Source organism: Coptis chinensis, chromosome 4 (genome assembly GCF_015680905.1).
Source record: "Coptis chinensis isolate HL-2020 chromosome 4, ASM1568090v1, whole genome shotgun sequence".
NCBI lineage: Eukaryota > Viridiplantae > Streptophyta > Magnoliopsida > Ranunculales > Ranunculaceae > Coptis > Coptis chinensis.
The window spans coordinates 66,302,298-66,374,386 of record NC_141459.1 but is presented as its reverse complement, the minus strand read 5'-3'; the positions used below and the strand labels follow the sequence as shown (position 1 = coordinate 66,374,386).

At 39.4% G+C, this 72,089-nt stretch overlaps 5 protein-coding genes and 1 long non-coding RNA gene across 6 annotated transcripts; 4 read left to right on the top strand and 2 right to left on the bottom strand.

Annotated features, from left to right (window-relative positions):
• Positions 1-37,584: 37,584 nt before the first annotated feature.
• LOC147504466 (uncharacterized) lies at positions 37,585-38,418 on the top strand. Its single transcript, XM_086605231.1, has one exon. It carries the CDS (start codon positions 37,585-37,587, stop codon positions 38,416-38,418), a length of 834 nt encoding a protein of 277 aa, XP_086461357.1.
• Positions 38,419-43,971: 5,553 nt separating this feature from the next.
• LOC147504465 (uncharacterized) lies at positions 43,972-44,995 on the bottom strand. The gene is made up of 3 exons (XR_015221075.1): positions 44,896-44,995; positions 44,193-44,251; positions 43,972-44,100 (listed from the first exon to the last, which is right to left on the bottom strand). It is a non-coding gene; the product is annotated as an uncharacterized LOC147504465 (long non-coding RNA).
• A 2,389-nt stretch (positions 44,996-47,384) lies between these two features.
• Positions 47,385-48,527, top strand: LOC147504464 (uncharacterized). The gene is made up of 2 exons (XM_086605230.1): positions 47,385-47,739; positions 47,926-48,527. The coding sequence occupies exons 1-2, from the start codon at positions 47,385-47,387 to the stop codon at positions 48,525-48,527; spliced, it is 957 nt and encodes a 318-aa protein (XP_086461356.1).
• Positions 48,528-49,797: 1,270 nt separating this feature from the next.
• LOC147504463 (uncharacterized) lies at positions 49,798-50,730 on the top strand. The gene is made up of 3 exons (XM_086605229.1): positions 49,798-50,091; positions 50,134-50,295; positions 50,566-50,730. The coding sequence occupies exons 1-3, from the start codon at positions 49,798-49,800 to the stop codon at positions 50,728-50,730; spliced, it is 621 nt and encodes a 206-aa protein (XP_086461355.1).
• Positions 50,731-50,805: 75 nt separating this feature from the next.
• On the top strand, positions 50,806-51,423 carry LOC147504462 (uncharacterized). The gene has a single exon (XM_086605228.1). It carries the CDS (start codon positions 50,806-50,808, stop codon positions 51,421-51,423), a length of 618 nt encoding a protein of 205 aa, XP_086461354.1.
• Positions 51,424-63,714: 12,291 nt separating this feature from the next.
• LOC147504461 (uncharacterized) lies at positions 63,715-64,524 on the bottom strand. The gene has a single exon (XM_086605227.1). The coding sequence runs from the start codon at positions 64,522-64,524 to the stop codon at positions 63,715-63,717; it is 810 nt and encodes a 269-aa protein (XP_086461353.1).
• Between the last annotated feature and the right edge of the window lie 7,565 nt (positions 64,525-72,089).

Sequence of the window (72,089 nt, the reverse complement as noted above, 5' to 3'; positions counted from 1 at the left end):
GTCAAGGTAATTATAATAATTATAATGGTAATAGAGGTATCGTTCCGGTCAATAATAATTATCAAAATCCACCCATAAATAATTCACGTGAAATAGTTCCAGTCACACCACCCGTGACTACTACACCCATACAACCGGATCGCCTTGACACCTTCATACAAGTGAGCCAAAAACTTTTCCAAACCATGGCTCAATCTAACCAACAGCTTCTACAATCCGTTAATAATTTAACCCAACAGGTTGGCTCAAGATAAAGCCCAAACCAAAGGTGTGTTGCCAGTCACGCAATACCTAATCCTAAAACAACAAACACGCCTTTGAGGTAACCGATAATACTAGTAATGAATATGAAAATGTAGGTGAGATAAATGCCATCACCACTCCCGCTCGGGCAGAGTGGTTGATAACAAGGTAACTATGCCTATAGTTACCCCACCAAGAGTCCCCCTACACCTACTATTTTACTAGATACGAAATAGAAACTCAAGAGCCTACCACCGTAGAGGGACCGGTTACAACACAACCTAAGAAACAGAAAGCCACGGTTAAACATCCAGGGTGATACCATTGCTAAAATATAGACGAAACCACCGTTTCCACAAAAATTAGCCATGTTAACTAGGGATACAAATTACGAGGAGATTAGGGGACGTTTTTTAAGAATCTAACTATAAACCTTCCCTTCCTCGAAGCTATTAAAAAGCTACCACATCATGCTAAGTTTCTTAAGGAATTGTGTACTACTAGGCGTAAGACAAATATACCAAAAGACGCCTTTTTAACATAACAATTCCCAACCTTATCTGAAAATAATGGAATTGTTAAGTACAAGGACCCTGGTCGTCCTACTGTACAATGCACCTTAGGAGATTCCTATACGACGACCGCGTTATTAGACACGGGGCTAGTGTTAACTTACTCCCATTTTATTTGTATAGACAAATAGGTCTAGACAAGATGCAACCCACTAAAATGACGTTGCAATTAGCTAATCGGTCTATTAAGTATCCTAAAGGGTGTAGTCGAAAAATGTGCCGGTAAAAGTTCGGGATTTCTACTATCCGGCTGATTTTGTAGTCCTCGATACGTAAGTCGCTAACGACTCTGTCCGATCATTTTAGGGCGCCCTTTCCTCGCAACCGCCAATGCGCTCATTAATTGCCGCGGATGGTTCAATGTCCATGTCTTTTGGCCATCTTGTTGTTGAAGTCAATGTTTTTAAAACAAGGACACACAGTTACCCGATTCGCCTATGGATGGAGAGGTCAAGATGATCGAGAGCTTTCGCCGAGATTATTTCAACAACACGCCCCCGATAGTCATATGCCCAAAATTCTTTCCTTTGGAAAGTCGGACTCAACATTTTCATCCCTACACTAGTCGATACACATATTATTGATGAGGGCCGGGATAGATGACTTTCTCAAAGATGTAGAGGACTACCATAGTAATGTGGATATGACCAATCTAGATGAGGAATTGATGAGTTTCTTCGAGTAGGTGACGATTCACCCTATCAAGATCTACCTTGCATAACATCCACCTCGATTCCCCTCCTTCCACCCCTTTCAAAGGAATCTCGAAGTTTGCACTCGATCCTTTTTGTTTCTCGTGCTTCATAATTTTTTAAATCCTCCTAGCAAACAGATACTTGAGGAAGGACAAACTATTTGACACCTTCATTTTCAGAATTGAGACAAGTCCCTACACACACAATGAATGAGTTGATTGCTAAAACCACATCCTCATTGTGTAATGTGTCGTCTTTCTACAACTTATCCATATCCACCATATTCTCCACAACCATTCACTTTTCCACACTTATTTACTAAAACACCCACTCATTCAAAAATTAAAAAGAAGGTGCATGATAGGTTACACAATAGGGTTATCCGACTTCGTTTTCATTCCACTAGGCTGCGTCAGAGGAAATCTTGGTGCTTGATTGTGTTTGGATATGTTTTTCTGTGATATTTATTTATGGAATGATCCACAACTATTTAGGTTGTTGATATATGATCAACCGCATATTCATACATATGTTTTAGATAAAGTCTCGAGTATCGACTATAAACGACTCAATTTCGTGTTTGGTGCACTTCCTTTCACTTTAATATATTGGTGAGTGCACCATTAAGGTAACCGGCCCTCCCTATGGAGTGTGTGGGTGGTGTAAACCGGATCCTAAGTCCACGGTTCACATAGTTCACGTTTTCCACTCTTGCATGTTTTTTCTCGGATTTTTTGAGTCATGTTTCTCTATGGTGTGAATTATGTCTTTATGGCTTATTGTTTTTCCTTCTAAAAAAATAAATAATAAAAAAAATAAATAAAAAAAAAAAAAAAAATAAAAAATAAAAAATAATAAATAAATAAATAAAAAATAAAAATAAACATAGTAATCTAGGAAGTCTCGGGAATCTGACTTTAAAAGACCCACTGCTAAAAACAAATTTTCTAAGCTTCGTTGTAAAAATTTGTTTGGGGGTGGGGTGTTCGTGGTTTCGCATACTAAAATGTTTTATGTCCCATTAGAGTTGCTTAGGCCGTTTAATTGTATTACGATTCGGATTGACATAATCTATTAATTTAGAGTTCATTCGTTCGCATAACTTACGTCATGCACGCACTTCGAGGCGTGCATCCACTATCTCGTATGTCACCTGAAGTCGGAATAGAGTGTTTTATGGATCATTGGATAGGAAATTCTCTCCTGATCATTTCCATATCTCATTCGCAAAAATCGGACCGGTAACGAAGCGGGAATTTTGAATTGAAGTTCGCAAAAAAATCGAAAAAATCAAAAATTTCGATTTTGGGCTTGGGGCCCAACCCACCCACGACCGGTAGCGCTTCAGGCCCTTTACCTTTTACAACAGTTCATTTTTTTTTTTTCCATTCCGCCATTAACAAAGCTCCAAACCTAAACAAAATAAAAATTAAAAAGAAAATACAATAAACCCGCCCAAAATCAAATCCTAACCCCAAATCTTTCTAAAACCACAACCCCCACCCGATTTAAATCACTAAAACCACCGAAATTTACAAATTTTGGTGCTGCCGCCACTCCTCCACCACCACCATCGTTCTTTCAGTCGGTCAAGTTAAACCACCACCACCACATCATATTTAAACCCCCACTCCATTCCAAACACTAGATGGCTCAACAACGCCGAATTATACCGAGCAAGTTTTCATCGCCGATCACTTCGCTACCGCTTTTACGGTGTGAAATGGCTAGTAGGACTGGAGTAGTTTATGGTACTTTCGACGAAGCCTTCTACCACGAAGACTTGGTCCGACGGTTCTACAACACCGGGGAGTTGGAGGGGAGTAGGATTTTGTGTTGGTAAGGAAGAAGAGGAAGGAGTTGACTACACGGATCGTTGTTCGAGATTCTAGGCATTCCGCCTAGAATCCATCTGGATGCCACTTTACAGGAGCCCCAGTTTGACGGTGTAGAGCCTTTGATGGGCGTGACTGTCATCAATGGGAGCTACAATACAAACTCCCATTGTGCACGCCAGGCATCCCTCAAGACCAACCAGCTGGCTACAGCTCAGTGGATTGGTTGGAATGTCCTAGGGAAGGACAAGGTCAGTGACATCGGACTGCCCTGCCTCCACATCTTATGGGTACTCCAGGAGCAGAAGTACGATTTCTGTATCTTGGAGTTTTTGCTGAGCATGATTAGGGGGGTCGGAAAGTCTTTGGCACCTCTTCCTGTGTTAATTACCAAGATCATGCTGAAGATGAAAGCATCTCCGGCGTCTGATAGGATTTACATTACCCTGCACCGTAACCCGCGTATCTATAGGGAGTGTGTCCAACAACGCTGGATATTGCCCGCGGATAGGGAACAGGATGAGGTAGAGGAGGAGGATGAGGATGATTCGGAGGAGGATGAGGAGGACGTGACTTGCTTTGATCACGGATGCCTTCCGAGGTGTTGGTTCGATGCGTAACGCATGGCTATGCTTCATAGGGGCATCGCTCACTAAACACTATCTGTGCAGACCTCGGACTCGGAAAAAGGCGACTATTCATCACAACTTCGAGATCCGCACCCGAGAGAGAGGATGAGAGATGGGAACAGCGAGGGTCTGAGATGGAGGCCCAGCCGGTTTAGAGTGGACATGCTTGCACGCTTCCCACCTCATACGACTCGCCGAGGACACAGCTACGAGGCATGAGCGTCGCCGACGAAGATCGATCGCTGCTGGACCTTCGGGAGCCCGTGAGCCACCACTAGAGAGTGTGCCCCCTCGCCACCGATGGCGCAGGTATTTAGAGAGTGTGAGGATTGATAGTGGTTGTTGTTTTATTTATTTTGTTGTTTTATTGTAATGTAACTTTTATTTTTCGTAATTTGAATTTTTGTAGTGAAAGGTACTCTCAATGAAAATTTTAATATAAGGGGTTATTTTCAGTATGTGTGGTTGTTTCATATTGATCCCACCTTCCCAACTTGTTTGGGGGTGGTTTTATCAATTCAAGCTTTATTTTTATATAACCCTACTGTTAGAATTTATTATGGAGTAAAAGGTGAAAATATGGTTGTTTAGGCAGAAATATGATTAAGTATCATTGTAGGATGAAATCTAGATTAAATAGGTACATTCAATCATATAATCAACCTAAAAGATATTGGGTTTGAATTAGAATCAAGAAAATGAGTTTTTCGCTGGTTTGGAAATTTTAGGATCTCCTGAAACCGCCGAATTAGTTTTGGCAACTTTCCGACCCATTTTAGCAACTTAAAACCTATATAAACTTGATACAATCTATCCTCACAACTCACACTACACCTAAACTCCATCACGCACCTTTCACACCCGCGATTCCCACGTTTCGCGTCTCCATTTTTGCAAATCGCATCTTCGAGAGCGCCACGCTTCCGCAGGAGGAGGCTGCGCCGCTCTACACTTCCGGATGAGAAAATTTTACGAGAAGCGCCATACGCTTCAAGCAAGCAAAGCGACTCGCACTAAAACACTGGAATTCCAAAATACAAAAAGGCGACTTCAGCTTCTAGTTGAGCATTTCGGCCATACCGACTTCCGTGGACCAGAAAAATTCCAGTTTTCCGCGAGTTGTGCCCGGTTGTTTTGCAGATGTTCCAGAGCGTAGTTTTGAGATGACATCTCCTATAATAATACCGGAACAATCTTTCAAGATTTGTTCCAAAGCACTACTTACGGTGCTTGGTTTCATGAGGTGATCACATACGTTGGCTGGGAACCTCTTATGGTAAGACGGGCTGAACTTTATTCTCCAAAGACTTGCATCTTATTTTTATAATAACCGCATTTTCTTTGAGAGACCGGATGGAGAACAAGTGTTCTCCATCAACATTGACGATGAACCAATGGAAATTACCGTGTTCTTGCTAGCATTTGTTCTTGGACTTGCTATGCTTTTTGAGATACAAGACCCATGGTGCTATTGGGTCGATAATATGCATGTCTACACTTACGAAGTTTTGCACGAGGCTTATGGGGCAGGCATTTTCAGATTGAGGACCAAGGGGACTATAACGTTGTTCTTGGTAGCCCCGGTCCATGAACATAGGAACTGTTATGTTTTGGATTATGCTAAACATTTTAGGGGAATGGCGTTTTTCTTCGCGGAATGACGCCACTTGCGCCGCTTTTCCTTGCTTTAGCCACGGACGCCGGGTTCTATGACCTTCCCTTAACTTTGATGTCTAGTTTAGCACGAGCCCATACCATGAGGCATAAGTACCTTCTTATGCCTGTTCTAATTTCACCTATTATGCTATGTTTCTTTTCGTTTTTGTACACGTTTCACGGATTGATTAGGGTAGACACGGTCGCGACCCACCAATAGTATTATTCGATCTTTCCGCAATGACTTGGCAAGGGTGGCGGATACAACCTCACCAGTTGCACCCTACACCCCATCAGACCAAGTGGCACTTAATAGGTTAGCAACCATAGATGATAAATGGCGTGAAGCCGGCAAATTATCATAGCATGGCAGACGCCGAAGGAGCCTCACTTCTTTATAGAAGTAGAGGATGACGAATATGACGAATAACAGCGGGAGTGGAGGTAAGTTTTTAGTTTTTGTTAGTGTCTGCTTATGTCCCAAGCAATTTCATTCTTTTAACCCCATAATGGGTAGAACTCGTATAGAGTTGAGTCAGTTTTTATTTCATATATTAGTACGTTCTAACTTTGTTTTGCAGATGTTCCTGAATTTCACGCGTTTCAATGGTATTTTTACTACCCTCTTTATTTAAATGCTTTGAGGACAAAGCATGCTTCTTGTTTGGGGGCATAGAAACACGTGTAATTAAGACATCTGCTAGGATATAAATATATATAATATGCATTTGTTTTCTAGTTAAAATTTCAAAAATTCAAAAATATAAATAAATAAGTTATGCTATACACTTAGGAATATTGGTATTGTTTCTTTCTCCATGCTCTTAACAATCTAGAAGTCTCAATGAGTGATTTGCGTCGGAATAATTGTTAGAAACTTAGGTTAATATATAGGTAATAATCTTTACATCTATCTATAAATATATTACATGAGTATCTATGATTGTTAGTAGTAAGTTTCAAATCTAGGCTAGAGTACTTATTCTACAAATCCTCGTGAGAATATAGCCTAAAGTCTTATATGAGTGAAACATTTGAGAAATGACACAAGGGAGAAGTAAAATCCGGATAGAGAATTCACACGTCCACTTGCTTGATCACTAAACCATATCCTAAGCGAGAATTTAGGCCCTCTTTGGATCGATATAGCCAGAAATTCAAACCTATGAATTATTTTCCGCTAGTAAGCCTAATCGAGCCTTTCATTAGCCCTTCCATAAACCACAATTCCTTTACCCTGTTACAAAAAAACAAAAAAAATAAAAAAAAAAAATAAATCAACCTACCCAATTTAGAATAAGTCTGAGAATAGAATGATGAAGAAAGAAGAAGAGAAAAACCTGTGTAAACAAAAATTAGTTAGTGCTTCCGTAAAATAAAGAAAATAAGTTTCCATCCAAAGAAAAGAAAAATAAAAATAGAAATAAAATAAAAACTCCAAAAATAGAATAAAAGGGAGTCAAAAGCCAAAGAAAAGAAAAAAAAAAAATATGGCTAAGGATGGAAACAAAGTGTAGAAGCAAAAAGTAAATAACAAGGTTTTTCTAGTTACATAATATGAAGACTCTATTATCTCAGACTTGTCCTTTTGAATATCCATTTCCTTCCTTCTTAAACCATCTCCTAATCCCCGTGAACACCTAATAAAGACCTCTAGCTCAATTAGGAATAGGTTAGTGTGATAGTAAGTGGCAGATGTGTTTTGATCGACCCGACTCTTCGGTGTGTCATTGAGATTGTAAGGTAAAGTGTGCCCACTGCATTAATCGGAGTAGCTTAAACTTGAGTGGAAAAATCGAGTGTTGTTTTTGACTATTATTGTGAGAACCTACTTAAGGACGCTTATTCCGAAGTTCTAAAACAAACCCGCTAAACATTTTATAGTACTACTCATTCAGGTATATGTTTATTGTAGATGATAGATTATTATGCATATATTATCTTAGGTTTCTGACTTGGTTATTCTTATTCAATTGCTAGAGAGATGTATAGATAGTTGAGCATGAATAAGGAAACAATAGTTTTATTTTCTTAGTCGCCAGTAGTATAGATGAAGTTTGTGAGTACCTTCATCTGGAAAACTCTCACGAGGTTATAACTCGGCCCACTAGGGAATTCCTAGTGGTTTAAGGCCTTGTTGCATATGGTCAATGCAATCACACTCGGTGAAACGAGAGTAGTTAGAACTCCATTTTTGGTCACTTATTCTAATTTCTCATCTTTGCATGAGGACAAGCAAAATGCTGTTTGGGGGTGGTTTGATAAGAGCCCAAAACTATAGTTTTAACCCCTTAATAATCATATTGTTAGACCAATTATGTGAATAATAAGTAAGAGTTAATACCGATTACGTGTTTTTATGCATTTCAGGCTTCAAAGTCCATTATGTGAGAAATGTGCCACTTTTAGCGAGATAAAGGAGCAAAAGTCAGCAGAATTTCCGAATGCCATATCTTTGGACTCAGACCTCGGATTGAGGCCTACCTTATGTCAAAACGACCGGCTCGGAAAGAGCTTTGCAATGGTCTACGCCTTGACCCAATCAGAGGAGCAAAAGTGGACGAAATGTCTGTGGAAGCCAACTGCAGCTGAAGAGGCCTTTTTGGACTGAAAGAATTGGGTTTTGGGCCTGATTCTTTGGCCCAAAACATGGCTCCAAGCCCATGCACGATTTTTAGATCTGAATGTATAAAAACAAAAGCTTAGCTCTTTGTTAAGGTCTAATTCCCCTTCGTAAAGCTCTCATTGACTTAAGACTGATTTCTTAGACTTAGAAAACAATCCATGCTAGGGAACTAGGAGTGGAACGAACTTCCTACTCCACTTAGTGCACGCGTGACGAGTAGAAGTTTTTGATAATTGAGATAGTAAAAGTCCAGTTTTAGTTTACTTACTCATTTGAATTCATCGTTCATTTCGTAGGTAAACTATTCATTTTACATTTATCAAATGGCGCCGCTGCCATCTTAGTTGCACTTTAGCATTGTTTTCCTTGTAGAAGTAGTCATTTTTAAGTCCCATTAAACCCACCCACCCTTGTTTGTTTCATACTGTGGTTGCCCATTTCAGCGTGACAAATTCGCGAGAAAATACACGGGCCCGCTTCAAGGAGAGCCGCGACCGCTTAAGTTATCGGAATTTCGTTTACCAATCGAAGCGGCGCCAGCTTCATACAAAGCGACCGATTCGCCAAACACCTGAATTTAATTTACACGAGCGACCAGCCCCATTTGGAGCGCGACCCGCGCTAAAAACACTGTAATTTGACAATTACTCGGAGCGCGACCGCGCCCTATGCGAGCGCGACCGCGCCCTGTGTTAAATTTATCGGATTTCGACAGTTTTGATTCGAACTTTGATCTTTCATATTTTTCAGTGTTCTAACCTGCTCTATACACTGAACAAGCGTAAACAAGACGCTATTCATAAGCGAAGCAAGGACGCAATCAGGTATTCCTTTCTTCCACACCTCGCATCTCCTGTTAGAGGTTTATACTAGTATATCAGAATTGTTTGGAGTGTTGCATGTTTAGTTAAGTTCGACTTAGTCTTGCATGAGATTAAGGTCCGGCCGAACAAAAACACCGAACGTAAATACACAACAACATCAACAATCAAATCTATCTAGTATACCACCCACTACACCTCTAACTACTATTTCACACACACCACCGATATAATGGGGAAGAAAGAGAGACTCCTCTCGGACTTCTACAAAGCCTTGAGCGATAGCCCCAAATCTTGCATCGTTCTAGCAGACCCAGCGGGGGATTTCAGAATCCCTCCAAATATTTTTAATTTGTTACCCGTTTTTCATGGTTTAGACCATGAAAAACCTTATCAGCACATGCGTAGGATTGAACAAGTCCTAACAACATTCCACCATCCTACGGTTGGTACGGAACAAATTAAATTAAGGGTATTCCCTTTCACCTTAGCCGATAAGGCGGCGTCTTGGTTAACTGCCGCAAAGCGCTAATTAATTCTGTGGACTCGTGGGCTAAACTTGTTCAGTTGTTTATGGAACATTTTACCCACCCCTAAAGATGGATGAGATGCTTTCCAAGATTCATTTTTTTTCGACAAAATCCTCATGAATCATTTTCAGAGGCTTTGGAATCGTTTCACCGATCCGCTTATAGAGTGTCCACACCATAACTTAGCGAAAAGACACGTTAGTTCGTGGCCTTTTTCAAAGGACTTCTACACCACCATAAAGAAGTCCTTGACATAATGAATGGGGGTAGTTTCTTAAGCAAAGGAGCCTGAGGCTTATAAATTTTAGAGGACCAAACTAAGTTTAAATAATAATTGGGGGTAGTGACGATTATCTCGCCCGCTAGTTCTTCTTCAACAGTTAAGTCACGGTATGTTTGAAATTAAACACGATTCGAGCTTAAAACTCTAATCGAATCACTCACTAAAAAGGTAGAGGCCATTTTGTACAACAAAAGCCTATCCCCGTCATGAATGTAAATTCAAACCCATGTAGTTTCATTTGGAGTCCCGAAAGCATCCCGACTCCCATCGTCTCTATAGCCTATGAACAGGGCTTGTTCCATTAATAGTGAACCTAAGCCTTTGAGACAAAATCCCAACTCCGGTTGGAGAAATAACCAACACGTCACACCTCAAGGGTACAATAATCAATATGTTAGGCCAACGAACGCCTTTTAACCAAGCTCCACTACGACAAGGATGTGGTCGTGGTAATTTTAATAATTATAACAACCAAGTGCAACCTCGACAAGGTCAAGCACAAGGTCAAGGTAATTATAATAATTATAATGCTAATAGAGGTATCGTTAGGTCAATAATAATTATCAAAATCCACCCATAAATAATTCACGTGAAATAGTTCCAAACCACACCACCCGTGACTACTACACCCACACAACCGGATCGCCTTTGACACCTTCATACAAGTGAGCCAAAACTTTTCCAAACCATGGCTCAATCTAACCAATGCCTTCTACAATCCGTTAATAATTTAACCCAACAAACGGTTGGCTCAAGATAAAGCCCAAACCAAAGGTGTGTTGCCGTGTCACGCAATACCTAATCCTAAAACAACAAACACACCTTTGAGGTAACCGATAATACTAGTAATGAATATGAAAATGTAGGTGAGATAAATGCCATCACCACTCTCCGTTCTGGCAGAGTGGTTGATAACAAGGTAACTATGCCTATAGTTACCCCACCAGTAGACCCTACACCTACTATTTTACTAGATACCGAAATAGAAACTGAAGAGCCTACCACTGTAGAGGTACCAGTTACAACACAACCTAAGAAACAGAAAGCCACGGTTAAACATCCAGGTGATACCATTGCTAAATATAGACAGAAAAACCACCGTTTCCACAAAAATTAGCCATGTTAACTAGGGATACAAATTACGAGGAGATTAGGACGCGTTTTAAGAATCTAACTATAAACCTTCCCTTCCTCAAGCTATTAAAAAGCTACCACATCATGCTAAGTTTCTTAAGGAATTGTGTACTACTAGGCGAAGACAAATATACCAAAAGACGCTTTTTAACGTAACAATTCCCAACCTTATCCGAAAATAATGGAATTGTTAAGTACAAGGACCCCCGGTCGCCCTATCAGATAATGCACCTTAGGAGATTCCTATACGACGACCAGCGTTATTAGACCGGGGCTAGTGTTAACTTACTCCCATTTTATTTGTATAGACAAATAGGTCTAGACAAGATGCAACCCACTAAAATGACGTTGCAATTAGCGATCGGTCTATTAAGTATCCTAAGGGTGTAGTCGAAAATGTGCCGGGTAAAAGTTCAGGATTTCTACTATCCCGCTGATTTTGTAGTCCTCGATACAGAAGTCGCTAACCACTCGTCTCCGATCATTTTAGGGCGCCCTTTTCCGGCAACCGCCAACGCGCCATTAATTGCCGTGGATGGTTCAATGTCCATGTCTTTTGGCCATCTTGCTGTTGAAGTCAATGTTTTTAAAACAAGGACACGCTTACCCCGATTCGCCTATGGATGGAGAGGTCAAGATGATCGAGAGCTTCGCCGAGATTATTTCAACAACACGCTCCCCGATAGTCATATGCCCAAAATTCTTTCCTTTGGAAAGTCGACTCCAACATTTTCATCCCTACACTAGTCGATACACATATTATTGATGAGGCCGGGATAGATGACTTTCTCAAAGATGTAGAGGACTACCATAGTAATGTGGATATGACCAATCTAGATGAGGAATTGATGAGTTTCTTCGAAAGTAGGTGACGATTCACCCTATCAAGATCTACCTTGCATAACATCCACCTCGATTCCCCTCCTTCCACCCTTTCAAAGGAATCTCGAAGTTTGCACTCGATCCTTTTGTTTCTCCCTGCTTCATAATTTTTAAATCCTCCTAGCAAACGGAGATACTCGGAAGGACAAACTATTTGACACCTTCATTTTCAGAATTGAGGCAAAGTCCCTACACACACAATGAATGAGTTAGGTGCTAAAACCACATCCCTCATTGGTACAGGCCGTCTTTTTACAACTTATCCATATCCACCATATTCTCCACAACCATTCACTTTTCCACACTTATTTACTAAAACACCCACTCATTCAAAAATTAAAAAGAAGGTGCATGATAGGTTACACAATAGGGTTATCCGACTTCGTTTTCATTCCACTAGGGTCAAGGCCAGAGGAAATCTTGGTGCTTGATTGTGTTTGGATATGTTTTTCTGTGATATTTATTTATGGAATGATCCACAACTATTTCGGGTTGTTGATATATGATCAACCGTGCATATTCATACATATGTTTTAGATAAAGTCTCGAGTATCCGACTATAAAACGACTCAATTTCGTGTTTGGTGCACTTCCTTTCACTTTTATATATTGGTGAGTGCACCATTAAGGTAACCGGCCCTCCCTATGGAGTGTGTGGCTGTAAGCACCGGATCCTAAGTCCACGGTTCACATAGTTCACGTTTTCCACTCTTGCATGTTTTTCTCGGATTTTTGAGTCATGTTTATCTATGGTGTGAATTATGTCCTTATTGCTTATTGTTTTTCCTTCTAAAAACAATAAAAATAAAAAATAAATAAATAAATAAATAAATAAATAAAAATAAACATAGTAATCTAGGAAGTCTCGGGAATCTGACTGTAAAAGACCCACTGCTAAAAACAAATTTTCTAAGCTTCGATGTAAAAAATTTGTTTGGGGGTGGGGTGTTCGTGTTTCCGTACTAAAATGTTTTATGTCCCATTAGAGTTGCTTAGGCCGTTTAATTGTATTATGATTCGGATTGACATAATCTATTAATTTAGAGTTCATTCGTTCGCATAACTTACGTCATGCACGCACTTCGAGGCGTTTTCCACTATCTCGTATGTCACCTAAAGTCGGAATAGAGTGTTTTATGGATCATTGGATAGGAAATTCTCTCCTGATCATTTCCATATCTCATTCGCAAAAATCGGACCGTAACGAAGCGGGAGTTTTGAATTGAAGTTCGTGAAAAAATCGAAAAAAATCAAAAATTTCGATTTTTTTGGGCCCAAACCAGCTGACCAACCCGACCGACACAATCGCCATACCTTTTACCTTTTAGCAACAGTTCATCGTTTTTTTTCCTCCATTCCGCCATTAACAAAGCTCCAAACCTAAACAAAATAAAAATTAAAAAGAAAATACAATAAACCCACGCCCAAAATCAAATCCTAACCCCAAATCTTCTAAAAAAATCACAACCCCCACCGATTTAAATCACTAAAACCACCAAAATTTACAAATTTTTGTGCTGCGCCACCACCACTCCACCACCACCAATTGTTCTTTCAGTCGGTCAAGTTAAAAACCACCACCACCACATCATATTTAAACCCCCACTCCATTCCAAACACTAGATGGCTCAACAACGCGAATTATACCGAGCAAGTTTTTCATCGCCGACCACTTCGCTACCGCTTTTACGGTGACGAAAATGGCTAGTAGGGACTGGAGTAGTTTATGGTATTTCGACCAAGCCTTCTACCACGAAGACTTGGTCCGACGGTTCTACAACACCGGGAGTTGGAGGGGAGTAGGATTTTTGTTGGTAAGGAAGAAGAGGAAGGAGTTGACTACGGGATCGTTGGTCGAGATTCTAGGCATTCCGCCTAGAATCCATCCGATGCCACTTTACAGAGCCCCGGTTTGATGGGGTAGAGCCTTTGATGGGCGGATCGTCATCAATGGGAGCTACAATACAAACTCCCATCAGGTACGCCAGCATCCTCAGACCAACCGGTGGCTACACCGGTGGATTGGTCGGAATGTCCTAGGGAAGGACAAGGTCAGTGACATCGGACTGCCCTGCCTCCACATCTTATGGGTACTCCAGGAGCAGAAGTACGATTTCTGTATCTTGGAGTTTTTGCTGAGCATGATTAGGGGGGTCGGAAAGTCTTTGGCACCTCTTCCTGTGTTAATTACCAAGATCATGCTGAAGATGAAAGCAGCTCCGGCGTCTGATAGGATTTACATTACCCCGCACCGTGAACCCGCTGTGATCTATAGGGAGTGTGTCCAACAACGTTTGGATATTGCCCGCGGATAGGGAAAGAGGGAGGAGGTAGAGGAGGAGGATGAGGATGATTCGGAGGAGGATGAGGAGGACGTGACTTGCTTTGATACGGATGCCTTCCAGAGGTGTTGGTCTGATGCAGAACGCATGGCTATGCTTCATAGGGGCATGCGTTCACTAAACACTATCTGTGCAGACCTCCGGACTCGACAGGCGACTATTCATCACAACTTCGAGATCCGCACCCGAGAGAGGATGAGAGATGGAACACGAGGTCGGAGATGGAGGCCCAGCGCGCCGGTTTAGAGTGGACATGCTTGCACGCTTCCCACCTCATGCGCACTCGCTTCGAGGACAACACTACGAGGCATGAGCCGCCGTCGACCGACGGACGATCATCTGCTGGACCTTCGAAGCCCGTGAGCCACCACTAGAGAGTGCCCTCCGCCACCGGTGGCGCAGGTGTTTAGAGAGTCCGAGGATTGATAGTGGTTGTTATTTTATTTATTTTTGTTGTTTTTATTGTAATGTAACTTTTATTTTCATATTTTGAATTTTGTAGGAAAGGTACTCCGAATGAAAATTTTAATATAAGGGGTTATTTTCAGTATGTGTGGTTGTTTCATATTGATCCCACCTTCCCAACTTGTTTGGGGGTGGTTTTATCAATTCAAGCTTTATTTTTATATAACCCTAGTGTTAGAATTTATTGCGGAGTAAGGTGAAAATATGGCCGTTTAGGCATATCTATGAGTGAGAATCATTGTAGGATGAAATCTAGATTAAATAGGTACATTCAATCATAAAATCAACCTAAAAGATACTGGGTTTGAATTAGAATCAAGAAAATGAGTTGTTTCCGCTGGTTTGGAAATTTTAGGATTTCGAAACTGCCGTAAATACTTTTTGGCAACTTCCCGATCCGTTTTAGCAACTTAAAACCTATATAAACTTCATACATTCTACACTCACAACTCACACTACATCTAACTTCCATCACGCACCCTTCACACCCGCGATTCCCACGCTTCGTCTCCATTTTCGCGAAATCGCAGAATTCCGGGCCCGCCTGCAGGAGGAGCATGCTTTCGCGCTCTAACTGACAGAAAATTTTGCTCGAGGCGCCGCTTCAAGTCAAAGCGCGACTTCGCTCAAACACCGGAATTCCAAAATACAAAAAGCGCGACTTCAGCCTAGTTTGAAGCCACCGCTACCGCCTTCCATGGACCAGAAAAATTCCAGTTTTCCGCGAAGTTGTGCCCGGTTGTTTTGCAACTGTTCCAGAGCGTAGTTTTGAGATGACATCTCCTATAATAATACCGAACAGTCTTTCAAGATTTGTTCCAAAGCACTACTTACGGTGCTTGGTTTCAAGCGAGGTGATCACATACGTTGGCCGGGAACCTCTTATGGTAAGACCGGCTGAACTTTATTCTCCAAAGACTTGCATCTTATTTTTATAATAACCGCATTTTCTTTGAGAGACCGGACGGAGAACAAGTGTTCTCCATCAACATTGACGATGAACCAATGGAAATTACCGTGTTCTTGCTAGCATTTGTTCTTGGACTTGCTATGCCATTTGAGATACAAGACCCATGGTGCTATTGGGTCGATAATATGCATGTCTACACTTATGAGTCTTTGCACGAGGCTTATGGGGCAGGCATTTTCAGATTGAGGACCAAGGGGACTATAACGCCCTTGGTAGCCCTGGGCCCATGAACATAGGAACTGTTATGTTTTGGATTATGCTAAACATTTTAGGGGAATGGCGTTTTTTTTCCGCGGAATGACGCCCACTTGCAGCGTTTTCCTTGCTTTAGCCACGGACGCTTGGTTCTATGACCTTCCCGAACTTTGATGTCTAGTTTAGCACGAGCCCATACCATGAGGCATAAGTACCTTCTTATGCCCTGTTCTAATTTCACGTATTATGCTATGTTTCTTTCCTATTTTTGTACACGTTTCATGGATTGGATTAGGGTAGACACGGTCGTAACCCCCACCAATAGTATTATTCGATCTTTCCGCGTAAATGACTTGGCAAGGGTGGCGGATACAACCTCACCCAGTTGCACCCTACACCCCATCAGACCAAGTGGCACTTAATAGGTTAGCAACCATAGATAATAAATGGCGTGAAGCCCCGGCAAATTATCATAGCATGGCAGATCGCGAAGGAGCCTCACTTCTTTATAGAAGTAGAGGATGACGAAGATGACTTAATAACAGCGGAGTGGAGGTAAGTTTTAGTTTTCGTTAGTTGTCCGCTTATGTCCCAAGCAATTTAATTTGTTAACCCCATAATGGGTGTAACTATTATAGAGTTGCGTCAGTTTTTATTTCCTATATTAGTACGTTCTAACCTTGTTTTGCAGATGTTTCTGAATTTCATGCACTTCAATGGTATTTTTCCTACCCTCTTTATTTAAATGCTTTGAGGACAAAGCATGCTTCTTGTTGGGGGGGCATAGAAACACGGTAATTAAGACATCCGCTAGGATATAAATATGTATAATATGCATTTGTTTTCTAGTTAAAATTTCAAAAATTCAAAAATATAAATAAATAAGTTATGCTATACACTAAGGAATATTGGTATTGTTTCTTTCTCCATGCTCTTAACAATCTAGAAGTCTCGTAGCTGACAAGCGCCGAATAATTGTTAGAAACTTAGGTTAATATATAGGTAATAATCTTTACATCTATCTATAAATATATTACATGAGTATCTATGATTGTTAGCAAGAAGTTTCTGAAATATAGGCTAGAGTACTTATTCTACAAATCTGTGAGAATATAGCCTAAAGCCTTATATGAGTAAAACATTTGAGAAATGACACAAGGGAGAAGTAAAATCCGATAGAGAAATCACACGCCCACTTGCTTGATCACTAAACCATATCCTAAGTGAGAATTTAGGCCCTCTTTGGATCGATATAGCCAGAAATTCAAACCTATGAATTATTTTCCGCTAGTAAGCCCTAATCGAGCCTTTCATTAGCCCTTCCATAAACCACAATTCCTTTACCCTGTTACAAAAACAAAACAAAATAAAAAAAAAAAAAAATAAATCAACCTACCCAATTTAGAATAAGTCTGAGAATAGAATGATGAAGAAAGAAGAAGAGAAAAACCTGTGTAAACAAAAATTAGTTAGTGCTTCGTAAAAAAAATAAAGAAAATAAGTTTCCATCCAAAGAAAAGAAAAATAAAAATAGAAATAAAATAAAAACTCCAAAAATAGAATAAAAGGGAGTCAAAAGCCAAAGAAAAGAAAAAAAAAATATGGCTAAGGATGGAAACAAAGTGTAGAAGCAAAAGTAAATAACAAGGTTTTCTCTAGTTACATAATATGAAGACTCTATTATCTCAGACTTGTCCTTTTGAATATCCATTTCCTTCCTTCTTAAACCATCTCCTAATCCCCGTAACACCTAATAAAGACCTCTAGCTCAATTAGGAATAGGTTAGTGTGATAGTAAGTGGCAGATGTGTTTGATCGACTCCGGCTTCCTATGTGTCATTGAGATTGTAAGGTAAAGTGTGCCCACTGTATTAATCGGAGTAAATAAACTTGAGTGGAAAAATCAGAGTGTTGTTTCTTGACTATTATTGTGAGAACCTACTTAAGGACGCTTATTCCGAAGTTCTCGTAAAACAAACCCGCTAAACATTTTATAGTACTCCTCATTGTGTATATGTTTATTGTAGATGATGGATTATTATGCATATATTAACTTAGGTTTCTGACTTGGTTATTCTTATTCAATTCTAGAGAGATGTATAGATAGTTGAGCATGAATAAGGAAACAATAGTTTTATTTTCTTAGTCGATTTGTAGTATAGATGAAGTTTGTGAGTACCTTCACTGGAAAACTCTCACGAGGCTATAACTCGCCCACTAGGGAATTCCTAGTGGTTTAAGGCCTTGTTGCATATGGTCAATGCAATCGCGACTCAAATAAACGAGAGTAGTTAGAACTCCATTTTTGGTCACTTATTCTAATTTCTCATCTTTGCTTGAGGACAAGCAAAATGCTTTGTTGGGTGGTGGTTGATAAGAGCCCAAAACTGTAGTTTTAACCCCTTAATAATCATCATCTTGTTAGACCAATTATGTGAATAATAAGTAAGAGTTAATACTGATTACGTGTTTTATGCATTTCGGGCTTCAAAGTCCATTATGTGCAGAAATGTGCCACTTTAGCGAGATAAAGGAGCAAAAGTCAGCAGAACTTCCGAATGCCATATCTTTGGACTCAAACCTCGGAATTGGGCCTACCTTAAGTCAAAACGACCGGCTCGGAAAGATCTTTGCAATGGTCTAAGCCTTGACCCAATTAGAGGAGCAGAAGTGGACGAAAAGTCTGTTGAAGCCGAATCTAGCTGAAGAGGCCTTTTTGGACTGAAAGAATTGGGTTTTGGGCCTGATTCTCTGGCCCAAAACATGGCTCCAAGCCCATGCACGATTTTTGGATCTGGATGTATAAAAACAAAAGCTTGACTCATTGTTAAGGCAGTTAGGTTAGGTAGATAGTTAGACCTAGATTAGTTAGCCTCCATTAATTAGTTTTAGAACTTAGTTTAATTAGTTTCAATTCATTGTATTAGATTAAACCTTTGAATCTTGTTCTTCATTTGATTAGATCGATAAAGTAGTATTTTTTATCAATTTCGATTTTTGTCATTTCCATTTCTAGATCTAATTTAAATTCTTGTTCTTATTTCATTTTAGTCATTAATTTAGATTTCATTATTGTTTAATTAAGTAAATTTCAATGCTTTATATTATGTTTAGATTTAATTTAAATGGAAATGATTCTTGGAATGATTCAAGGCTAAACCTCCATTAGAGGGGTTGAGAAACCTTGATGAAAGCTTGATTCCAATTATCGGAGATTGTCGTAATTTCCTTTCCACTCTAGAAACGTTTAGTTCACCATGAGAATGGGTTTAATCGTTCACATGCTAATTATTAATTGGTAGAAATGCCATGTGTAATTAGGGATTAGGAAGAACCGATTGTTCTCAGAAGATTCAATTCGGATTAGTTCGACGACTTGTCGCTAGTGGATTAAGTTGAGTTAAGGTGGAATCAATCCCCTCTAACTCCTTAACATCGAATCAACGTAGCATTCCCCTAGGTTGTGCGATAGTCGACTAGTTGCATTTCGTGGGTAGTTGCATCGTAGTCTAATTCCCCTTCGTAAAGCTCTCATTGACTTAAGACTGATTTCTTAGACTTAGAAAACAATCCATGCTAGGGAACTAGGAGTGGAACGAACTTCCTACTCCACTTAGTGCAATTCGCATCGAGAGTAGAAGCTTTGATAATTGAGATAGTAAAAGTCCAGTTTTAGTTTACTTACGCATTTGAATTCATCGTTCATTTCGTAGGTAAACTATTCATTTTACATTTATCACTACTTCATTTCACGTTTTATCAGTCAACAAACACACCTTTCTAGTATACCACTCACTACACCTCTATCTAATATACCACACAGCACACCTAAAATAATGGCTGAAGAAAGAGAGTCTCCTCTCTTTAACTTTTACAAAGCCTTCAATGATAGCCCTAAATCTTGCATCGTTCTATCAGACCCAGTGGGGGATTTCCGAATCCCCCCAAATATATTTAATTTGTTACCCGTTTTTCATGGGTTAGACCATGAAAAGCCCTATCAGTACATGCGTAGGATTGACCAAGTCCTTACTACATTCCACCATCCTACGGTTGGTGGTGAACAAATTAAACTGAAGGTATTTCCCTTCACTTTAGCCGATAAGGCGGCGTCTTGTTTAACTGCCCAAGCGCCTAATTATGTGAACTCGTGGGCTAAACTTGTTCAACTATTTATGGAACATTTTTACCCACCACTGAAGACCGATGAAATGCTTTCCAAGATTCATTTCTTTAGACAGAATCCTCATGAATCATTTTCAGAGGCTTGGAATTATTTCACCGATCTTCTTATAGAGTGTCCACACCATAACCTCGTGAAAGATACGTTAGTTCGTGCCTTTTTTAAAGGACTTTTACATCACAATAAAGAAGTCCTTGACATAATGAATTGGGGTATTTTTCTAAGTAAGGGAGCCTCAGAGGCTTATAAATTTTTAGAAGATCAAACTAAGCGTAATAATAATTATAGGGGGTAGTGACGATTTCTCCCATTCCGCTAGTTCTTCTACAACAGTTAAAGTCGCCGGTATGTTTGAGACGAAACCCGATCCTAAACTTAAAAATTTAATCGAATATCTCACTAAAAAGGTAGAGGCTATTTCAGTTCAACAAAAGAATATTCCCGTCATGAATGTCAACAGCAATCCATGTAATTTCTGTTTGAGTCCAGAGCATCCCGACTCCTATTGTCCTCTCGCTTACGAACAACAAACATTACAACAAGATAATGTTTGCTCAATTAATAGTTATCCTATTCCTACCGCTCCTTGGAGAAAACACCCCAACTTCAGTTGGAGAAATAATCAATAAGTAACACCTCCAAGGTTTAATAATCAAAATGTTAGGGCAGCAAACAATTATAACCAAGGCCCACCACGACAAGGTCAAGGATAACGTCAGGGTAATTATAATTATAACAACCAAGCTCCACCACGACAAGGACAAGGTCAGGATAATTATAATAATTATAATGCTAATAGAGGTATCGTTTCGGTTAATAATAATAACTATCAAAATCCACCAATTAATAATCAACGTGACATAGTTCCCATCACACAACCTATAGCTAACACTCCTCCACAACCAGATCGTTTTGATACCTTTATGCAATCTCAACAACAGATTTTACAAGCTATCCAACTTTTCTTATAGCAGTTAGTTCAAGAGAAAGTACAACCCAAAGGTGTGTTTCCAGGACAAGCGGTACCTAACCCTAAAACACCAAACACAGCCTTTGAGGTAAACGGTAATACAAGTAACGAAAATGCAAATGTAGGTAAGATAAATTCCATCACCACTCTCCGTTCTGGCAGAGCGGTTGATAACAAAGTAACTATGTCTATAGTTACCCCACCAGTAGTCCCTACACCAGATATTACACTAGATACCGAAACAGAAACTGAAGATCCTACCCCTGTAGAGGTACTTGTTAAACCACAGCCTAAGAAATAGGAAAGCAAGGTTAACCATCCTGTTGATCCATATGCTAAATATAGAGAGAAACCATCGTTTCCTCATAAATTAGATACGTTAAACAAAGATACAAATTTTGACGAGATTAGGGAAGTTTTTAAAAATCTAACGATAAACTTACCATTTTTTGAAGCGATTAAAAAGTTACCTCACCATGCTAAGTTTCTCAAAGAGTTGTGCACTACTAGGCGTAAGACAAAGATTCCTAAAGACGCCTTTTTAACTGACTAGTTTCCAACTTTAATGGAACACAATGGAATCGTTAAGTAAAAAGACCATGGTCGTCCTACTGTACAATGCACCTTAGGGGATACTCACACGACCACTGCTTTATTATACCTCGGGGCGAGGGTTAACTTACTCCCGTATTATTTATATAAACAAATAGGTCTACAGGAAATGCAACCTACAACAATGATGTTGCAATTAGCTGATAGGTCTATCAAGTATCCTAAGGGTTTAGTGGAAAACGTGTTGGTTAAGGTTCAGGATTTCTACTATCTTACGGATTTTGTTATTCTCGATACAGAAGTCGCTAACGATTATGTTCCGATCATTTTAGGGCGTCCTTTCTTGGCAACTGACAACGCGCTTATAAACTTCCGTGATGGATCGATGTCCTTGTCCTTTGGCCATCTTTCTGTTGAGGTCAATGTTTTTAAAACAATCAAACAGTTTCCTGATACGAATATCGATGGAGAGGTTAGCATGATCGAGAGCTTAGCTCATGATTATTTTAAAACCACGTTTCCGGATGACTAGATGCACAAATTCCTTTCCTTTGGAAGCTCAAACTTCGACAAGGACTCCTTGGACGTAGATGAAATTGAGGAAGATTTCCTTCAACTTTTTTGCAACTCTTCCCTGCCACCTCATGAGTCCCACCCTGCCAACATCCATTTATCCTTTGACGCTATGGTGGAAGATGAATTTTTCACCATCTATCCCAGTGATTCTTTTGACCCACCTATTGAGGAATGTCTGGCATATCTTAAGGCTTCTAATAATCTAGACCTGAGAGCTCTAGCTGACACTTATTCATCTTCCATCACTAATATCCCCCACCTTCCACCTTTTCAAAGGAACCTGGAGTTTGCGCTTGACCCTTTTGTTTCTTCTGTACTTAATGATTTTCTATATCCTCTTAATACAGAAATAATTCCCAAGGGAAAGGCACTTGACACCTTCATTTTCAGAATTGAGACAGTTCCCACCTACACCATGAATGGGTTTTGTGCCAAACCCACATTCTCATTTCTTCCTTTCCTTACGTCTAAAATTCATCCATATCCACCATATCTTCTTCAAACATCCATTTTCTCACGATCATTCACTTGGACACCCTCTCGTTCAAAAATGAAAAAGAAGGTGCATGCGCGGTTACGTTCTAGATCTATCAGACTTCGTTTCCATTTCACTAAGTTGCGTCGTAGGAAATCTTGGTGTTTGATTCTGTTTAGGGGTGTATTCCATGTTATTTATTTATGGGAAGACCCACAACTCTTTAGGTTGTTGATATATGGAAAACAGCAGGGTATATATATATATATCCAGTTATATGTTAAAGTCTAGGGAATCTGACCTTAAAAGACCCACGTGAAAACAAATTTTCTAAACTTCGTTGCCAAAAATTTGTCTGGGAGTGGTGTGTTCGTTTTCCATCCGGGACTATCCAACTTTCTATTTGTGTTGCTTAGGCCGTTTAATTGTATTTCGATTCGGGTTGACATTCTCTATGAAATTAGATTTCATTCTTCACATAACTGATAAGAGCCTAAAACTGTAGTTTTAACCCGGTAACAGTCATACTTTTAGACCAATTATGTGAATAATAATTAAGAGTTAACACTGATTACGTGTTTTTATGCATTTCAGGTTTCAAAGTCCATTATGTGCAGAAATGTGCCACTTTAGCGAGATAAAGGAGCAAAGGTCGGTTACTAAGGAGTTCCGTGATTAAAGGCCAAGATTCAAGAAGACAAAGCCTTTCTAAAGCCCGGTCAAAAGCTAAAAAGTCGACGCGGGCAGAAACAACACACAAGTCAGCAGAACTTTTGAAGGCCGTATCTTTGGACTCAAACCTCGGAATGGGGCCTACCTTATATCAAAACGACCGGCTCGGAAAGAGCTTTCCAATGGTCTAAGCCTTGATCCCATCAGAGGAGCAAAAGTGGACGAAAAGTCTGTTGAAGCCAACTGCAGCTGAAGAGGCCTTTTTGGACTGAAAGAATTGGGTTTTAGGCCTGATTCTCTGGCCCGAAACATGGATCCAAGCCCATGCACGATTTTTAGATCTGAACATATAAAAACCAAAGCTTAGCTCTTTGTTAATGGTAGCTAGTTAGACCTAAAACTATATAGAATTCTAGATCTAATTTTCAGTAGAGTAATTAAGTTTAAGTTCCATTTTCAATTCTTGTTTTAGATTAAGTCTTTGAATCATTGTTCTTGATTGATTAGATAAATAAAATAGTTATTTTGTCAATTTCGATTTTTGTTATTTCAATTTATAGATCTAGTTTTAATTCTTGTTGATTATCATTTCGTAGTTTAAGTAGATTGAAACATTGTTAGTTAAATTAGTTAAGTTAGAATTTTAATATGATGCGTAATTATAATTCAATGGGAAATGATGGGTTGATGACTCAAGGCTAAAACCTCCATTAGAGGGGTTGATGAAGCCTTGATGAAAACTTAGTGGTATAGTGTAGAAGCGTTGTAGAATCTATTCCACTCTAGAAGGTCGTGATTCGCCATGAGAATGGGTGGACGACCTCACATGCTAGTTAGTATTTGATAGAAATGCCATGAACACTAGGGATTAGAACTCGAAATTCTTGCCGTAAGAACGTGAGAATCGAGATACAAGAATCTATGCTAGGTTATTAAGTTGGATTCGAGGAGGATTCAATTCCCATTTAATCCTTTATCTAGATTCAAAAACAATCATATTTCCATAGCATTCGTAGTTTAAATTCAACATAATCAATTTCATATTGTATCGTAGTATAACACCCTTCGTAAAGCTCTCATTAGACTTTAAAATGACTAATTATACTATGAAAACAATGCTAAAGTGAAACTAAGATGGTAGCGGCGCCATTTGATAAAACACAAAAGATAGTTTTAGTTTACTTATGTTTTGAGTTCATCGTTCATTTCGTAGGTAAACTATCATTTTATGTTTTATCAAATGGCGCCGCTGCCATCTTAGTTTCACTTTAGCATTGTTTTCATAGTATAATTAGTCATTTTTAAGTCCCATTAAACCAACCCACCCTTGTTTGATTCATATTGTGGTTGTCCGTTTCAGCGTTGAAAAGTTCCGAGAAAAAATAATACGGAGCCGACACGCTTCTAAGCAAGCAAAACCTGCCCCAAACGCTGGAACCTAGAGCGACCGCCCCATCTTGAGTAGCGACCGCCCTAAAACACTGTAACTTGAGTTACACGGAGCGACAGCCTCTAAGCGAAGACCAGCCTCTAAGCTAAATTTTCCGGATTTCTACGGGTTTGTTTTGAACCCGATTTTTTAAGTTTTTCAGGTGTTCTAACTTGTTATTTACACGAACACGCCGTAAACAAGGCGTTATTCATAAGCCGAAGCAAGGACGCTTATCAGGTATTCCTTTCTTCCATACCTCGCGATCTCCGGTTAGAGGTTTATACTAAAATATCAAGATTGTTTGGAGTGTTGTCGTGTTTAGACTTAGACTTGCATGAGATTAAAAGATGCGGTGGGAGAAAAACCGAGCGTAATTAACCGTCAACGCGTCAAGAAACAAATCTGTCGAGTATACCAATCACTACACCTCTAGCTACTATTCCACCAACCACACCTGACATAATAGCTGAAGAAAGAGAGACTCCTCTCTCCGACTTTTACAAAGCCTTGAGCGATAGGCCTAAATCTTGCATCATTCTAGCGGACCGGTGGGGATTTTGAATTCCCCAAACATATTTAATTTGTTACCCGTTTTCCATGGTTTAGACCATGAAAAACCTTATCAACACATACGTAGGATTGAACAAGTCCTTACAACATTCCATCATCCTACGGTTGGTGTGGAACAAATTAAACTGAGGGTATTTCCCTTCACCTTAGCCCGATAAGGCGGCGTCTTGTTAAGCGCCTGCGCCCTAACTAACTCTGTGGACTCGTTGGCTAAACTTGTTCATTTGTTTATGAAACATTTTACCCCCCTAAAGGCGGATGAGATGCTTTCCAAGATTCATTTTTTCCGACAAAATCCTCATGAATCATTTTCGAGGCTTGGAATCGTTTCACCGATCCGCTTATAGAGTGTCCACACCATAACCTAGCAAAAAACACGTTAGTTCGTGCCTTTTTCAAAGGACTTCAACATCACCATAAAGAAGTCCTTGACATAATGAATGGGGGTAGTTTCCTAAGTAAAGGAGCCTCGGAGGCTTACAAATTTTTAGAAGAGCAAACTAAACGCAATAACAATTCGGGTAGTGATGATATCCCCCACTCTGCTAGTTCTTCTTCAACAGTTAAGGCCGCCGGTATGTTTGAGATGAAATCCGATCCAGAACTTAAAAATTTAATTGAATCTCTAACTAAAAAGGTTGAGGCTTAAAAATGGAGACACTCAAAGGGAGACCAGGAGTAACTTAAGGATATCCTGCTTCCTGATCCGATGCACCAATTATTACTTAGAATGGTAATTTTTGGTTGGTAATAGATTCTTATCTCTTTCTTCCCTCCATTTCTTTCCAGTTTAAGCAATTTCCGGTTTTGTTCCTTCCTTTTCAAACTCTTGGCTTTGTACCGTCCTTTTCCTGTAATTATGGTTAGCGGTCTTAACAATCAAGCTAGTAATGCTGTTCCTGTAAGAGATGTTGTTCCATCTTCGAGGAGTGCTCTGTTCCATGGTTCTGGGGTGGTATCGTCTCTCACTCCTTTGAGGAGCTTCTCTCCAATCCTCAATGATGGGTGTAACGCCCGTATTTTTAAATACGTATTTTTATATTTATTAATTAATTAAATTATTTATTTTCAAAATTCGTCAGACCGGACTCGGGATATGTGGGCCTGGTTTTTGGGCCCGAGTCGGTGTTGGGCTTGGGTTTCGGACCCAAGTATATAAACACATTGTTCTGGAAAATAGGGTTCAGAGAATAATAAAATAATGAAAATGGAGGCAGAGATGAAAGCTGGTTTGCTGGAGCGTGGAGCGCGACGGCTCGGACTCGAAGGAATTCGTGGAGCTGTTAAGACCTGTGAGTAGAGTTAACTCTCACCACTACTAGAACTATGATTTTCATCTGTTTCGAATTTATGAATTTTCTGTTCATGTAAACTGTTTTTGTGAGTAGTTAGTTCTTTCTTTTTACCCGAAACTAGAGTACGGCTACGAATGAAATGTTTTACTGTCAAAGTTTTCTTCCTCTTAGTTTTCTTTTGTTAGTTCTGTTTTTCTTATGCTGTTATATTTTTATTTCTCATCCGCTCGAAATATTGGGTTTGGTTAGAGGTCGAGGGGTAGTTTTTCCTCAATCTTTGGAATCTTTGGTTTGAAGCTAGCTTTGGAGCTTCGGAACGAAGTCGTTCATGGCAGTTCAAACTCAATATCGTTTTTTGTGTTTAATGTTTTGTTGGCTGGAGGCAGATGGAATTATGGGTGGATTAAGTTGTTTGTTGGTGGGATGAGGTCATCGAAGCTCTCTAAACGATTAATGGCGGCGATAGAAAAATGCTTGATTTATATTAAAATTGATTGTTTGGGTTTTGGTGGGGTATTTGGATGTTGGGTTATTAGTAATGGGATTAGGAGGATTGATGGAGGAGATGAGGGATGCGAGTGTGGTGCTGTCGATTGAAGCTCGAAGCTCCATCAATGGCGGCTTGCCCAAACACACCCTTGATAAAAGCAGTTTGGTCGGTTTGATGTATTGGTGTTGGAATAACGAACTTAGTTGATGTATGGGGGTAGTAGGGAGTTTGATGGGGGCTGTTGGAAGCTTGGGGGAAGCCATTAATGGCGGCAGTAAAATTTCTAGATCCGGTTTTGGTGATGTTTGGATTGAATGTATTAGAGTTTTTGTGTTTGTTAAAGTGGTGGGGGTTTACACCCTCTTCACTTTCGGTTGGTTTGATTGGGTGGTTGTGTAGAGGAGGGGTGGCCGGATTTCTGGTGGTGAAGATGATGAACAGTAATCCGTATTGGGCCTTGGGCCTTAGCAAGTTTAATTTGGTTGGGCCGACCTTGTGTTTGTTTTAGTTGGGCCTTTGTTAGTTTAGTTCTTTGGGCCAAACTAAGTTTCTAATATTTTTGTTTGGGCCAACATTTCATTTGTTTCTATGGGCCGATTTTATTAAGTTTTTGGGGCCGGTTTCAGTTTAAGTTTTGGCCCGAATCCAAATTATGTTTTGGGCCAGTGCAGTATAAGTTTTTGGGCCGTTTCTAATATTGCTTGGGCCAGTTCATATAATTTAATATAGATCCCATTTGGGTCGGGGTAGAATTAATAAGTTGGTTTTAGACTTTCGGGTTCTAAGGTTTGGGCTTGGCCAGTTGGGTCTGAACCAGGACCGTGGTCATGAGCCCATGAGCCATGCACCTTTGCCCTTAGCCATGAACCATGGCTGTGACCATGAACCTGTCGAACCCGGAAACGACGATTTGACTTTGACAATGACAATTTGACTTCGACCATGACGTGTTGATTTTGACGTTGACCATGATGTGTTGACTTTGACCATGATGGGTTGACTTTGATTTTGACCATGATGTGTTGACTTTGACCATGATGGGTTGACTTTGATTTTGACCATGATGGGTTGACTTTGATTTTGACCATGATGTGTTGACTTTGACCATGATGAGTTGACTTTGATTTTGACCATGATGGGTTGACTTTGACCGTTGACATTGGACTTTGACTTTGACCATGATGGGTTGACTTTGGCTTTGACCATGATGTGTTGACTTTGACCATGTTGGGTTGACTTTGATTTTGACCATGATGTGTTGACTTTGACTTTGACCATGATGTGTTGACTTTGACTTTGACCGTCGACTGTTGACATTTGACCGTTTGACTTTGACTGTTGACTGTGAATGTTGACTTTTCTAGTTTTTTCACATATTGGACTATATGGATAAATATAGAAATAAAATGTTGTCGATATTATATAACTTGGTTTGTCATTATCTAATTTAGATTTGACGTGAGTAGTGTGTAAAGCCTATATATATATTGGGCTTTGATTGTGGACTGTGGAATGTTTATTTGTGCTACGTTTTGTGTGTATATTATATGGACACATATAGTAATAAAATGCTGTGGAAGCCTGTATATTTGGTTGTCATTATCTAAGAAAGATTTGACATTGATGTTGTGTATTTTGACACGTGACGATATTGAGATGTTAGGAGACATTATATTCCTAATACGTTATAATAAAAATGTATGCGATACGTGGAAGCATTGTGACATGATATCATATGTTGGGATATATGTACTAATGTAATATTTTTGGAGGAATTTATATAAACGCTCCATTATTATATATGTGAGATGCTACTATGAGGTAGCATAGTATTGGTGAATATTTGCCCACGGGAGTGTGGTGTAGTGCAATAATATATTGGCACGTGAAAGAATAAATTTTGGTTATGAGATATGATTGAGATGTTTCTATATTGTGGTTTAGTGCAATAAGGTAATTGACCTGCACGTGATATAGTGGAATGTTTATGAGTCATTAATGTATGACATTTGAATAAATTACGTAACGAAAATCCTAGAACCTGAGTACCACAACTCATGTGATCGGCCCTCCTGGAGTTTCAGTTAAGCTGAATGGCCCTCCTGGCGTAGCCGAATAGTGGCTTGATTATTTCGTTCGCAAAATAGAACGATGATGCGCAATATTTTATGCCGAATAGTGGCAGTGCTTACATAGATTTGGCTTCCGTGTGAGGATTTACGGTGTCGCGGCATCCATTTCAGGTGGTGGTTACGCACGAGTGGCTCATTATGTAAAGGGAGGCATGTGGATGTAAATGTTCGGCGTTGGGTTGCGATTGTGGTAGCCAGGGAAACTAGGTAAGACATAGATACGACGTGATTTTAGGGACACACAAAGAAAGCCGGAAATAATCTAATTATGGTAATATGTTTGGTTGGTTATTTGTTTAGTTAGAACCTAAGGCGCCTCGATGGAGGAACTACATGCCTTATTTATGATGTGTATAGTTTGTTGTGTGGTTAGTGAGAAGTTAAGGCGCCTCAGTGGAGGAACTACCTACCTTAATTATTGTACTTGAGTATGTTATATTAGTCGTTGAAAATTAAGGCGCCTCGGTGGAGGAACTAACTGCCTTGTGGATTGGCGTATTTATATGTATAAGTATATGTTGTTTTAGAGCTACTCACACCAGCAATTTTATAATCTTGACCGATTTGCATGTTTGTTTATCGGGTGTGTTCATTAAATGAACATAGTTGATAAGTCTTGACAGGTTTAGTGATGAAGAAGATTGGTTGTTGCTTGTGGTTTGCGTTAGCATTGCATCTCAGGTTGTGTTTTGTTTTTCCTTGAGGTGATATAGATTTTCAGTTGAGATAATATTATTTGCATTTTGATTTGTAAATTGTTTTATAATGAAGAGGACTTTGTTTAAGTTAAAATTTTTATTGGTTTTAATTATCCGCATATTTTAAACTGTTTTTATGGGCTTTTGGGAGTGAGAGAGTGTGTCACACCCTGGAGATCGAAGAGTCGAGGGGACAAATAATGTTTTTCCGATTCGTCGAAATTGAGGGTGTGTAATGATTTGGTATCAGAGCATTTGGTTAGCTTAGACTCAGGTGAGTCTAGGTGATTCTCGGATCGTGGTTTATGGGGAGTGTTTAAGAAGTTTTATTTTTCAAAACTATTTCCGCTAGTTGTTTTATTTTTACAAAGAAAATGAAAGAGATATAGAAATAAAGAGAGTCAATATTTTTCTTGATTTGTTTGTACGTGTGAGGTGTATATTTATATTAGTTGCTTGTGGAGTGCATATGAAATGCTTTTATTTTTCCTTATCATATGATGAGTGGTTATATGTGTAATATGTTAAATATTAATGGATTTGATCAAGATGATGTGTGCTGTTACAATATTGTTTTTATTGTTGGTGTTCGCTTTCACGTGGAGTATGGATTAAGTATGACAACCTGTCTGTGAACTTTGTATTTGAGTGTTATGTTATTATTCAATAAATAATAAGATATTTTAATCTATATTGAATGAGTTGTACTATCTGATGGCTTTGTGACGTACGGATTAAGGAACTAATTGCCTCGGTGTTGGAGGAACTATCTCGCCTCACTCGTACACGTTAATAGATGAATAGTATTTTAAAGTATAAGAGATTAATCTGTTAGAGGTGATTAGTTAGAAATAGATTGAATATAATAATAATAATAATAAAAATATACGTGTATTCTTTTTGAGATGTGTATACCTGCGTATACACGTGTATTCTTTTTGAGATGTGTATACTTGCGTATACACATTTTTATATTATTGTATATAGAGGAACTATTACCGTGTGTATGTGATGATTAATATTGTTAAATTAGTTTCACATTGATTTTTGCATATTCGAGTATTCTTAATTGTTTGGTTTCAGTCTATATGATTTTGATAGATGAATATGATTTTTTTTGAATACGTGCTATATTTGATCCAGTTGCAAACATGAATTAGGATTCAAGGGTTGTTTTAAATTTAATATTTTTGAGAGCATGACTAAAGTAAATATAGAGTTTTATTATAGTATCAATGACATGAGTGACTTTTGTTTCAAGTGTGCTAGGACACTAATTTTTCTTTTATGCATGATAATGAAAACTCCATAATGTTTTATACAGGGATGAACTTACCCTGTATTATTGATTAGTTAAGTAGAATCTTAAATTTTTCGTAGAGTTTGCTACGTGTCAAGAAACTGCATGCTTATGAGCAATGATATATTTATCCTGCGTTTAAGTGACAGTAATAATTGTTTTAATATAGACAGCTAAACTGTAATAGGTTTTGTAATGGCATGAGGACATATATTCTGGAATTATTTAAAATAATTAATACCAACGATATCTTGCTTAAGTTTAATCTCGGTACATTCTTGGGTATGTTCTAAGTTAATAACCTACGTTATTTGTTCGTATAGTTTTACTTCCGAATCTCGGGACGAGATTCTTTTGAGATGTATATATTTAATACGTGATTTTTAAAATCGATATTTTTATATTTATTAATTAATTAAATTATTTATTTTCAAAATTCGTCAGACCGGACTCGGGATATGTGGGCCTGGTTTTTGGGCCCGAGTCGGTGTTGGGCTTGGGTTTCGGACCCAAGTATATAAACACATTGTTCTGGAAAATAGGGTTCAGAGAATAATAAAATAATGAAAATGGAGGCAGAGATGAAAATTTGGTTTCTTTGGAGCGTGCCCCAGCGACGGCTCGGACTTCGAAGGAATTCGTGGAGATGTTAAGACACTGCGGAGTAGAGTTAACTCTCACCACTACTAGAACTATGATTTTCATCTGTTTGAATTTATGAATTTTCTGTTCATGTAAACTGTTTTTGTGAGTAGTTAGTTCTTTCTTTTTACCCGAAACTAGAGTACGGCTACGAATGAAATGTTTTACTGTCAAAGTTTTCTTCCTCTTAGTTTTCTTTTGTTAGTTCTGTTTTTCTTATGCTGTTATATTTTTATTTCTCATCCGCTCGAAATATTGGGTTTGGTTAGAGGTCAGGGTAGTTTTTCCTCAATCTTTGGAATCTTTGGTTTGAAACTGCTGGAGCTCGGAACGAGTCGTTCATGGCAGTTCAAACTCCAGTATCGTTTTTACTGTGTTTAATGTTTTGTTGGCTGGAGGCAGATGGAATTATGGGTGGATTAAGTTGTTTGTTGGTGGGATGAGGCTGTCGAAGCTCTCTAAACGCATTAATGGCGGTGACGAAAAAATGCATGATTTATATTAAAATTGATTGTTTGGGTTTTGGTGGGGTATTTGGATGTTGGGTTATTAGTAATGGGATTAGGAGGATTGATGGAGGAGATGAGGGATGCGAGTGTGGTGCTGTCGATTGAAGCTCGAAGCTCCATCAATGGCGGCTTGCCCAAACACCCCAGTAAAACAGTTTGGTCGGTTTGATGTATTGGTGTTGGAATAACGAACTTAGTTGATGTATGGGGGTAGTAGGGAGTTTGATGGGGGCTGTTGGAAGCTTGGGGGAAGCCATTAATGGCGGCAGTAAAATTTCTAGATCCGGTTTTGGTGATGTTTGGATTGAATGTATTAGAGTTTTTGTGTTTGTTAAAGTGGTGGGGGTTTACACCCTCTTCACTTTCGGTTGGTTTGATTGGGTGGTTGTGTAGAGGAGGGGTGGCCGGATTTCTGGTGGTGAAGATGATGAACAGTAATCCGTATTGGGCCTTGGGCCTTAGCAAGTTTAATTTGGTTGGGCCGACCTTGTGTTTGTTTTAGTTGGGCCTTTGTTAGTTTAGTTCTTTGGGGCCAAACTAAGTTTCTAATATTTTTGTTTGGGGCCAACATTTCATTTGTTTCTATGGGCGATTTTATTAAGTTTTGGGGCGGTTTAGGTTTAAGTTTTGGCGAATCAAATTATGTTTTGGGCGGTCGATATAAGTTTTTGGGCCGTTTCTAATATTGCTTGGGCCAGTTCATATAATTTAATATAGATCCCATTTGGGTCGGGGTAGAATTAATAAGTTGGTTTTAGACTTTCGGGTTCTAAGGTTTGGGCTTGGCCAGTTGGGTCCGAACCAGGACCGTGGTCATGAGCCCATGAGCCATGCACCTTTGCCCTTAGCCATGAACCATGGCTGTGACCATGAACCTGTCGAACCCGGAAACGACGATTTGACTTTGACAATGACAGTTTGACTTCGACCATGACGTGTTGATTTTGACGTTGACCATGATGTGTTGACTTTGACCATGATGGGTTGACTTTGATTTTGACCATGATGTGTTGACTTTGACCATGATGGGTTGACTTTGATTTTGACCATGATGGGTTGACTTTGATTTTGACCATGATGGGTTGACTTTGACCGTTGACATTGGACTTTGACTTTGACCATGATGGGTTGACTTTGGCTTTGACCATGATGTGTTGACTTTGACCATGATGGGTTGACTTTGATTTTGACCATGATGTGTTGACTTTGACCATGATGTGTTGACTTTGACTTTGACCGTCGACTGTTGACTTTGATATTTGACCGTTGACTGTGAATGTTGACTTTTCTAGTTTTTTCACATATTGGACTATATGGATAAATATAGAAATAAAATGTTGTCGATATTATATAACTTGGTTTGTCATTATCTAATTTAGATTTGACGTGAATAGTGTGTAAAGCCTATATATATATTGGGCTTTGATTGTGGGACCAATGGGATCATTTTATTTGTGCTTACGTTTTTGTGTGTATATTATATGGACACATATAGTAATAAAATGCTGTGGAAGCCTGTATATTTGGTTGTCATTATCTAAGAAAGATTTGACATTGATGTTGTGTATTTTGACACGTGACGATATTGAGATGTTAGGAGACATTATATTCCTAATACGTTATAATAAAAATGTATGCGATACGTGGAAGCATTGTGACATGATATCATATGTTGGGATATATGTACTAATGTAATATTTTTGGAGGAATTTATATAAACGCTCCATTATTATATATGTGAGATGCTACTATGAGGTAGCATAGTATTGGTGAATATTTATTTACCGGGGTGTGGTGTAGTGCAATAATATATTGGCACGTGAAAGAATAAATTTTGGTTATGAGATATAATTGAGATGTTTCTATATTGTGGTTTAGTGCAATAAGGTAATTGACCTGCACGTGATATAGTGGAATGTTTATGAGTCATTAATGTATGACATTTGAATAAATTACGTAACGAAAATCCTAGAACCTGACTACCACAACTCATGTGATCGGCCCTCCTGGCGTTTCAGTTAAGCTGAATGGCCCTCCTGGCGTAGCCGAATAGTGGCTTGATTATTCCGTTCGCAAAATAGAACGATGATCATAATATTTTATGCGAATAGTGGCGGTGCTTACATAGATTTGGCTTCCGTGTGAGGATTTACGGTGTCGCGGCATCCCCTCGAGGGTGGTTACGCACGGAGTGGCTCATTATGTAAGGGAGGCATGTGGATGTACATGTTGGGCGGTTGGGTTGCGATTGTGGTAGCCAGGGAAACTAGGTAAGACATAGATACGACGTGATTTTAGGGACACACAAAGAAAGCCGGAAATAATCTAATTATGGTAATATGTTTGGTTGATTATTTGTTTAGTTAGAACCTAAGGCGCCTCGATGGAGGAACTACATGCCTTATTTATGATGTGTATAGTTTGTTGTGTGGTTAGTGAGAAGTTAAGGCGCCTCAGTGGAGGAACTACCTGCCTTAATTATTGTACTTGAGTATGTTATATTAGTCGTTGAAAATTAAGGCGCCTCGGTGGAGGAACTAACTGCCTTGTGGATTGCGTATTTATATGTATAAGTATATGTTGTTTTTAGAGCTACTCACACCAAGCATTTTATAATGCTGACCCGATTTGCATGTTTGCTTATCGGGTGTATTCATTAAATGAACATAGTTGATAAGTCTTGACAGGTTTAGTGATGAAGAAGATTGGTTGCTGCTTGTGGTTTGCGTTAGCATTGCATCTCAGGTTGTGTTTTGTTTTCCCTTGAGGTGATATAGATTTTCAGTTGAGATAATATTATTTGCATTTTCATTTTGTAAATTGTTTTATAATGAAGAGGACTTTGTTTAAGTTAAAATTTTTATTGGTTTTAATTATCCGCATATTTTAAACTGTTTATGGGCTTTTGGGAGTGAGAGTGCGTCACACCTCGGAGATCGAAGAGTCGGGGACAAATAATGTTTTTCCGAATTCTGTCGAAATTCGGGGTGTGACAATGGGGTTGCCATGGTTCCTGATGAACTGGTCGACCAAGGTATCCAGCAATGGGATGACTATTTAGTTGGGTATTTCCTAGATAAGCGGTTGTCATTCCCATTTGACAGGGATTTTCTCACTAAGACTTGGAAGCTTAAAGCAAGCTTTGAAATTACAACTGATAAGGAGCTTTTTTATTTGAGTTTTACCAGTAATGAAGATCGGCAGGAATTTGTGTTGTATTCGATATAAACTAGGAGAAAATAGTTTGGAGAAAATGGGGACCAAGTTTGGAGAAAACGGATGTGATATAACTTAAGTTACAACAGTGATCCTGTGTCTTCTTTTTTACCGCTTTTAGTTTAAAAAACAGCTTGTCTTCCTAGGCTTATCTGCTAAACCCTTGTTTTCTTGCTTTTCTGGGTAAAATCCTCCACTGCATAACAGTGAGAGTTCCGGCAAGGCCAAAAGCACAAGATGGCTTCTTCGAGTAACCCTCCCCCTCAGTCGTCAGCTACAACCATCAATGGGGAAAATAGAAACAACTCTTGGAGGGCGCTGTTTGGACGAAATGGCTCACTTGAGTCAACAGTTGCATTCAAAGAATTCACTCCTGTCATAGTGAATGGCGTGAGCTTCGGTCCCCATCGAAGTTATTAGAACAAGGCATCAAAGAGTGGGATGACTACCTTGTAGGATATTTTCTGGACAAAAGACTCTCCTTTTTGTCTGTGAAGGAACACTTACAAAAGAAATGGAAGTTAAAAGGTGCTTTTGATATCACTACTGACAAAGAATTGTTCTATATGAGTTTTACAAGCTCGGAAGATAGACAAATGGTTCTTGATGAAGGACCTATTTTCATCGTGGGTAGAGTATTTGTTCTAAAGCCGTGGATAGTGGAGGTGGATAGCTATAAGAATAAGGTAGCCTCGGTGCCTCTATGGGTAAAACTTATGGATGTACCCAAAGAGATGTGGACTTTTGAAGGGTTGTCATATCTTGCAAGTTTGGTGGGAGGAAGTCCAATGTTTATGGATGATGCCACTGCAAGAAGGAAAAGGTTGTCCTTTGCCCGGTTTTGTATTGAGTTTCCCGTAAACTATGAATACAAGGAAGTCATAAATGTGAAAGTAGGAAACCATGAGGTTACTATCCCACTAGAATATCCATGGAAGCCGCTGTCGTGTACTACTTGTAATAAATTTGGGCATGAAGCTGGAAAGTGTGCTGGCAGAACCACTAGAGTATGGGTGCAAAGGAGGCCAGTGCAAGGCAGAAGGGCAGAATTATCGAGAGAAACAAATGAAGGTATAGAAACAGTGAGAGAAGCTGAACCCAGGAATCCTCAGGCAGCAGTTGGTGCAGGAAATCTTGAAACAGCAACAACAATCACAGAGCAGCCAGTGGAAATCAGGGTAGTAGGAGCAACAGAAAATGAGGTAACAGATGGCCGAAGTGGGTCTAGTATGCAGATAGTGGTATGGCAGCAAGCCCAAGCAAGCACTAGTGAAGGGGCAGCACAAGGAAACATAAACTTGATCGCTCCAGGAAGGGTGGAATGCAGTTTTGAAATAAACAATGAGGACGAAAGGCCAGTGGAAGTGTTCCAAACCCCAAACCAACAGAGTAGACATAGAAATTCTGAAGCAGAACAGTTTTGTGCTGAAAGGAATATCTTTGAAGAGCTTGCTGGTCTCGAAGATGATGATTTGTCGGATGCAGAACCAGAACTTTTTGGAGATTCAAACATTTCTCGAGGAATTTACAAGTGATTACAGAGGGAACAGCTGTTCAAACTAGAGCCCAGAGGAAGAAAACTATAGAGTAGCAAGTAAAAAATGGGAAGAGAGGAAAGGGTCGACAAAAAGGGAGTGGTAAGCGGAAGAACCGGTAATCTGACTCTCCAATGATGAAAATTTGCAGCTGGAATGTAAGGGGAATGAATGAGGGGTTAAAAGCCAAACAGATGTGTAAGTTTATTTTGGATAACGAGATTAGGTGTATGGGGTTTTTGGAAACAAAAGTGAAGATGGACAAGTACTTGAAAATTGTTGATATAGCCCGCCTAAATGGGGAGACCGGCCCACAATTACTCGAAAGTGACGAAACGAGGTAGAATTTGGCTTACTTGGGATAGTAGTTTTGTAGCTGTCCAAAAGGAAGTGGAAGGCTCCCAATTTATTCACTGCAAAGTTACGTTACTGCAATATGGACTTTCCTTTTGCTTAACTATGGTTTATGGAAGTAATAATAGTCAGGATAGACTAATTTTGTGGGAGGAGTTAAAGACAATCAGCATAGGAATTCATGGCCCATGGTGTGTAATGGGGGACTTCAACAATGTTTTGTTCGTGCATGAGAGAATAGGAGACAGAGCTGTTCATCCGAGAGAAACGCAGCCCTTTGCAACATGCCTAAATGTAGCTGGACTTTTTGATCATGCAGCAATGGGATGCTTTTATACTTGGAACAGTGGGGGTGACCACATGAGGAAATGGTCAAAAATCGACAGGTGTCTTGTAAACGCAGCTTGTTCCTCGTTAAGATTGGTGACAAAGGTGGAATGTTTACCTCAAGGAACATCCGATCACTGCCCTATGGTAATATCTTTCCTCAACTCTATCCGAAGCCACCCACCTATTAGATTCTGCAACTTCTGGATGCTCCATCAAGAGTTTGAGAGTTCGCTAAAAGTGTGCTGGGAAATAATAGACCATGGAAACCCTGATTACATGTTAACAAGAAAGCTAAAGAGCTTGAAGGCAGTTCTGAAAGGCTGGGCAAAGAAGTACTGCAGTGACACACATAGACTGGTGGAAGAGACAAGGAAGGCGCTGAAGGTAGTTCAAGAGAACTTACATAAAAATCCGCTTGATTGTGCTCTGAGTGCCCAAGAGTATGAAATAAGAGAAAAACTCTGCTTTCTGATCAGACTTGAGGAAGCTGATATGTTTCACAAAACTGACATTGAGTGGTTATGCTTTGGTGATAAATGTAGTGGATACTTCTTCAATGCTCTAAAGGAGAGGATGACCAAAAACTTTTTGGGATATTACCGACGCTAAGGGGTAAAAAGAGAAGGAAAAGAACGGTGTAGCGGAGGTGTTTGTGGAATATTACTCGAGCTTCTTGGGGTTACCTCCTCCTCGCTACATGTGATGTCGGATATCTTAACAAATCGAATATGGAGGAGGTCTCTCTTGATATGAGGCAGTTCTTGGCATCACCTATTACTGATATTGAGATCAAAGAAGCCTTGTTTGATTTGGAGGATAACAAAGCACCAGGGCCGGATGGGTTTAATGCTTATTTCTTCAAGGAAAGCTGGGCAACTGTTGGAGAAGACTTCAAAAGAGCTATCAAACACATTTTTCTCCATAAAAGGATGACAGGAGGTATAAACTCCACTTTCCTCTGTCTTATTCCTAAAGTGAAAAATGCATCGAGTGTTGCCTCTTTTAGACCCATTGCATGTTGTAATACCATATACAAGTGTGTGTCTAAAGTGCTAACCAATAGAATGAAGACTTGTATCTCCTCATTGGTTTCTTGCTCCCAATCTGCGTTTATTCCGGGAAGAACTATCCAAGATAATCTTCTGATAGCTCATGAGCTACTAAGGGGCTATGCGAGAAAGCAAGGCCAAAAGAGGTGTGCTATCAAGCTGGACATAAAAAAAGCCTATGATTCTGTGTCGTGGCATGCTCTTGAGGCCATCTTACAAAAGTTTCAGTTCCCCCCTGTTTTCATTGAATGGTCGCATTATGTGCTACGATCTCCTTGGTAATTGTGGTGGTAAATGGGACCCCGGAAGGGTATTTTGAAGGTAAGAGAGGGCTGCGACAGGGGGACCCAATTTCGCCTTACCTCTTTGTGCTTGTCATGGAGGTCTTAAGTGCTTCTCTAAATCTAGGGCTCCAGTCGAAAAGAATAAAAGCCCATTCCAAGTGCAAGAAGCTGGCCATTTCCCATCTCTGTTTTGCAGACGACGTTCTTCTTTTCTGCAAAGGTAACATGGAGTCTGTCATGGCTATCAAAGATATCCTGAACACGTTCTCTCAAGCAACAGGATTACATCTTAGCAACGAAAAGACTACAATTCTCACTGGAAGTATGTCTGTGGAAGAAGGACTAGAGCTAGCTGCAGCAATGCACATCTCTCTAGTAACTCCACCTGTTACTTACCTAGGGCTACCTCTTACAGCCTCGAGACTAGGTATACGGGAATGCTTGCCCCTCATAGAGAAGATCACAGCTCGGATTTCAAACTGGAAGAACAAAGATCTTAACAGAAAGGTGCAGAGTTCGGGTTGGTTAAGTCCGTCCTTTCATCTTTTTCCCCGTCAGATGGGCCCAAACTTTCGTCCTTCCGAAGACAGTACTTGATAGAGTGGCAAAGATGAGTAATAGATTTATTTGGGCGGGATCAAATATGGCCAAAAAGATGCATCATGCTAGTCACGGGACGATCAGACTTGATAAAGATCAAGGAGGACTGGGAATATTGGACCCAATGATTTGGAATAAAGTCGCCATCGCGGGCTTGGTTTTCAAAATTGCAAAGAAACATGAGTGTTTGTGGGTTAGATGGTCATGGGATAATCATATAAAACAAAAAAATTTTGACGATGAAGACCCCTCGAGACTGCTCTTGGGTTTGGAAAGGTGTGATGGAGCATCGGGAAATTGCTTGGAGGTTCGTAAGGTACTGTATAGCAAAAGGAGAGGAGACTAGCTTCTGGCACGACCCATGGTGCTCGGGGCCTCTTATCAAAAATGAACAGGCGAGACACCTCCTTGGCCATGTAGTACCTGACGATGCAAAGGTCGCAGAAGTGATCACTGATAGGGGTTGGGAGAACTATAGCCGATCTTCCAGATTGGCGGTTAAGAAATGGATAATGGAAACCGAGATAAATTCTCACAATCGAAAAAGACCGAGATTACATGGACTCCAACCAAGACAGGAGCATTTACGATTTCTCAAAGATATGCAAAGACTCAAAAATGTCCAAACAAGGTAAAATGGTACAAGATTGTATGGGGAAGTTTTCAGTACCAAAACACTCATTTACTATCCGCTTCGTTCTCGGGGCTTTACCTACCAGAATCGACCGATGAAAAAAGAAGGTGATTGAACGCGTCAAAGTCTTTGTCTCTCGCGGGGACATGAGGAAAGCTCGGGCCATCTCTTCTTTGATTGCGAGTATTCACAGCTGGTATGGAGAAACTTCAAAAGAGCTATGGGGCTGCCGGAAATGGTTAAATCTTCTCACAATGAATGGTACTACTTAATGCGGATTTGTCGTACCTCCACAGTAGCAAATGAGATCATACGGGCTATGATTTGCGCGGCAGTTCAGGCAATCTGGACAGAGAGGAACTGGAGACTAAAGAAATAGAGGTTTAGATCGGCTAATGATGTGAGTTTGAAGGTATTGAATAACATGAAAATCTATTTGGGAAAGTCGATGAAAACAGTAAAGGAAGATGAGGCAACAAAGAGGATTTTGAGATCGCTAGGAATTGGAGTAAACTACACGCGAGAGGAGGAGACATGGGTAAAATGGAACAGAGCAGAGGACGAGATACCAACACTGAATGCAGATGGATCGGTACAGGCAGGAAGTGCTAGCTATGGGGGCGTGCTGAGAGATTGTAATGGTGATGTGCTGATGGCTTTTGGTGGTAGTTCGGCAAGACAGTCTGTGATTTATCAGGAGCTTCTTGGAGTCTTTGAAAGGGTTGGAAGGAACCGCGGACTTAAATATTCAGCGGCTACAAGTGCAATTGGATTCTATGAGAACCATTCAGATTTTGAGCTCCAAAGAAGAGCCTCCTTGGTACTTCTGCAGAAACTTGTTTTTGCAGCTAAAAAAAAGTGGTCTCAAAGTTTGTACATGTCAATTTTAAGCATGTATTTAGGGAGGGAAATCAAGCTGCCGACTATCTAGCAAAAGTAAGTAGAAATTGTGTAAATGAAACTATGTACTTTATTCCTCCTATGGATCAAAAACTTGATGAACTGATCAAGGGGGATAAAGAAGGGAAAATGTACTTGCAAGGTTGCCATTAAATAAAAGGTCGGGGTATCCTTAACCCCTAGTTAAAAAAAAAAAAAAAAAAAAAAAAAAAGATCGGCAGATGGTTCTGGAATCGGGTCCGGTGTTTATTGCAGGTAGGATTTTTGTTCTTAAGCCGTGGAGTGTTGAGATTCACTGCCAGCGGAGTGTTCTCACCACAGTTCCAGTTTGGGTGAAACTGCATGACCTTCCTAAAGAAATGTGGACTTTGGATGGTTTATCCTATACTGCCAGTTTGATAGCAGGGCCAATGTTCATGGATGACGCAACGGCAAAAAGAAAGAGACTGTCGTTTGCAAGGGTATGTGTAGAGGTCCCGGTAAACCATAAATATGAACCTACACTACTACAGAAAAGCTCATATACCACTATTATATACAGTGGTAAAAAGCCTTTAGTCACTGTTTTCAAACCGTGGTAACAACCACCGTGACAAATACTTCTAACAGAACCATGGTAAAAAGTACCTATTATATACCACAGTTTTAGCTAAAACAGTGGTATTAGGATTTTTGAACCGTGGTTAATAGTCTTTACAATTTTCTCTATCCGAGGTGAACTGTGGGAAATAGTCATGCTATATACGACAGTTGGATAAAAACCGTGGTTTATAGACATTTAAAAAAATAAAAATAAAAGCCCCTAATTATTCGATTTTCATCATATTCAACCCTGCAACCTGCAACCTGCAACCTGTCTATTTTCACCATATCCACATTAGATTTAAAAACACATTGTTCAAATAAACAATTCATTGTGCAACAAACAAAAGAAATAAATTTAGACATTGAATTGCTAAAAGAAGCTTGAACTTGTTCCATCCAGCCAAAACATCAAAATAATAATGACCAACTTGTTCCATCTAAAACATCAAAATAATGGTGAGATCGACCAAGTACCGAATCTTAACTGGAAAGGGTCAAAACCTAGCTAAGACACAACGCTTGGCTTGAACGCTCCATTATGCTAGATGAATCTAAGAATTTCAAGTCGAACAACATCAAGTTCTTCTTGTGTGTATGTATCTTTGAGGCTTAGATTTGTCATCTACACGATCAAAGATCAAAAGGTAATATAATAACTAAATAATTAATGAAGAGTAATACAAAACAGAGAATACTAATGTATAACGACTTCTACTTTATTTTCAAAAGAATTATCTATTATCTGAACATGCAAGCTATTCCATTATTTCTCTCATGAACTTCACAATAAACGGAAGATATATGCATGACAAACCTGCAGAGCGGTTACAAGAACAGCAAAGCCATTGATTAAGTAATGATAGCTATACAGCTTCAGATAATTTTCCCCCTTTAAAACCCTCTTCAATAGAGAATCATGAACTCGAATCAGATAAGAGCCCTAACTTGATTTGGAAATGTTCTTGTTTCTTAAGAAAATGCAAAGCAAGTGTGTCTCAGAAAACAATCTAAACTCCACAAAGTTTTGGAAATTGAGTATTGATGACCTAAGATTCATGTATTTCAAACACATTAAAACTGGCACTAGAAAACATAAGTTAACTAATTCTACAAACTTAGAAACCTCATAATACGTAAACGAATTAAAAACAATGCCTGAATGTCTATTTGAAAACAAAAAGTATGTAAGTCAAATTCTCACACTTACACAACATGAATGAGTACATTTATCCCCACATACAAATTTGTAATTTATCATATTTTTGCTTTTTCATACGCATTAAGGACACTAGATGTTAGTGTGTGTGCGTGTATGTGGGGAGTGACATTAAACACATTGAGAAACATACTACACTCCCACATAATTGAGAAAAAAAGAAAAATAAAAACACGATCAAAATAGATTTTAGTATTAATCAAACACTACAAGAAAACAGGTTTTACGCCACAGTCCAAAACCGTGGGAAAAACAAACTTTCCCACGGTTTTGGACTGTCGGAGGACCGTGGGCTTTTTGTGGAGTCTAAGCATAGTTCTGTGGAGTCTAATGCAGATAAATGATGCTTCCCGTGATATTTTTGTTCATGGGGTATCTTTTCATCCCCGCTTCATCAACATTAAAAAAAAAAAAAAAAAAAAAAAAAATCACTAACTTATACATTAAGAAGAACGGCATTACTAATAGGATCATTGGTGCTAATGACGAGAAAAATTTGAGTATTATTATATAAGAAACACTAATTTGATTGCAAAATTTATAAAGTAGCTTCTTACAATTTCAAAAGATGTTTGCTCTTGTAAAGGCAAAATGGCAGACTTTGTTTGCGTCCTATGTTATCTTTCCAGCAAATCTTCTCTAGCTCATTATCTAGAACTTCAGAAACCCAACCTTTTACCCTAGGATCCTTGTAGCATGTAAGACCCAGAACATGTGAATCCGATGCATTCATTTCTTTTGAACTTGTAGAAGTCGTCACTATTTTGTTTTCTCCAGTGATATAGGGAAACTGATGATGAATCAAATTTATAAATAAATTTAATATTAAGTAAGACTATATTAAGTAGTTTCTCTTGGAAGGAGGTTATAATTAGTTGGGAGACTTACCTCCATATTGTGCCTGCTGAAAGTATTTATTTCGAGCAATGTAGGATTTCTTATGATGTTGTATGTGGTGTCATCGAGCTTCCTCATATCTCCTCCAAACATGAGAGGGGTCTGTGCCATAGACCATAGAGTCATCTGCTAGGAAGAAAGTTTTGCTATTTCCACAGCTTAATATATACTGTACTTGAAGAATAACAAACACGGTAAATAAAAAATTGCATCTAGACCTGAGTTCTTTGCTCTTTGATTGTGAGGTTAGAATTTCTATGCGGGCCTTGATTTACACCTGGCAAAGGAATATAAGAAACATGATTTCTTTTTTAAAATGTGTTACCCCTCAACAAGTCAACATTCAAAAGCATACAATAAAAGTCCGATCACGCTGAAGCTACGCATGGCAAAGATATAATTCACTGAAGAAAGGACTTGGAAGAAAATGTTATTTTCTAAGAAAAATTTGTTCATGTATCCTTTATATTGGCCATAAATAAATCCCTCACAAACTATATATAACGGTTAAGCTCCAGGAATTGCGTGACAAAAATGAAGTCTTTTCTGGTGAATGAGCAACAGTTTTAGTGGGCATCTTATGACTGAGAAAGTGCGAGGCTTTTGTGTCTGTGCCCTTGTGCAAAAACAAAGAAAAATGGATGCATGGCACAGGTTCTTTAAAATTAGGGTCTTTTAGACATACCCCTTCCCCACAGAACGATAGCAAAATTTGACATGCCTCATGGCCCCCCAAATCCAATATCCAACGGTTAAGCTACTTCAGAAAGTTAAAATTCATCTTGTAGCAGTTGGATTGGAAGTGGAGGGAGTATCTCACTTTGAAACGTTATGAATGTCAGAGTGGAATATACGTATATAGTATACTTGTGAATAGGTAGTGATGGGATCATAATGTGTTGTATTGTGCCAAGTTTTTACCTGGATCAGTAAGCCACCCCAAATGAAGCATGTCTAAGTCCGGCCATGAGTTTCCCAACAAGCCCGTTGATCCTATCATATTAGCTGCAGCGAAGTTGCTGACGCACAAGTTTGTATAAGTTCCTTTGAAATTCTTGGCAATTATAAGCAAAAGTAATGAACATGCAATCTGCATCAGAATTAATGTTTGGGATTTGGTAGTTCCAAAACTGAAATTAATGAGCTAGTAGAACATTGATATATATACCTTGTAAAGAATGACAAGGTGTTAAATATCTTTATCATATATCCATATCTTCACATACATACCTTGATACACTAAAATGAGAAGCTACATCACTCCATGAATCCCAATCATCTCCTGTACGTAACCCTATACATGTTCACAAGAGGGCTCACATCCTTGGCCATATAGCTGGTGTTGCACCGACTCCAGGAGAGAGAGAATACATGATAAGGTGATCAATCTCCTTAAGTACCTGCATAAAGATAATTATTTCATCTCTTTCAAGAATTGATAATTTTGTCTTTTGACTTGGGAGTACGTGGAGAGTGTTCAATAATCCCTAGTTTAAACAGAAAATTGCATAACAACAAAATCAGTATATACTTTTCTGAAAAAAAAAAAAAAAATAAAAAATCATGGAACCACATTCACATTCACAAGTAGGCAAAAGATAGAAGATCTATTTCAAATGTAGACGGACCTGTCCATTAAGTTTTTCCTTCCCATGATCTCGCCACCGGTTTTGGCTGTAAATGAACCAGTAACCCATAGCTTCTTCTTCCTCCCTTAGCTTCCGCTTCGTGCAACAGCACCTCCAGTAAAAAAATGAATATGAAAACCTTTGAAGAAACTAAATTGACCTGGGTTTCGGTCAGCAATGAATCCAAGTTGAGACGTTGAAGGAAAATAAATGTGTCTTTGAGTAGTGAAGAAAAACAAAGCTTGTAAATCCTAAGAAAATTAAAATTGAAATTTTTTGTCAAATAAAACCTTACACAAAAAAATCGGTGCTAAAATAAATAATTTTTTTGATTTCATTACCTTGTTGAGATGTGAGAAGAAGAAAGAGTGAAAAAAAAAAAACCGAAAATACTTGATCGATAACCAAAATTGGGGAGAGATGAAACAAAACACTACTTGAAACCCTAGCTAGTCGAAAAGAGGGTGTCGATAGAAGTTTTAGCGATAGACAGTTTTTCCCCCTTTTTTCTAGTTTTTTATTTTCTTCAAGATTGCTTTACCCACGGTAGGTTTATTTTTTGGCAAAATATTAGTCACCTTTTCTATATAAACGGTGGGGTAAATGAATGTGAGAAAACAAATTAGGAATTTTATGTTGTACCGTGTGGTATATGGCATATTATATACCACTGTTTTACGAGACCAGTGGCATTTGCTTGTACCGAAATTAGAAAAACCATCTTTACCGTGGGAATTGACTATTAGCCACCGTTATTGGGAAAACGGTGGTATATACCATTTGACCTACCGTGGCTAATGTGCATTTTTGTAGTAGTGCTACTGTTCGGCTTAAGGTGAAAGGACGAGAAGTAGCGGTGGGAGTTGAATATACATGGAAACCGTTGTCATGTGAGAAGTGTAACAAGTTTGGTCATTCCACAAGCAGATGTGGGGCTAGAACTGTGAGGAGATGGAATGCTCGAAATATGGTGAGGGGTGAAACTATTGGCACTACTAGTTTAGAAACTAATGTTGGAGGGATTGAAAACCAGCGGAATAGCACCAACTTGGGGGCTAACAATCAGACTGGGATAATAGGACCAGCCCTACAGGAGGATCAAAATAATACCGTAGTTCCTTATACTTGACAGGAAAGAGGAGTTTGTGGGGATGCTCCAGTGCAAGGACCAGTTCGATCAATCGGTCTGTATAATGAAAATGCCCTGGGTACTAGTCCAATAATAGGGGAGATGGGTATTACTTCTCCAGTAGCAGTCAATGTGGAGGAGTCAATACCAGAACCAGGGTACTCAGTGGGGGGTGAAGCTATAGTACAAGATAACCAAGCTGGGTATGGTAATAGATTTCTCTTATTACAAGAGGATGAAGAGTCTCCTGTGAACAACAATGAGATAGTGGTTTATGATGAATCAACAGATGCCGGGGAAGCACAATTCCAAGGAGAACAGGCTCTATATGAAGCAGCTGCCCTGGAGGAAGAAACCATTAACGATGACCTCTCTGAAACTGAAAAAGAATTCTTTGATGATGAGCATAGTCCACAAGACTTAGCCCTACTTCCTTTGCAAGTGATAACAAGGGCTCAGTCTAAGCAGCAACAAAATCCACAAAATTCCAGCAACAAAGGGAAGGGTAAGAACAAGGGTTCTAGGAGGAAGGGGAAACATAAACGGTAGTCATGTCGGCTCATTTGTTTGAAATGTAATGAGGCCTTAATGACCTCAATAAAGCTAGTTACCTGAATAAATTTAGAAGGGAGAATAATTTATGTCTTTTTGCTATGGTGGAGACGAAAGTCAGAATAGATAAGTTTCAGCTTATCAGTAGTCTCTATTGTCCTTCGTGGCCTTTTGTAAACAACTACAGTAGCAGTGACAGTGGCAGAATCTGGATATCGTGGGATCCTGGGGTTATAGCACTATCGAAAATAAAGGAGACTGAGCAACTTATACACTGTAAGATTGATTTGCTCCCTTCTTTGAAATCTTTCTTTTTTACTGTGATATATGCAAGTAACAATAGTGCAGATAGAACAAGGCTATGGGCTGAAATTTGCAATATTCACAATGGCACACAAGGAGAGTGGTGCATTGCAGGAGACTTTAATAATGTTCTTTATTCGTTTGAACGGATTGGTGGAGAAGCGGTGCACCCTAGGGAAACCACCCCTTTCAGGGATTGTCTTGTCACATCTGAGCTATATGATCTCAAAGCTATTGGGGCGTTCTATACATGGACCAATTTTGATAGGAAGTGGTCTAAAATTGATCGATGCTTGGTGAATAGTGCCTAGCGTACTACATTCTCCTACTCTTATGCAGAATACCTGCCCCCGGGTACTTCAGATCACTCTCCAATAGTTATCGCTATCATCAACAGAGTTGCTGCTAGTCCTCCTTTCAAGTTTAGTAACTTTTGGATCCTCCATCCAGAGTTCTTGGGCGCCTTTTTGCAATGTTGGAGTGTTCAAGTGAATGGCAACCCTCTCTTCATTCTGACGCAAAAGCTCAAACTGTTGAAAAGCTGGGCAAAATTCTTCTGCTCGGACTTAACTAAGCAAACTGAGGCTGCTAGGAAGGAACTCAAGTATATACAGAAAGCACAGCAAAGTAATCCAATGGATGTTCTACTATGCACTAGGGAAAAAGAAGCATGTTCAACCCTCTGTCAGCTTATCATCATGGAAGGTGAGGATCTCAGGCACCGTACTCGATGTGACTGGATGAAATATGGAGATAAATGTAATGAGTTTTTCCATAAGATGCTTAAAGAGAGAAAATGTCGTAATTTGATCTGGGCTCTTAATGACGATACTGGTACTAGAAGGGAAGGGCATGAAGAAGTCTCCGCAGCCTTTGTTGACTACTATAAGACCTTATTGGGACAACCGCCCCAGCCTAGATGTGATCCCCGATTACCTTGAGAGGCTTCACTTTTCTAGGGTTCCGTCCCCGGATGAAGCGAGACTATGATACGAGGATTTTACAGAGGCCGAGATTCAACAAGCTCTGTTTGAGATGGAGGATAATAAGGCCCCAGGACCTGATGGGTTCAATGCCTTTTTCTTTAAGAAGAACTGGCAATGGGTGAAAGATGAGTTTGTTCAAGCTATTCTTTCTATTTTCTCTCTTCAGTCTGTGCGTAGAGGAGTGAACTCAACTCACTTGTGTCTCATCCCGAAATGTGCAACACCATCGAGGGTGGAAGAGTTCCGACCGATAGCTTGCTGCAATGTTCTCTATAAGTGTGTCTCCAAAATGCTCACTAATAGAATGAAGCCATTCATGCCTGATATCATCTCCATGCAACAATCTGCCTTTATTCAGGGCAGATCCATTCAGGATAACCTCTTACTAGCTCATGAACTTATTAGAGGATACACAAGGGCTCATGGGACTAAACGATGCTCTATCAAGATTGATATTACCAAAGCATATGATACGGTGAGCTGGCAAACTATTGAGATGGTGATGGCAAGGTTTAGATTCCCAGATAAGTTCATTGAGTGGACTAAAATGTGCTACTCCTCACCTTTTTTCTCCATTTTAGTAAATGGAACGCCTCAAGGTTATTTTGCTGGTGCTAGAGGTCTTCACCAAGGGGATCCACTTTCGCCTTATCTTTTTGTCTTAGTAATGGAAGTGCTCAGTGGCATGTTGAGGAATAAGGTGGCAGCGAAGGAATATTCTTACCATCCTAAATGTAAGAAATTGAGCATTACGTATCTTAGCTTTGCAGATGACATCTTGCTGTTTTGTAAAGGTGATCCCAATACAGTTCAAGCTGTGAAGAATACCATTGAGGAGTTCTCTGCATGTACTGGTTTGAAGTTGAGTAGCCAGAAGACTACACTGCTTGCGGGTAGTATGAGTCAACATGAAGCCCAGGAATTAGCGGATATCATGGAAGTGCAACTAGTCTATCCACCGGTAACATACTTAGGCCTTCCTCTCACTGCTTCTAGAATGGGAATTAAGGAGTGCCTGCCTTTGATAGAAATGGTGACAAAGAGGATATCAAATTGGAAGAATAAGTCTCTAACACTTGCTGGAACACTCCAATTGATACAATCTGTCCTTTCTTCTCTTCATGTCTAGTGGGCGAGAACCTTCATCCTACCCAAGAGAACTTTGAAGGACATCGCAAAGATTTGCAATAGATTCCTTTGGTCAGGGCCATATATGATCTCCAAAATGCATCATGCAAGTCACACTACTCTCAGACTTGGTAAAGATCAGGGTGGCTTGGGCATTGTGGATCCGAAGACATGGAATAAGGCTGCCTATTGTGGACTAGTTTTCAAAATTGCGAGCTATGAAGATTCCTTATGGGTTCAGTGGACAGTTGAAAACCATATCAGAAACCAACACTTTTGGACTATGAAAGTACCAACTGATGCCTCGTGGGTCTGGAGAAATGTCTTGAAGCACAGGGCAGCAACTCAAAAGTTTGTAAGGCACCAGATAGCGAAGGGTGGGCAAACCTATGTCTGGCATGATCCGTGGTGTCATGACGCTCCATTAATTTAGTGGGCAGAAGCAGTCCAACTACTTCATGTTCCGGATAATGCTCTTGTGAGTGAGCTTATTACAGATGGGAGATGGAACCAGATCATTACCAGTTTGCCTGACAGTGCGCTCAAGAGGAAAATAGAAGGAATTGAATTGAACCCTCTACTCTCTCTAGACCAAGTAATTTGGACGCCAACAGTATCGGGTAGATTCACCGGTCCGGTCCAAGATACCGTGCTCTTAAGCAGATCGAAACAAGGTGAAGTGGTACAAAGTTGATATGGGGCAGGCTTGTTCTTCCGAAACATTCGCTTTTCTGTGGTGGCAGCTCTTTGCAAATGCATTACCGACCGGTGACAGTTGGTTAAGAGGAAGGTATTAACCCGGTCGAATTGTTGTTTTTGCAACAACTCAAGAGAGCATTCGAAACATTTGTTCTTTGATTGCCAGTTTACAAGAGGAGTGTGGGAAAAAGTGAAGAGGTGGATGGGTTTGAGCAGTTGTGTTAGAGCGTCAACCTCTGAATGGTACAGATTGTTGCGGCTATGTCGTTCTGCTACTATGGAAGCTGAAATTATAAAAGATATTGTTTGTGCAACAGTTTACGCCATCTGAAGAGAAAGGAATGCGAGGAGATTTCAGTAGCAACAACGTACTGAAGAGCAAGTTTTCAGCAGAGTGCAAAAGGAGATGAAGATATATCTACAAACTGTGTTGAAGGAAGTTCCAGAGACTGTGGCAGCAAGACTGCTGATTGATAAAATCGATATACAAGTCTCCTTTACACAAACGAACCCCAGCTGGTGCTATTGGCTTAGGCCTAAACTAGGTGAGCTGATGATAAATATTGATGGGTCGGTTACCGAGGACTCAAATGGATTTGGGGGAGCGATTAGAGATGAAACAGGGGCAGTGAAACTGACATTCACAGGCAGTTCTACTAAGAGTCGGGTTATGACCCAGGAGCTCTTAGCCATTGAAGCTGGTATGAAGGGTGCGGTAGACATTGGAGCTACAAGAGTAACCATTGCGTCTGACTCACAGTGTGCTATTCGGGCGATCATAGGCAAAGAGGAACCCCCTTGGTACTGTCTTAATATTGTCGCTTCCATTATTGCTTTGAAAGATCAGTTCGAAGTAGTGGAGTTCAAACATGTTTATAGGGAGACTAATCGGGTAGCTGACTTTTTGTCAAAGCTATGTAATGTTTTACACGACTCCTTGCTGTTTTTCCTACCTCCTTTGGATGGTGCCCTATCTAAACTTGTAATGGAGGATGAGCAAGATAGAATGTATATGAGATTATAATTAATACAGGTTGGGGTCTGCCGAACCCCTAGCTTCTTCAAAAAAAAAAAGGTTGAGGCTATTTCTGTTCAACAAAAGTCTATCCCCGTCATGAATGTAAACTCCAACCCATGTAATTTCTGTTTGAGTCCAGAGCACCCTGACTCCTATTGTCCTCTCGCTTATGAACAACAACAATCAGAGCAAGATAATATTTGCTCCATTAATAGCTATCTTATTCCTAATGCCCCATGGAGACAACATCCCAACTTTAGTTGGCGAAACAATCAACAAGTTTCACCTCCAGGGTTTAATAACCAAAACGTTAGGCAAGCAAATAACTATAATCAAGCTCCACCTAGGCAAGGACAGGGACAAGGTCAGGGAAATTATAATAATTATAACAACCAAGCGCAACCACGACAAGGTATAGCACAAGGTCAGAGTAATTATAATAGTTATAATACCAATAAAGGTATCGTTCCGGTTAACAATAGTAACTATCACAACCCACCCATAAATAATCAACGTGAGATAGTTCCAGTCGCACCACCTTGCGGACAACTACACCTACACAACGGATCAGATCGACGCCTTTATACAAGTTACCCAACAACTTTTCCAATCAATGACTCAATCAAACCAACAGATCTTACAATCCATAAATAAGGGCATACAACAGTTAGCCCAAGAGAAAGCCCAACCAAAAGGCGTGTTTCCAGGACAAGCGATACCAAACCCTAAAACAACAAACACATCCTTTGAGGTAAACGGTAATACTAGTACGGAAACTACAATCGTAGGTGACCTAAATGCCATCACCACTCTCCGTTCTGGAAGAGTGGTTGATAACAAAGTAACTATGCCTATAGTTACCCCATCAGTACTCCTTACACCGGATATCGAACTAGATACCGAAGTAGAAACTGAAGAGCCTACCACTGTAAAGGAACCAGTTCAACAACAAACTAAGAAACAGAAAGCCAAGGTTACACATCAAGTCGAGCCATACGCTAAATATAGAGCGAAACCACCATTCCCTCAGAAATTAGCCATGCTAACCAGGGATACAAACTTTGAGGAGATTAGGAACGTTTTCAAGAATCTAACGATAAACCTTCCTTTTCTCGAAGTTATTAAAAAGCTACCTAACCACGCTAAGTTTCTTAAGGAGTTGTGCACTTCTAGGCGTAAGACCAACATACCTAAAGACGCCTTTCTAACTGAACAATTCCCAACTTTATCTGAAAATAATGGAATTGTTAAGTACAAGGACCCTGGTCGTCCTACTGTAAAATGCACCTTAGGAGATTCCCACACGACGACCGCTTTATTAGACACGGGCGAAGTGTTAACTTACTCCCCGTATTATTTGTATAAACAAATAGGGTCTACAGGAAATGCAACCTACAAAAATAACGTTGCAATTAGCGGACAGTCAATTAAGTATCCTAAGGGTGTAGTGGAAAACGTGCTTGTTAAGGTTCAAGATTTCTTACTATCCTGCTGATTTTGTTATCCTCGATACGTAAGTCGCTAACAACTCAGACCGATCATCTTAGAGCCCTTCTTGGCAACCGCCAACGACTTATAAATTGTCGCGATGGTAAGATGTCCTTATCTTTTAGCCATCTTCTTTGTTGAGGTAAATGTTTTAAAATGATGAAACAGTTACACGGATTCGCTCTATAGATGGGGAGGTTAGCATGATTGAGAGCTTAGCTCAAGATTATTTTAACAACACATTTCGAAAAATAGTATGTACAAATTCCTTTCTTTTGGAACTTCAGATTTTGTAAATGACTCCTACTTAGAGGAAGTCAACACCATCCTTGAGTCCACACCAATTGTAGACCCTTCGGTTGCTCCATATATTGAGTATGAAGACTTGCTACCTAAGCAAGTATTCATTATGCAAAATGAGGACCCGCATTTAAACATCTATTGATTTTCCTTCCACCCCAGTGCTTAAACCTCTTCCCCCGGAGTTAAAATATATTCAACTTGATCCGGATGGTAGTCATCCGGTAATTATATCTTCTCTGTTATCTAAGAATGAAGAGACACGTTTAATCCGGGTGATTAGGGAACATCGGTCTGCGATTGGTTGGTCCCTAGCCAACATTAAGGGAATTGACCCTAATGTTTGCACTCATCGTATCCATTTGGAAGATAACGCGAAGACTTCTCGCGAACCTCAGCGTCGCTTGAACCCTTCCATGAAAGAGGTGGTTAGGGAAGAAGTCTTACGATTACTCGATGCGGGTATCATATACCCAATCTCTGATAGAGAATGGGTAAGCCCCATTCATGTAGTTCCTAAGAAATCGGGAGTTACCATGGTACGTAACGGGAAGGGTGACTATGTTGTCATACAAGGTCCTATGAAATGGAGGATCTGTATTGATTAGAGACGTTTAAATGCTATGACACAAAATGATCACTTTCCTTTACCTTTTATAGATCAAATGCTCGAACGCCTAGCTGGTCATGCTTTTTATTGTTTTCTGGATGGCTACTCAGGCTATTTTCAAATTATTATTGATATTGATGACCAAGAAAAGACTACCTTCACATGTCCTTTTGGAACGTATGCCTATAAACGAATGCCTTTTGGCCTTTGTAATGCTCTTGGTACCTTCCAGCGGTGTATGCTTCATATATTTAGTGACATGGTAGAGCACTTTATGGAAGTTTTCATGGATGATTTTTCTATCTATGGAGACTCCTTCACAGACTGTTTGTTTAACCTGTCTAAGGTTTTGACACGGTGTGAAGAAAAGAGCCTTGTTTTAAACTGGGAAAAGTGTCATTTCATGGTGAAAAAGGGCATAGTACTAGGTCACATTGTATCTAGTGATGGCATCGAAGTAGATAAGGCCAAACTAGATAAGATAGCGACTCTACCTAAACCACGGACTGTCCGTGATATTAGAGCCTTTCTAGGCCATGCAGGTTTTTATAGGCGGTTTATTAAAGACTTCTCGAAAATAGCTAGGCCTTTAACTAACCTGCTTTTGAAAGATCCAATCTTTGATTTTAATTTTAACTGTAAGCAGGCTTTTGAAACTTTAAAAGCCGCCCTAACCTCTGCACCAATTATATAGCCTCCCGATTGGTCTAAACCTTTCGAACTCATGTGTGATGCTAGTGACTATGCAGTTGGTGCAGTCTTGGGACAAAAACTAGATAATAAGTCCACTGTTATTTATTATGCTAGTAAAACCTTAAACGATGCTCAACGGAATTATTCAACTATCGAAAAAAAATTCTTAGCTGTCATTTATGCTTTAGATAAGTTTCGTCCTTATTTGGTTGGTTCTAAAACTTTAGTTTACACGGACCATGCAGCCCTTAAGTACCTTCTTGCAAAGAAGGATGCTAAGCAGAGATTAATCCGATGGATCCTTCTCCTGCAAGAGTTCATATTAGAAATAAAGGACAAAAAAGGGGTCGAAAATATAGTTGCCGACCACTTATCAAGACTCACAAACGACGATCAGAGTGATTCTGAGTCCATACTGGACTCTTTTCCTGATGAGCATCTGTATGCTATTTTTTCAGCACCATGGTATGCTGACATTGTAAATTATTTAGCGGCTGATGTTATGCCTTATAATTGGTCAAGAAATGAATGTAAGAAGTTCTTGGCTAGAGTTAAGTTATACTACTGGGATGAGCCCTACCTTTTTAAGTATTGTGCGGATCAGATTATTCGTCGTTGTATTCCCCAGTGGGAATATAATGAAGTTCTATCGTTCTGCCATAACAAAGAGTGTGGTGGCCATTTTAGTGGGATGAAAACAGCCGCTAAAGTTCTTCAATGTGGATTTTATTGGCCTACCCTTTTTAAGGATGCCCAAGTGCATTGCAAGACGTGTATTCGTTGCCAACAACTTCGGGCTTAAATCCTGGCGTAATATGATGCCATTAAATCCAATCTTGATAGTAGAAATTTTTTATGTTTGGGGCATTGATTTCATGGGTTCCTTCCCTATTTCCCATGGTTTCATTTATATTCTAGTTGCCGGGGACTACGTGTCTAAATGGATAGAGGCCCTAGCTTGCCGTAGCAATGACCATAAGACCATTATATTTTTTATTAAAGAATATATTTTCTGTCGGTTTGGCATTCCTAAAGCCATCATTAGTGATGGTGGAACACATTTTTGTAACAGAGTTGTTGCATCCCTAGTGAAAAAGTATGGAGTTACACACAAAGTAGCAACTCCTTATCATCCACAAACTAGCGGACAAGTAGAAGTTTCTAATAGGGAAATCAAAAAGATTTTAGAAACAACTGTAAACCCTGATAGGAAAGACCTGGTCGAAGCGTCTATCGGATGCCTTATGGGCGTATAGAACTGCTTTCAAAACTCCTATAGGTATGTCTCCCTTTAGACTTGTATTTGGGAAACCATGTCATTTGCCCATTGAATTAGAGCACCGTGCTCTGTGGTCTATAAAAAGCCTCAACTTCAATATTGATGAGGCAGGTGTCAAACACAAGTTGCAATTGAATGAGCTTGAAGAAATCCGTAGCGATTCTTACGATCTCGCGAAGAATTATAAAGCTAACATGAAACGTGTTCATGATAAGCAAATCTTGCACAAAGAGTTTGTGGTCGGTCAAAAGGTCTTGCTTTACAACTCCCGTCTACATATTTTCCCAGGGAAACTAAAAACCCGTTGGTCTGGTCCTTTTCTGGTTACTGAAGTCACCCCTTACGGGGCAATCACCTTGGTAAATCCCAATGACAATAGTACCTTTCAAGTTAATGGTCAACGGTTAAAACATTTTCACGAACTTCTGTCCCCTGATGTAGAGGAAGTCCTTTTACAAGACCTTGTCTATGAGGATTGATCCTTGTATTTGGTGTACTTCCTTTCACTTCCATATAGTGGTAAGTGCACCATCCAGGTAACCGGGCCCTCCTTATGGAGTGTGTGGTTGCAAGTACCGGATCCTAAGTCCATGGTTCACATAATTCACGTTTTCCACTTTTTCATGTTTTCTCGGTTTTTGAGTCATGTTCCTCTATGGGGTGAATTATGTATTTATTGTTTTTCGTTTTTCTTATAATAAACTAATAAAAAAAAAAAAAAAAATTCTAAATCGTAGAAATAGCAATCCAACAAGTCTTGGGAATCTGACTTTAAACGACCCACGTTAAAACAAATTTTGTGTTTAAAAATTTGTTTGGGGGTGGGCACTCGATCTTTCCATCCGGATTGCTCGAACTTTCCATTTGTATTGCTTAGGCCCAGTAGTGTAGTTCAATTGGGTTGACGTTATCTAAAACTTAGATTTCCTTCGTTCGCATAACTTACGTCAAACACGCACTTTTCGGCATTTTTCCACCTTCATATATGTCACCCATGGTTGGAATTGAGTGTTTTATGGATCATTGGATTGAAAATTCTCTCCTGATCATTTCCATAACTCATTCGCCAAAATCGGGCCAGTAACAAAGCGGCAATTTGAATTTGAAATTGCGCGAAAAATCGGAAAATTTCGGAATTCAAATTGGGCTTGGGCCCAAACCGCACGCAAGTCTGTGCGTCTCCTTCCTTCCCAAAAACACAGACTTGTTTCCTTTTCCAATCCCGCCGGTAACCAAGGTTTAAAATAAACCTTAAACACCAAAAAAAAAAAAAAAAAAAAAAACCTAACTACACCCACGCCAAGCAATTCAATCCAACTGAAATCTTCTCCAAACCATTACCACCAACCCCAACTCCGAAAACAGCCACCAATTCAAGTAACCACCACCGCCACCACCGTTGTTTTTAGTTGTTTTCTTCAAACTCGCCTCCCCCACCGTCTACAAACCATTAGTTGTCTCAGAAACTTCAATGGCGCTACGACGAAGAATTTTGCCGGAGCACGCATTTGCTGCCGACAGCTTCGCGCCATTTTACGACGCGGAGATGATTAGGAGGGATTGGAACGGACTGTGGTACTCGACTGAGGAGTTCTATCACTATGATTTGGTAGAACAGTTTTATAAGAAGCGAGAATTGGATGGGGATAGGATTTTCATAAAGGTAGTAGGAACGAGGAGGGAAGTAACGAGACAGTTGTTGGCTGAACTGTTAGGAATTACGCTTGGAAGCAACCTAGTAACGACAATTCAAGAATCCCAGTATACTGGAGTTCTTGCTTTGATGAAAGATACTGTCGTGGAGGGTGAATACAATCCGACATCTCATTACGTCCGCCAGTCAACCCTGAGAACCAATCAACTGGCTGTAGCTCAGTGGATTGGTAGGAACGTCCTCGGGAAAGACAAAGTCAGCGATATCGGTCTGCAATGTCTGCACGTTCTCTGGATTTTGCAAACAAATAAGTATAATTTCTGCATCCTCGATTTAATGTTTATTGTGATTAGAGGAGTGGGAAAGAGCTTGGCACCTCTTCCCGTATTGATCACTAAGATCATGCTCTCCTTTAGAGCTGTCTCAAAATCTACTCCTATTAAGATCAAATTGCATTCTAATGCAAGTATCTATACGTATTGCATCCAAGAGACTTGGCCGTTGTCTGAAGGAAAGGTGGTTGAGTTGGAGGATGAAAGGGAGGATATGACATGTCTGGATGACGATGCATTAGATAATTGTAGTTCTAATTTAGAACGCATGCAAGTGTTGCAAACTGCCTTGCGTTGCGTTTATGGTATTTGTGAAGATATCCGAGATAGACAGATTGTAGTTTGAAATAAGCAAACGAACCTTCAGACGAGACTTGAAATGCTCGAAAGGGTTCAGGACGATATCTTGTCTAACATGGAGACTATCCATCAGCATCAACAAGCCCAGTATGCAGTACTCAGGACTGAGATGAAAGCACAACGCTTGTTCCGAATAGAGATGCTACGACGCATGCCACCTGTGGAGGATTCTGTTTCAGCCGAGTCCGACAGGCATGAGCGTCGTCGCCGAAGGACAGATGGTTCAAGCCATTCTCCATCCGGGGCCAATCTCCATCTCAGGGTCCATCTTCATCACATAACTAGGTGTTCACCATCAGTTTGTGTTCGCTGTTATTTCATGATTTTGTTTTATTAGTTGGATTTTAATTCAGTTGTTAAATTTAAATATTAAGGTGTTTGTTTTATGTTGTTTGGTTTTAAATTTTAGTTTTAAGATAATTGGTTATTTTCGAGTTCTGCTTGTTTTTATCATTAATCCCACCTTCCCGACTTGTTTGGAGGTGGTTATAGTTATACCGAGCATAATTCGATATATGATCATCTGCTGTAAGTTGTCTTGGAGGAAAGGTTGAGAATTTAGCCGATATCGGCATATTTATGATTTGTGTGGTGGTAGCATGAAATCTAGGAGAGTTTAGAAGTTACTATTCTAAATCCAATTATGAAAGATACGGGATTTTTAGAAAATCGAAAATGGTTTGTTTCCGTTTTCGGGTTTAATTTTTCTATTCGGAAATTGCCTTAAAACAATTTGGGAACTTGGTTTATCGTTTTGGAAGCTCAAAACCTATTTAAACTCCCCTTCATTCTACACTAACAAACCACACTACACCCCACCATCATCCCAAGACCTTTCACTCCAAGCTTTTCCTTCTTTTCCTCTAAACTTCGTTTCAAAGATTCTACGCTGGCGCCAAAGCGCGTCAAAAGCTTTGTACACTTTTAGAAATTTTACTCAGAGCGACTTGCCCTCCAAACACCGAATTCCAAAACTGTAATTTCAAAAAAGCGCGACCAGCGCCTTTTCCTTGAGCGACTTCGGCCAAACATCGTAATTCCAAAACCCACGAGCACGACCGCCTTCGCCATCGTAAACACGGAAATTTAAATTTTCTGAGGGTCATTCTAGGATTTTTGGAACTGTTCAAAGAGTCGTTGAGATGACATCTCCTATAGTCATACCTGAACAGTCTTCCGAAGACGTGTTGGGAACCGAGACCTATGGACATTGGTTCCAACACAGGATCCTGCAGTTAAGATGGCGTCATCTACTGGTAAGTGATGACGATTCATATTCACCACAGCTTACTGCTTATTTCTATGACCACGTTAAATTCTATTGTAATCAGGATGGAGAATAAGAATTCTCCGTCGTAGTCGATGACACGACACATAAATTCAATAAAAATGTGGTCGCTTTAGTTTCAGGATTACCAATACCTGATCCTGTTCACACATGGGCATATATGACCGATAATGCTTACCTTTATGATTATACATATTTCCATGAGTATTATGGGGGAGGGGTATTTCGAGTAATGGACCAGGGGCGATATAGCATTGCCATTGGTAGCCTTTCCCTAAACGTAGGCACCACCATGTTATTCATCCTGATGAATATTTTGGGGAATGGCGAGTTCATTTTCGCAAACAAGATCTTGTTGGTGACATTTTCCTCGCTTTAGCTGAGGGACGTCGCCGATATGACATTCCCCGAGTTTTAGTCGCTAGTCTTAAGAGAGCCCAAAGCATGAGGCGTAAGTATCTTCTTATGGCTGTTTTGGTAAGCCGCATCATGCATAGTTGTTTACCTGTATTCTGTGCACAATTCACAGATTGGAAAAGGGTTGAAGTCATGAGACCCACCAATTGGGTGGTTCGCTCATTCGCGAATAATGACTTGGCGGGATGGCAAAAGTGCAACCTCATTGTCGCCCCCATTACATCCCATCGGACATAATAACACTTAACAAAGGTTAGCATTAGTAGATGATAAATGGCGGCAAGCTTGGCAAGTTATAATGGTGGCGGGGATCGCGAAGGAACCTCATCTCTTTACCGAGGAGGAGGATGTTTAAGCGGGAGATAAGGTAAGTTTTTTTAGTTTTGTTATTGTTTGCTTATGTCCCAAGCAAATTAATTCTGTTAACCCCATAATGGGTGGAACTCTTATAGAGTTGCGTCAGTATTTTTATTTTCCCTATATTAGTATGTTCTAACCTTGTTTTGCAGATGTTCCCGAATTTCACGCGTTTCCATGGTATTTTTTTCTACCCTCTTTATTTAAATGCTTTGAGGACAAAGCATGCTTCTTGTTTGGGGGGGCATAGAAACACATGTAATTAAGGCATCTGCTAGGATATAGATATGTATAACATGCATTTGTTTTCAAGTTAAAACTTAAAAAAAAATATAAATAAATAAGTTTATGCTATACACTTAGGAATATTGGTATTGTTTTCTTTCTCTATGCTCTTAACAATCTAGAAGTTTCACGTATCTTTTGCATCAGAATAATTGTTAGAAACGTAGGTTAATATGTAGGTAATAATCTTTGCATCTATCTATAAATATATTACATGAGTATCTATGATTGTTAGCAGTAAGTTTCTGAAAGCTAGGCTAGAGTACTTATTCTACAAATCCTGTGAGAATACAGCCTAAAGCCTTATATGAGCGAAACATTTGAGAAATGACACAAGGGAGAAGTAAAATCCGGATAGAGAAATCACACGTCCACTTGCTTGATCACTATACCATATCCTAAGCGAGAATTTAGGCCCTCTTTGGATCGATATAGCCAGAAATTCAAACCTATGAATTATTTTTCGCTAATTAAGCCCCTCGAGCCTTTCTTTAGCCTTTCATAACCCACAAATCCTTTACCCTGTTACAAAAACAAAACAAAATAAAAAATCAACCTACCCAATCTAGAATAAGTCTGAGAATAGAATGAGGAAGAAAGAAGAAGAGAAAAACCGGTGTAAACAAAAGTTAGTTAATTGCTTCAAAAAATAAAGAAAAGAAGTTTCAATCCAAAGAAAAGAAAAATAAAAATAGAAAAAAAATAAAAACTCCGAAAAAATAGAATAAAAGGAGTTAAAAGTCAAATAAAAAGAAAAAAAATATATGGCTAAGGATGGAAACAAAGTGTAGAAGCAAAGGTAAATAACAAGGTTTTTTCTAAGTTACATAATATGAAGACTCTACTATCTCAGACTTGTCCTTTTGAATATCCATTTTCTTCCTTCTTAAACCATCTCCTAATCCCCGCAACACCTAATAAAGACCTCTAGCTCAATTAGGAATAGGTTAGTGTGATAGTAAGTGGCAGATGTGTTTGATCGACTCCGGCTTCCTTGTTGTCATTGAGATTGTAAGGTAAAGTGTGCCCTTGCACAATTGGAGTAAATTAAAACTTGAGCGGAAAAATCAGAGTGGTTTTTGTCTTGACATTTATGTGAGGACCTACTTAAGGACGCTATTCCGAGTTTTCATAAACGAACCTGCTAGGCATTTTCATGGTATTACTCATAATATATATATTTGTATCATAGATGATTGATTATTATGCATATATTAGTTTAGGTTTTTGACTTGGTTATTCTTATTCATTTGCTAGTAAGATGTGTAGATAGTTGAGACATGAATGAGGAAACAATAGTTTTATTTCTTAGTCGTTATAGTATAGTTGAAGTTTGTGAGTACCTTCACTGGAAAACTCTCACAAGGCTATAACTCGTCCACTAGGGAATTCCTAGTGGTTTAAGGCCTTGTTGCATATGGTCAATGCAATCGCACTCAGCGAAACGAGAGTAGATAAAACTCCATTTTTTGGTCACTTATTCTAATTTCTCATCTTTGCTTGAGGACAAGCAAAATGCTGTTTGGGGGTGGTTTGATAAGAGCCCAAAACTGTAGTTTTAACCCGGTAACAGTCATACTTTTAGACCAATTATGTGAGTAATAATTAAGAGTTAATATTGATTACGTGTTTTTATGCATTTCAGGTTTCAAAGTCCATTATGTGCATAAATGTGCCACTTTAGCGAGATAAAGGAGCAAAGGTCGGTTACTAAGGAGTTCCGTGATTAAAGGCCAAGATTCAAGAAGACAAAGCCTTTCTAAAGCCCGGTCAAAAGCTGAAAAGTCGATGCGGGCAGAAACAGCACACAAGTCAGCAGAACTTCCGAAGGCCGTATATTTGGACTCAGACCTCGGAATGGGGCCTACCTTATGTCAAAACGACCGGCTCGGAAAGAGATTTCCAATGGTGTAAGCCTTGATCCAATCAGAGGAGCAGAAGTGGATGAAAAGTCTGTTGAAGCCAATTGCAGCTGAAAAGGCCTTTTTGGACTGAAAGAATTGGGTTTTGGGCCTGATTCTCTGGCCCAAAACATGGATCCAAACCCATGCACGATTTTTGGATCTGAACATATAAAAACCAAAGCTTAGCTCTTTGTTAATGGTAGCTAGTTAGACCTAAAACTATATAGAATTCTAGATCTAGTTTTCAGTAGAGTAATTAAGTTTAAGTTCCATTTTCAATTCTTGTTTTAGATTAAGTCTTTGAATCATTGTTCTTGATTAATTAGATAAATAAAATAGTTATTTTGTCAATTTCGATTTTTGTTATTTCAATTTATAGATCTAGTTTTAATTCTTGTTGATTATCATTTCGTAGTTTAAGTAGATTGAAACATTGTTAGTTAAATTAGTTAAGTTAGAATTTTAATATGATGCGTAATTATAATTCAATGGGAAATAATGGGTTGATGACTCAAGGCTAAAACCTCCATTAGAGGGGTTGATGAAGCCTTGATGAAAACTTAGTGGTATAGTGTAGAAGCGTTGTAAAATATATTCCACTCTAGAAGGTTGTGATTCGCCATGAGAATGGGTGGACGACCTCACATGCTAGTTAGTATTTGGTAGAAATGCCATGAACACTAGGGATTAGAACTCGAAATTCTTGCCGTAAGAACGTGAGAATCGAGATACAAGAATCTATGCTAGGTTATTAAGTTGGATTCGAGGAGGATTCAATTCCCCTCTAATCCTTTATCTAGATTCAAAAACAATCATATTTCCATAGCATTCGTAGTTTAAATTCAACATAATCAATTTCATATTGTATCGTAGTATAACACCCTTCGTAAAGCTCTCATTAGACTTCAGACCGATTAATTAGATTAGAAAACATTCCATGCTAGAGAACTAGGAGTGGAATGAATTTGTTACTCTACTCTATTTCGATAGAATTGAGAGTAGAAACTTTGATAAAATATAGACACAAAAGATAGTTTTAGTTTACTTACGTTTTGAGTTCATCGTTCATTTCGTAGGTAAACTATCATTTTATGTTTTATCAATAACTTATGTCATGCACACACTTTGAGGCATTTTCCATCTTCTTATATGTCATCCATGGTCGGAATATAGTGTTTTATGGATCATTGGATTGGAAATTCTCTCATGATTGTTTCCATATCTCATTCGCAAAAATCGGACCGGTAACGAAGCGGCAATTTTTTTTTTTTTTTTTTTTTTTTTTTTTTTTTTAAATAACTAGGGGTTCAGACCACAAACTTTATATATATCAGGCTCTCAAGTACAATATTCCTTCTTTATCCCTCATGGTCAATACATACATTTTTTTATCCATAGGGGGAATAAAGAGCAAAAAACCATTACACTCTTCTCTCTTCGATTTCGCTAGGTAATCAGCTACTTGGTTACCCTCCCGGAAGACATGGACAAAGGATAAATGATCAAACTCCAAACTCACAGCTTGAATTTGTGCTACCAAGTTCCTACAGTACCACGGTGGCTTTCCTTTTTTTGTTAAGATTTGGACCCCCTGCATAGAATCTGATTGCACTTGAAGTCGTTTAATGCTCAGCTGTACCGCACCTTCCAGCCCTTTTAGAACCACGAGAAGCTCCTGATAGATAACCGATAATCTCTTAGAACTGCCACTGTATGCCATTATCACTTCCCCATAGCTGTCCCTCAAGACTCCTCCACCCTCTTGCACCGACCCATCAGTGTTAAGGACCACTGTATCCACCTCCGGCTTTTCCCATTTCACCCACCTTTCCTCTTTGTGTATAACTTTTACCCCGATTCCTAACTTTGCCAATAACAATTTAGTTCCCACATCTTCCTGGACTGATTCTAGTGTTTTTCCCATGTAAATCTTCATACTATTTAGGACTTTTTGACTTACCTCATCAGCTGCTTTAAAACGGTTTTTCTTCAACCTCCAATTTTGCTCAGTCCAAATGGCCTGCACTACTGCACAAGTAAAAGCACTAATCACTTCTGACACCATGGTATTCGCTCTGCTTAATCGCATTAAGTAGTACCATTCATCATGGGATGCTCTTACTGTGTCTGGCAGTCCCATCGCCCTCTTGAACTCTTCCCAGACTAACTTAGAGTAGGAACAATCGAAAAACAGATGGGCCGAACTTTCCTCATGGTTTCCACACAAACAACATTTTGTAGTACTTATAACCTTCTTCGCCACCAGTCGATTCTATGTTGGAAGGGCTCCGGAGAACAAACGCAAAACTGTGAATGAATGCTTTGGGACTGAGTACTTCCCCCATACTATCTTGAACCATTTGACTTTACTCCTCACATTCTTTAGGACAGAGTATGCTGATGATGTAGAGAATTCTCTTGAGCTGTTAGGTGTCCATGTAACCTGGTCCTCTGAGATGTAGGCGTTAATCTCCGTGTTCATAATCCATTCCTTTACCTCGCACTCCTGTAGATCAGTGATTACCCTTGACCAGTGATAAATATAAAAATGATAGTTTTCCTATGAAATGAACGATAAAACTTAAAACGTAAGTAAACTAAACGAGATTACGTTCCTAGTTTATCAAAGATTGTTCTACTCTCTATCTATTGAACAGATATAGTGGAGTAACAAGTTCGTTCCACTCCTAGTTCTTTCACATAGTAATGTTCTCTAAGTATAAATAATCTTAACTAAAGTCTAATGAGAGATTTACGAATTATAAACTACGATGCAACTACCCACAAGATACGACTAATTAACTACTGAATGTTGCGTTGATTCTATGATAAGGAATAGGGGGGATTGATTCCACCTTAACTCAACTTAACTTACTACTAGACTAATTTAATCGTAATCCGAATTGAATGAATCGCTCACGCAGAACAATTGGTTCTTTCTAATTCCTAATTACACATGGCACTTCTACCAATTCATAACTAGCATGTGAACGATTAAACCCATTCTCATGGTGAATTAATCGTTTCTAGAGTGGAATAGAAATTATGACGACTCTACGATAATCGGAATCAAGCTTTCATCAAGGCTTCTCAACGCTAGTGAGGTTTAGCCGAGAATCATTCCGCAATCATTTCCGTAAGAATCTAAACTAAACATAATATCAAGATTCTAACTTTACTAAGTTATCTAAACAATAATTCAAATCTAATTAATAATTAAGAAATGATATCAACAAGAAATTAAACTAGATCTATAAATGTAATGACATAAAACGAATTGAATAATAATAAACTATTTATTTAATCTAATCAAATGAATAATAATATTTTAAAGGTTTAATCTAAAACAAGGAATGAAAATGAAACTAAACTTAATTAAAAACCATTAAAACTAGATCTAGAAGCTATTCTAATCTAACCCTAGCTACCCTTACAAGGAACTAGTTTTCTAAATATAACTAGATAACTTAAGAACTAAGCTTTTCTTTGTTTTTATATGTTTCAGATCCAAAATCGTGCATGGGCTTGGAGCCATGTTTTGGGCCAGAGAATCAGGCCCAAAACCCAATTCTTTCAGTCCAAAAAGGCCTCTTCAGCTAGAGTTGGCTTTGACAAACTTTTTGTCCACTTTTACTTCTCTGATTGGGTCAAGACTTAGAACATTGGAAAGCTCTTTCCGAGCCGGTCGTTTTGACGTAAGGTAGGCCCAATTCCGAGGTCTGAGTCTAAAGATATGATCTTCAGAAGTTCTGCTGACTTTGTGCACTGTTTCTGCCCGCGTGGACTTTGACTTTTCATCTTTTGACCGGGCTTTACAGAGGCTTTGTCCTCTTGAAAATTGGCCTTTAATCACAGAACTCCTTAGCAACCGACCTTTGCTCCTTTATCTCGCTAAAGTGGCACATTTCTGCACATAATGGACTTTGAAGCCCGAAATGCATAAAACACGTGAATCGAGATTAACTCTTACTTATTATTCACATAATTGGTCTAAAAGTACGATTGTTAAGGGGTTAAAACTATAGTTTTGGGCTCTTATCAACCAGCCACCTTCAACTAACACTTCTGACACCTTTGCATCTTCTGGGACTGCATTTGCTAGTAGAGCTCTGGCTTGACTATTGAGAATAAGAGGGCCTGAACACCATGGGTCATGCCAGAAGCTGGTATAATTTCCATTCGCAATACAGTATCTAATGAACTTCCATGATATCTCTCTATGATTCATTATGCCCCTCCACACCCATGAACAGTCCCTCGGAGCTTTCCTGGTCCAAAAATGTTTTTTCTTGATGTGATGTTGCCATGACCATTTGACCCCATGACAATAATTTATTGCAAGTTTAAAACCAGCCACAAGATATCTTTATTCCAAACTCTAGGGTCAACAAGGCCAATCCCTCGGTGTTCTTTATCTAGTCTGAGGGTTGCACTACTCGCATGATGCATCTTCTTTTCCATGCTTGGCCCAGCCCATATATATAGGAACCATTATTTCAGAATGACTATTTCTACAAACTGCGAACACCACGCGCAGCGGAATTAATGGGTGTCCACGATTTGTGATTGGAAAACATACCTTTGAGAATCGGTTTAGATAACTCTGAGAACCCAAGCTTTATGAAATCTGAAATCAACCTCTTGATCTTCTGTTGTATTCATTTAGAATAGATTGGACGTTGTGTGGACAACGATCTACCAACCCCCTTCTTTCTCTCAAGATCATAAACGAATTCAGATCTATTTTTCTTGCCTTTTTTTCAGAACAATAAATAGTCAATTTCGGCCAGAGAGAGAGTATTCTATTTATAGGCTACAACAGGGACCATGAGGAGAAATTAGGGTTGGTCCTCCCCGGGCTTCAAGGCCCCATGTTAAGCCAGAACACAGCCCAAGTCCGTCAACAAATGGTTTATTCCACTAAAGGTCATTGTTGCACTACCGCCCTAATCCCAAATTACGTGTTAGCATTTATGGGCTCCATATTATATGCTTGTGGATCTCCCCATGTTTAAGATATCGAATATTCGTTGATTAAGTCAAGTTACTGACAACTACATTAATTAACTTCTTATGTCCTTGAGTAGTACCACTCAACCTCATTGTCATGTCGGAATAAATCCACCTGCAAGGTTTATATGACAATCTTTTTGAGCTCCTCAAGGGTACATCATCAACCCGACTTCTTGCGGGACACGGATTCCTTCTATAATCAACAGCACACCTTACATACAATGTCATTACCCAATCCATCGAGTTTGTTGATTCACAAATGAATCTCACTCATTGATGATTTAAAGCAATGTACAATGCATATAAGTGCCCGTTATTATATCCGGATTAGGAGGACAAGCATCCATAATAACAGAGGCGTTTGTTCTCTTATATAGTCAGTATAAGGAGAAATAACCTCACTTGGTCCTGTTCAATATACACAAAGTGTACTAGTGTAATTCTATAGTCAAGATAGACTAATACCAGATTATACTACAACCGTACCAATGGTTTGTCCAAATCCATCTAGGTTGTGAGAAATAATACTTTATAAGATCTCGATGATATGATCTTCTTGCGGTGTCCACACCATATCATCTACAACATAAAGTATTAGACACATGCATATAACTAATAACATATATAATATGCATAACATTTGCCCATATGATTCTCATTCAAAAAATGAAGAATTAGAGTTAATACAAAAGTAATGCATTTAGTATATAACCCTATCAATATAAACATGTTGCATAACTTTGCCACTTTTTCAATTACATTCTTAGGAAGAATAAAAATTTGAGCCCAGTAGGTTTAAAAAGAAGATAGGACTGATTTCACCAATTGCACTCTCCCGACTCTGTTGAGATCCTCATTCTTCCAGTTAGATATTCTAGCTAAAATCTTCTCTATTAGCGGCAAACATTCTCTTATGCCAAGTCTCGTTGCGGTGAGGGGGAGACCTAAGTAAGTGATAGGTGGAGCGACCACTGAGATATTCAGAACTGCTGCCAACTCTAGCCTTTCTGCTTCATTCATGCTGCCTGTGAGAAGTGTTGTCTTATCATTGCTGAAATGAATCCCTGTTGCATCAGAGAAAATTTTCAGAGTATCCCTTATGGCCTTCATAGATTCAATATTGCCTTTACAGAAGAGTAGCACATCATCCGCAAAACAGAGGTGTGATATCTCTAACTTCCTGCACTTTGAATGAGCACTAATTCTATTCATCTATAAATCTTGATGGAGGAGTGAACTCAAGATCTCCATGACAAGTACAAACAAATACGGAGATACTGGATCACCCTGCCTCAAACCTCTTTTTCCTTCAAAGTAGCCTTCCGGCATCCCATTCACCATAACTGAATATGTAGGAGTTGCATATCACATTTTTACCCATTCTATGAACAAGTTAGGAAACTTGAATCGGCACAAGATGGCTTCAAGAGCTTGCCAAGAAACAGAGTCGTATGCCTTTTTAATATCAAGCTTGATTGCACATCGCTTCTCGCCATGCTTTCTCGAATACCCCCTTAATAGCTCATGAGCTAAGAGAAGATTATCTTGTATAGACCTCCCCAGTATGACAGCTGATTGGGAACTTGAGATTAGCCCAGAGATGCAAGTATTCATCCTGTTGGTTATCACTTTCGACACACATTTATATATGATGTTACAGCAAGCTATGGGTCGAAAAGAGCCAACTGAAGATGCATTTTTCATCTTTGGAATGAGATAGAGAAAGGTGGAATTTATACCTCTGAGAATTTTCTTGTGCATGAATATATACTGGATAGCTCTGGTAAACTCTCCTCTAATAATATCCCAGCTTTCTTTGAAAAAATAGGCATTATATCCGTCTGGGCCTGGTTATTATCCTCCATATCGAACAAGGCCTCCTTGATCTCTAATGCTGAAATAGGGGAGATTAGAGAGATGCTTGTATTCTGATCGATCTCCTTTACTTTGAGATTATTTAGAAACCCAGAGTCACAATAAGCTTCGGAGGGCACTCCCAAAAGATCAAAATAAAACTGGAGAAAGGCAGCTGCTACTTGGTCCTTCCCCTTTCTTTTTGTGTCTTGTTCATCTGTTATAACCCCTACAAAGTTTCGAGATTTTTTCTCCTTTAGTGCATTGTAAAAATATGCACTACACTTATCTCCAAAGCATAACCAATCAATATCCATTTTATGAAAAATGTCTGCTTCCTCCATTTTAATCAAGCTACATAGCTTATCTCGCAACTCGAACTCTTGAGCACTAAGGGAATAGTCCAAAGGATTCTGATGTAATAATTCTTGCACTGACTGGAGTTGCGTTCTTGCTTCTTTGACCATCCTCTGAATATCATTGCTCAAAGATCTTGCCCAAATTTTCAATACTGCCTTTAAACTTTTCAGTTTCCTTGTCAACATGAATGGTGGGCTACCATGTTCTGGTATATCCCAACTCTCCTTTAGCGAAGCCAGGAAGCCTTTGTGCAGCAACCAAACATTACAAAACCTGAATGGGGGGTGGCTTCTTTCAGAACTCAAGAACGACATAACCAGAGGGCAGTGGTCTGATATTCCTTGGCTTAAAATTTCCACACTTGTAGCCAATGTTAGAGCTGACCAGGCAGCATTGATTAAGCATCTATCCAGCTTTGACCATTTTCTCATGTTTGCCCCTCCACTATTCCAAGTATAGAAACAACCTGACGCATTATGATCAAATAACCCTGCTACATTCAAACAACTGGCAAACGGCTGAGTTTCTCTCAGATGTACAACTCTATCACCTATTCTTTCATGGGAGATTAGCACATTGTTGAAGTCGCCCATACACACCAAGGCCCATGGATACCAGCACTTAAGGCCTTTAGCTCCTCCCACAAAATCTGCCTATCTTGGTACTTATTGCTCGCATACACGATAGTTAACAAAAAACTGAATCCAAACTGCAAACTAGTAGCCTTACAGTGCACAAATTGTCCCCCTTCCACCTCTTTTTGAATAGCCAATATACTTGGGTCCCAACAGATCCAAATGTGATCATACTCATCACTTGTATAGTTGTGTTCCAACTCCCATTGAGGACACACTATACTTTTAGTGTTCACCATTTTCTCCATTCGAACTTTTGTTTCCAACAGTCCCATACAACTTATTTTATTCTCTATAATAAACTTACTCAACTGCTTAGCTTTCATGCAGTCGTTTATTCCCCTAACATTCCAACTACTAACTCTAATCATTGGGATGGATTATCGGCCTTTCTTCTTACCACTCCCTTTGTTCTTCCTCCTTCCTCTCTTCCCTGACTGAGGCTGCGTCTTTTGCACTGCCTTTTGCTTCTAAGCTCTTGTTTGCACTACAGACCTTTCCACTTCTTCTGATTCTGGTCTAGGCATAACCACCTTATCCCCAAACAACTTTGGCTCAGCATCGGAAATATCATCATCTTCCAGGTTTGCCAGTTCCTCAAAAATATTTCTCTCTACATAGAATAAGTTTGCTTCAGGGTGTAAGCCTCTCATTTGTTGTATAGGAGTTTGCAAAGCTCCTCGGGCCTGATCCTCATAAGGATGGCCGCCAAAGCTACTCACTACACATTCTGGGGACACTAAGTTGATATTACTGAGTACGACTCTCGTTCTGGCTCTGATGGGCCTTCTGTCCATTTTCATCCACAATACATAGGCTCATATCTCCACTATCGTTATTCCCATACACCAAACTTTGATCATAATTTATAATAGCAACTGCTAGAGTCTCTGTTCCTTCCTGCTCAGTTTCAGTTACATTACCCTATTGGCTCAGATTTTCTCCTCTTATGCTGTCAGTTGTTGTTGCAGCATCGCTATTTCGCTGAACTGCCCTTTGTCTCCATACCCTAGTCGTTCTACCATTGCATTGATCTGCCGCATGCCCAAACTTGTTGCAATTTGTACAAGACTTCGGTTTCCATGGATATTCCAAAGGTATAACAACCTCCCGGTTCCCAGCCTTCACTGGTATAGCTTCTTTATATTCATAGTTCACAGGGAACTCAATACAAAATCTCGCAAATGATAATCTTTTCCTTTTCGCTATTGCGTCGTCCATAAACATAGGCGTGCCTCCCACTAAGCTCGCAAGGTACGAGAGTCCATCAAACGTCCACATTTTTTTTGGTACATCCAACAGCTTGACCCATATAAGGATTGACGCTGCCTTATTTTTGTAGTTATCTACCTCGACTGTCTATGGCTTAACTACAAACACTTGACTTGCAATAAAGATCGGACCTTCATCCAACACCATTTGGCGATCTTCCGAGCTCGTAAAACTCATATAGAAAAGTTCCTTGTCTGTGGTGATATCAAACGACCCTTTCAATTTCCACTTTTTCTCCAGTATATCCTTTACAGTAAAAAAGGACAATCTTTTATCCAAAAAATACCCCACCAGATAATCATCCCATTCCTTAATACCTTGTTCCAATAAATCCGATGGGAACTGAGCCACTCCATCCACAAAGATGGGAGAGAACGATTTAAAGGCCACTGTGGACTCTGACCACCCACACCTACAAAACAATGAGCTCCAAGAGGCACCACGAGTATCCGTAGCCCTATTTGGGTTGCTTGAGGAAGCCATAAGCTAGTTCTAGCACAGATCCCCGTTTTAAGCAGCAAAAACCCAGATACCTCCTTTGTACCTCTGCGAACTCAATCTATATGTAGAA

What these genes read in the sequence shown, in the direction of transcription:
- LOC147504466 (XM_086605231.1), top strand. Translation starts at nt 37,585, where the DNA reads ATGGTTTATGGAAGTAATAATAGTCAGGATAGACTAATTTTGTGGGAG.
- LOC147504464 (XM_086605230.1), top strand. Translation starts at nt 47,385, where the DNA reads ATGGTGGAGACGAAAGTCAGAATAGATAAGTTTCAGCTTATCAGTAGT. An exon ending in TTATTCGTTTGAACGGATTG is followed by an intron (nt 47,740 to 47,925) that starts GTGGAGAAGCGG and finishes ACTCTTATGCAG; the next exon opens with AATACCTGCCCCCGGGTACT.
- LOC147504463 (XM_086605229.1), top strand. Translation starts at nt 49,798, where the DNA reads ATGCATCATGCAAGTCACACTACTCTCAGACTTGGTAAAGATCAGGGT. An exon ending in CGAAGGGTGGGCAAACCTAT is followed by an intron (nt 50,092 to 50,133) that starts GTCTGGCATGAT and finishes CCATTAATTTAG; the next exon opens with TGGGCAGAAGCAGTCCAACT. An exon ending in CTCTACTCTCTCTAGACCAA is followed by an intron (nt 50,296 to 50,565) that starts GTAATTTGGACG and finishes TTTGATTGCCAG; the next exon opens with TTTACAAGAGGAGTGTGGGA.
- LOC147504462 (XM_086605228.1), top strand. Translation starts at nt 50,806, where the DNA reads ATGAAGATATATCTACAAACTGTGTTGAAGGAAGTTCCAGAGACTGTG.
- LOC147504461 (XM_086605227.1), bottom strand. Translation starts at nt 64,524, where the DNA reads ATGGGACTGCCAGACACAGTAAGAGCATCCCATGATGAATGGTACTAC.